This window comes from Rhinopithecus roxellana, chromosome 1, assembly GCF_007565055.1.
Source record: "Rhinopithecus roxellana isolate Shanxi Qingling chromosome 1, ASM756505v1, whole genome shotgun sequence".
NCBI lineage: Eukaryota > Metazoa > Chordata > Mammalia > Primates > Cercopithecidae > Rhinopithecus > Rhinopithecus roxellana.
In genome coordinates, this window is record NC_044549.1 from 29,588,706 (window position 1) to 29,650,092 (window position 61,387).

Sequence of the window (61,387 nt, forward strand, 5' to 3'; positions counted from 1 at the left end):
TGGGATGAGCTCCCTCTGGGCTGCCAGAGTGCCTGCGATAAGTGCTGCAAAGTCCCCTGGTGAGTGTGTTATGCCCAGACCGTTTATTCCCCGAAGAAGACCACCAGAGTCCAGAGTCAAAGCCAAGCGGCAAGGATCTTTACTGCAAGTTCGAACTTGGTCCCTCCATCCCACAGTGTCCAAGAGGGCCCCGAACAATGCGTGTGCTCGCTTTTTATAGCCCAATGTAAACAGGATATGCTAAGTTACAGAGGAACAAGGGTATTCTTTTGGTTACAGCATTACAATTGGTTGTCATTTTAAGTTATACATTTAGTAGTTTTCTATTGGTTCCTGTGCTTTCAGTAAAACCACAAACGGTTGTGACCTTATCGGGAGACTCTCCAGGTGGTGTTTTTCCAAAGTTGAGATATATGGAGGAATGTGTTTGTGCTGGGCCCAGGGCTGAGGAATGTGTGAATGTGTTTGTGTTGGGCTCAGGAAGTTGAGATATACCGAGGAATGTGTTTGTGCTCTTTCAAGTGCCAGTGAGAGATGAAGCCGGCTGGGCTTCTGGAAGGGGTGGGGACTTGGAGAACTTTTCTGCCTTGCTAAAGGATTGTAAACGCACCAATCAGCACTCTGTGTCTAGCTAAAGGTTTGTAAAGGCACCAATCAGTGCTCTGTGTCTAGCTAATTGGGTGGGGACTTGGAGAACTTTTCTGTCTAGCTAAAGGATTGTAAATGCACCAATCAGTACTCTGTCAAAACGGACCAATCAGCTCTCTGTAAAATGGACCAATCAGCTCTCTGTGAAATAGACCAATCAGCTCTCTGTAAAATGGACCAATCAGCTCTCTGTAAAATGGACCAATCAGCGGGATGTGGGTGGGGCCAGATAAGGGAATAAAAGCAGGCCACCCTCCCCCCCAAGCCAGCAGGGGCAAGCTGGTTGGCTACACTTGTGTGCTGTGGCTGGGTTGTTCTTTTGCTGCTTGCAATACATATCGGTGCTGTTCACTCTTTGGGTGCAGGCCACCTTTATGAGCTGTAATGCTTATTGCAAAGGTCTGCAGCTTCACTCCTGAAGCCAGCGAGACCACGAACCCACTAGGAGGGATGAACAACTCTGGACGTGCCACCTTTATAAACTGTAACACTCATCACAAAGGTTTGCAGCTTCACTCCTGAGGCCAGCGAGACCACGAACTCATCGAAGGAACAAACAACTCCAGACGTGCCGCCCTTAAGAACTGTAACACTCACTGTGAGGGTCCACGGCATCATTCTTGAAGTCAGCGAGACCAAGAACCCACCAATTCCGGACACATTACCTCGACAAATCTAGGGGAAAAGTCCTAATAGGAAAGGACTCATACAGTATTTTAGACCATGCTTAAATTAAAAAAAAAATTCAGACAATGCCTAAAATTTGCATTAATTCTATAATAGTTTGTTTCTGCAGTATTAAAAAAAGGTGCTTTGTTTTACTTTGTCATTCACTTAGTTCTCTACCAAATGTGATGTGAAATGAGGTTGAGTACTTTTGTAACTTCAGCACCATGTGCTATTCTTGTCTGTCAGCTCTGTTTGCCTTCTGGAAACAGAACTCCTCTCTGCTGTAGGAAACCCATTTCTGAGATTCAGGTGAGGTTAATGATAGCTTCCCCACACAGCCTGCCCCCATCCCACAACATACACCAAGCCAAAGAAGGTGTGTGTGTGTGTGTGAGCAAGGCTAGCCATACCTTTCACGTTCGTAGCCACGGTGGCTGATACTACAGTCCCAAGCAGCACAGGCTTCCCTCAGATTAGATACATGGGTGTTGGTGGAGGGGGTGGGAGGAAGGGACTCTTTTCCCTGGGGATGGAGAATTGGGTTAGATGCATTTGTGGCCATCTATCTCAGCCTTAGGGAGGACACTGAAGAAGAGTATGAGGCCAACATAGAAACAAAGATGAGAGATCCAGCGAGCTGGTAACATCATCATTTGAGCCCTTATATATCCAGCTGTCTGAATGGTTAAGTTACATGTGTGAGGATATTTTCCTTTTTGCTGAAGTTATGTCGAGCTAGGTTTCTTCTGTTGACTGCTCTACTGGAATTAATTCTCATCTTCCACTCCTAAGCTGATGTAAGCAAAGTTGTCAATTTACCTGAAATAATGATATAAACACCTGCTAAAATAGGACTTAGTCTAGAAGACAGGAAGAGAGAGCTTTATTTTTTATTTATTTTTGTGGAGACTGAGTCTCGCTCTGTCACCCAGGCTGGAGTGCAGTGGCTCGATCTAGGCTCACTGCAAGCTCCGCCTTTCAGGTTCAAGCGATTCTCCCCACTCAGCCTCCCGAGTAGCTGGGACTACAGGCACCCACCATGACAACTGGCTGATTTTTTTAAATTATTTTAGTAGAAACAGGGTTTCACCATGTTGCCCAGGTTGGTCTCGAACTCCTGAGCTCAGGCAATCCACCCACCTTGGCCTCCCAAAGTGCTAGGATTACAGGCATGAGCCACCGCGCCTGGCTGAGAGCTTTGTCTTTCATGCTAAATTAATATTTTATCAGAAAATAATCCTCCACATAGAAAAATAAACTGTATACCAATTAGACCAGACAGTAAATCTGGAGAGATCCAAGCTCTGGTCAGGTCCAGCTTTACTCTTTTTAGAGGACCTAGGAGAGGAGCTCACAGAGATGAAAGAGGAAGATACACGCAGTGTGCTGTTGTTACAGCTCACATTTTTTTCTCTTTCACTTTTACATTTTTGTCTTTCACTTTTCTTTCCCCTGACTGACCCATAAATTCAATGTTATTCTCATAGACAATCCCAGCAGTGGTTTTGTGAAAATTGGCAAGCTGACTTCACATTTTACATAAAAATACCAAGGGTCAGGTATAGCCAAGGAAATTGCAAGAAGAAAAAAGAAAGCAGATATCAGATATCAAGACTTATTGTAATATTATAGTAATTTACAGAGTATGGTATTGATGCAGGAATGGACAAATAGATGAATAAAAGTGAACAGAGCATTTATGTTTTTAACCTTTAAACTAATTTTAGACTTACAGAAAAGTTGTAAAAACAGTACAAAGAATTCCCTTATATCTGTCAACCCCCTTCTCCGAACGTTACCATCAGATTGATTTTTAAAGCAACTTTAAATTTGACATATAAAATTGTTTGTTTTGTTTTAATTTGTAGGTTTTTTTCTTATCATCTGTGACCTTGAAACGTTTTTTGTATGTTTAGTAGACACTGCATTTTCTCCTTTGCAAATTTTCTATCCTGATAGTTTCCCCATCTTTGGAATCTTTGTGTTGTTCTTGTGAATTTGTCTGAGGTTTTGTATTTTAAATATATTAGATGTGTTTGTCATACTTGTACAAATGAATTTAATTTATTCTTTACTTTTTAATTTTTTGATTAAATAGTTTTGTGTTTTTAAGTATTTTAAAAATCTATTTATATTTTGAGAACAATTTTGCGTTCAGTGGTGGCACATTATTCTATTTTTTTAGAATATATTTGGAATTCTGGAAAAAGCCAGAAACAATTCGTAATCAAGTCAGGTGACCAGAGTACAGATAAACAAATGTTATTGTGGTAAGAAAACTACAAATCAAAAACCAAAACCATCAGCAGCTGGGATAATATGATGATAACATTATGATTTTCTTGTGTGATCAAGCAACTGCTTAAAAGTCAATTTCAAAAATACTTTTTGAATGGCACCATCAGTTGGATGATATGAGCTCCCATGGAAATTAATTTGAAGGATAATAGAAAAAACTATTTTCCCCATTATGACTTCTGTGATCTAATGAAGGGACACATGGTATGAAAGACTCTGCAAAAGAAAATGAGTTTTGTTAGCTCTGCCACTTTTAAGGTATATAATTATTGACAAGGTTTGTACTTCCTCTATTCATTCAACATATTTGTTCAGCAGGTACTATGTTACTATGTGCTAGGCTGCATCATAAGTGCTGAGGATCTGTTAATAAACTATAGAGTCAAAAATCTTTGCCTTGTAGAATTCATATTCCAAAGAGAAACAAAGAATAAACAAAATAAACAATGGCATAGTAGGTTAGAAGGTAGCAAACACTACCTTCTAACACTACTTTGAAAATTAAGTAGGGTAGGAGCATAGAGGGTGTCAGGGTGAAGGAAATGGACATTTGCAGTTTAGAAAGGTGGTCAGGAAAGGCTTCATTGAGAAGGTTACAATTTAGCAAAAGCTTCAATGGAGCAAAAGCTTGATGGAGGTGAAAGAAAAAGTCATGTTGATATTCTAGAGGTAAATATCCCAGGCAGAGGATAGCAAGAACCAAGTCCCTGAGGAGGGCTGTGCTTGGAGTGGTTTAGAAGTGGCCTCTGTGGCTGAAGTGGAGTGAATGAGGGCGAGAGTGGCAGCAAATGAAGCGAGAAAAATAAGCGGAGAAGAGCCGGTGGATTATGTAAAGCCCTAAAGGCCACTCTGAGAACTTTGGCTTTTATCTTGAATGAAAATAGGAGCCACATGAGAGTCTTAAATCAGGATCTGCCTTATGCTTTTTTAAAACAATAATATGTATTTTTATTATAGCGTAATTTTTTTTCATTCCGCAACCACTCATGAACATTTTCCTGTGTCAATATACGTTTTATCTATAAGTAAGATTATTTTTTCTTTTTTAATTTATGCGTAATAGATATACACAGTTTGGAAGTGCATGTAATAATTTGATATATTCACATAATTTGTAAAGATCAAGTCAGTGTGCCTTATGCTTGAATTGGATCACTCTGGTTGCTCTATTGAGAATAGACTGTGGAGGGACAAGGGTTGAAGTAGGGAGATTAGTTAGAAAATTGCTAGAATAATCCAGATGAGACATAGTGACAGCCTAGCGTGGGCCAGTGGGGTAAAAGGTGGTATCTTGGTACAGAAAGGGTTCTAATTCTAGACATATTTCAATTTAATTTTCTCATATATACCCATCTGAATAACAGATATTAAATGATAGTCATAATAGCTACATGTATATCAAAATTATCTTAATGAATTGCTATCAATTTTGATGTTGTATTTCTTAAAATGCTCCTTAAAAGTTTAAGTTATTACAGAAATGTGAAATGTATGCTTGGAAGAAATAAACATCTATGCTGGAGTAATATTCATGTGTGGAAAAGAGGCCAACCATGCCATCTAATTGTAAGACTTTTCCATGAAAACAGGTGAGGGCTCAGGGTCATTTTAACAACATGGAGAAAATCTTAAAGATTGGTATAATCTTTATACCAATGATGGTATAGTTTGAGGACAAGTCGAAAGGGCCTGTTGGTATTTGATATATTTTGTCCATCCAGAGATAATTGTTTATAGATGGTTATATTCTTAGACCTCATTGGAATGGCCAATTAAATGTGACTCAAGAGCCAAAATATTAAAGTGTCTTGGACAAGTATATAGCCTTCCTCTAGGTCAGACCGGGAAATATCCCCTGAGAAACCTTAGCTTCATGTACCCGAGGCCTTAAAGATTCTAAAAGTTGGAGGTGCCAGAATGCACTGATACATGATGAGGGCCGACCACCACGCTAGACATTTATGTGTGTTAGCTCATGCCATCCACGCAGTAACCCAACCAAATATCCGAAATCTCATTTCATGGGTGTGGAAACTCTGGTTTATCAAGGTAAAATGACTTACCCAAGGTGGTAGTGAGTGATGGAGATGAGATTTAAGTTAAACTGCATGCATGGAAGTCTGTGACCTTTTTCCTATATCTTACAAAGGAAATATGCAGAACTCCATGGCCCCAAGGTACTTTAAAGGTCAACGCTAGGAGATAGAGTATGGATGGACTCTGGTCATTTCCATGGCAACCGGGGATGGGACGCTCAAAGAGATGTGAGAAGTTATGGTTTCCACACCTGGTCTTGCATTGCAATCACCGTGACTATCAGAGATACACATTTCCTTTCCTGTTGAAAGATTTCCAGGTAACTTCTATGTGGACAGCCTAATCACTGACCTGCCATTCCATGCTTGATGAAGAGCACTCAGAATTAGGTAGAGGGACAAAAGTAAAACACCTGTGACATAGAGCCCATAGGTCGCAGTCTGAGACTCAGTGGCCAGAAGAGTCCAGAGAAATCCGGGCTTGCAGTTTGCATCAAATGTTAAGAAATTTTCCTCAATTTTGTTTCTAAACAATCCTTTTTGAGGTGCTAAAGGCATCATTTCCTGCATTATGAAAGTCTCATGGAATGATACAATATTAGAAGTGGAAGGAAATTCAGCGATTGTCTCTCTTACTTCAAGAGCGGAGACAACCAGGGCTCAGAGGTAAAGTGACTTGTCAAAGGTCACTAGAATCCAGATCTGGTGCTCACTCCGGTGCAGCCGTTCTGCCTCCCTAAATACTTTTCTCAACGTTGTGTGCCATTCTGCTGAAAAAACCTGGTGTTCTCAGGGTTTACTTTCAACGTTCAATTTTGTCTACCTGCAGCTGTCCCCAGAAACAAATTCTGAGTACTGAAAAAGCTATTCCCTGTCCACCCAATTTTAATGATTTAGATTTCTTCAGCAAGCACAGGACGTTTGCTTGGTTTTAAATGTCAGTATTTTTTTTTCTGTATTTCATTTTCATTTTTAAAGGTTATTATAATATAAATGGGGGAGGGGGAGCAGAGCTTGCTGCCTCTCTCCACACTCGCAGTTTCTTTAATGCACTAACCCTTCCTGTAGGTCTCTTCATTTGCCTCTCAGTCATGCTTTCAGTGTTAAACAAACCACATTTTCTCATTTATTTCCCCAATAACTTTTAGTCCAACACATTTTGGAAAGAAAAATGAAGGAAACATTTGCTACACCCCATTTCCTATCACTCATCTGCTTTAAACAAACACTTCTTTAGCTAAAATGTTCTCTGTTCATGCCCGGAGAACCCAGGCTTCATTGAAGGAGCAGCCGCGGATTGGCTGCTGCAGTGTGGGGATGCGAGGGAAATCAGATCGGTGCTGTCCTCCTCCCGGACCAGCAGCAGCTCATCTGTTTCCTTCTGTCTTTATTTCTCCGTATTTTGGGCCAAAGATTCGGGGCATCTTCTTCCTGGTGCATCTTCAGATGTACAGAGAAACTTGAGTAACATGCTGTTAGCTTAATATTTAAAATTTTTTTCTGTCATTTTTATAAGGCAAAAATTATTATAAGCTTTAGTAGCTTTCTCTTCATCTTTCTTTTTAAAATAATGTCTCTTAAAAAAATAGTAAAAAAAACCCAACGTGTTACTTTCCCCAGGAAGCTCTCCTTGACTGTTAATAGAGGTTAGATTCCAGTTATATGCACTCATAGCCCCTTGTATGTCAGCTTTCAGCATTAAACTACAATTACAATGAATTATTCAATCATGTAACTCACCGATGTCTCTTATCCACTATGATGGCAAGGACAATATATGTCTAATTTACTGCTTTATCCCCAGCCTCGTACAGTGCCATGCACCTGGAAAGTATTCAGTAAGTATTTCTTTAATGAAAAAAGTAAAATAAAATAATATCTCTTTACTTCAAAGCATCCAAAATTGTAGTTAAAAACAAAAACAAAAAAACAGGAAAGTAATAGGAAAATCTAGGTTCTCCTTAAACAGTGATGTCATTCTGGTTTGGTCAGTGCTATTTGGTCAATGGGAGTCTCGGAAATTAATTAAGGTTCTTGAGGTTCTTCAGACACTTGGCCCACATATCACGGTTTCCCTTACTTGGAATGTTATTGTATAGCCGTAAGAAGGAAAACTCATGGAATTTCAATTAAACGATAAAACTGAATGAAAGTTTTTTAAAAAGTCACTGGACAGTAGGCTCTGCTTAAGGCTTATCATCTGAAAGAGGAAGACATGTATTTTAAAATATTTGGTTTATTAAAATACCATGACTTGATAGGTAGATTAGGACTATTCCTTTGGACTCAGCATCATGTTGTTAAATTGCAGAGAAAATGACAGAGAAGGAGCAGCACTTTAGTAGAGATGACTTTAAGGAGATTTGAGGGAAAAAATATGGCTTTCCCCCCACAGTCTCTCTCTCTCTTTTCCCCCCACCTGACCTAACCATGAACCTAACGTAATTTTTTTTTTTTAATTTTTTTTTTCTTTTACACAGAGTCTTGCTCTGTTGCCCGGGCTGGAGTGCAGTGGCACGATTTTGGCTCACCACAACCTCCGCCTCCCGGCTTCAAGTGATTCTCCTGCCTCAGCCGCCTGAGTAGCTGGGATTACAGGCGTGCACGACCACACCCTGCTAATTTTCTTTTTTTGGTAGAGATGGGGTTTCACTATGTTGGCCAGGCTGGTCTCGAACTCCTGGCCTTGTAATCCACCCGTCTCGGCCTCCCAAAGTGCTGGGATTACAGGCTTGAGCCACCGCACCCAACCCTAAAATTATTTGGCTCCTGAATTTCTGACTTATCTCCTTCTTTGGACCACCCTCAGAAAAAACTATAACATAGATATTGTTTTATGATTTGTTTTCTTACGATGAACAGTTAGCACCTTCACGTTCTCCTAATCCACCAACCAGTATTTTTTTGTTTTTGTTTTTTTGGGACAGGGTTTTACTCTATCATGCAGGCTGGAGTGCAGTGGCATGATTACGGCTCACTGCAGCCTCAATCTCCCAGGCTCAAGAGATCCTCCCACCTCAGCCTCCCAAGTAGCTGGGACCACAGGTGCACGCCACCACACCTGGCTAATTTTTGTATTTTTTGCAGAGATGGGGTTTCGCTATGTTGCCCAGGCTGTTCTTGAACTTATGGGCTCAAGCGATTCTCCTGCCTCAGCCTCCCAAAGTGCTGGGATTATAGATGTGAGCCATCGTGTCTGGCCTCAACAAGTTTTCCTAAGAAACCTACCAGGGTGTGCTATGGGACACCAAGAGAGGACACACAGATAGGACAGAGCTATTCTTTGGAAAGGGAAGTGAATACCCCTTTCAATTCTCTGCTATAAACCCGGGGCGTCAGTTTGGGAGGCAGAAGACCTGGAGTGAGCTTTGGGTACAGCGCACAGAACAGAACTTAGAAATCTAAGAGGCAGCATCTAGGGAAAAACCGAAACCAGACCTGGGCAAACTACACAAACCAGTCATGATGCCAAAGGGATTATATGCTGAGAGAGAGAGAGAGGATCAAGGTATTAGGCAGCAGAGTGACAGGAGCCTGGGGAAGCCAGAGGGAAACTACAGGGTTCAAAACAGACAGTGGCAGGCAGGGCCCAGGCTAAAGCTGAGCTTGGATGCTCTTAATATGCTACCTATGATGGTGATGGTGTCTGGACGGTGTCTCCTTGGCTCATCCTACCCATCCCATCTGTGCTGGTCATTACATCATACACTCTCAGCTCCAAGCCCATCCTTCTATAATAGGCTCTGTGATGCTGGGTGGAGCCCTGTTGACAATTCTCCTTTGCCAGCTGTTTCCCTGGTAGGCTCAGCCCATAGCAGGTGCTAGAGGGAAACTGCTAGGTAAGAGGAGGTAGAACAACCTGATCCCTCCTCTTCCTGTCAGCCTTGCCTCAACAACAGCCCTGTCCTGGCAGTGATCGTTGATTGCAATACTTTTCCTACATTCCTCTGAGGCACCCTGTGTTCCTTCCATGGAAAGCTGGGTCCCAGTTCTCCTCTTTCAAGCTTCTGTGTTCTAATAACCCCAACCTCTTCCCTTTGCTCCCCTAGCCTAGGATGGTAGTTGCTTCCTGCCATTACTAGTTCTGTGCTATTTCAGTATCCTCTCTTTGCATTTCTAGTCTTCCAATGCCTTTTAAATCAATTCCTTATATTAAACTCTCTCTGTTAATATAAGTGTGGTTTCCTTGTGTTTCCTTGACTGGATCTTGCCTGACTGAAGGGTCAATCCTGTTGAAGGTGGGGAACCCACCCGCTTCTTTTTCTACATGCACTGAGCTCTTACTCTGGAATTTTGCTGAGGGGACTTATTTAATCCTAACAGTCCAGTGATGTTGCTGTTATCCCCATCTAATTCTGGTAGCTGAGACTCAAAGAAGTTATGTCATTTCCCCAGAGTCACACAGTACATGCTGTTAGAACATGCTAATAGAACTCGATTCAGACCCAGGCTTGCCTGACTCCCAAGCCCTTCTCTTGTATTCCAACTTGCTACCTGCTGTTCCTGCCGGTGTCCCAACTTCCCCTTTGCACTGTCCCATCATCTCCATCTCTTTCCTCTGAGTGGGGTGTGCGGAGATGGTTGAGTCCTGGGGCAGAGGAACAGAAGGGCCCTGAGTGCCCATGAAAGATGGGTGAAGGGGAGGATGTTGAGGCTACAGAGGCCACTGAGTTGAAAGGATCCATGAATAAAGTACTTTGCCTGGAGTGAGAATGGCACCGCCAGTAGTGAAAATAGCCAGGCCAGGGAGGGAAGCATTGGGTGGAAATTCTGTAAGCGAAAGCCAAGACGGGGTGAACTTGGCAAGCAGCTTCTGCCTTGAAACTGCTGCCTTTTCCCTAAATAGGTTCAGATATTCTGAGAAAGATTAAGCTACAAGGAAAATGAGTTCTCTTTAGCATTATCCTTATACAGAAATATATCCTTACACAGAAAAGACAGAAAAGATGGAAGTATTCACTGCTGTTTTCTCACTTTCTTCAAAACACTTGTGAACTCTGCATATTAACTTCTCTGCTATACTTGCATTTGCAAATCTTAACAATACATGGAACACTGGACAATTTAAGGCATAATGTCATCTGGCAACACAACAACTTTGTGGGATTGTTTACCCGGCTGATATTCTGGGTCTTACAATGATGTTTCCCTTTTCACTTCTAGGAGGCTCGGAGCCCAAAGAGTAATGCACCTTTTGCAAACAAGTAAACTTTGTGTCACCACAGCTACAATAATTTTCCTTATATTATCTGTGATAATTTTATTTCAACATTTTATCTTGCATTGTATACATCTTTGTGAATCTCCTTGAAATCTTTTGGGAAAAAGTTCCAAGGACACTTCTACCTCCATCTATATGTTCATCTATAACTTTTTCTCTACCTCCATTTAGACTTCATTTCTACTGCCATTTATTTCCTCTGTGCCTCCATTTCTGCACTGATCTGCTCAGACAGCTGTGAGGGAGAAATGGACAGTCCAACTCTCTCTTTGTAGTCTTCCAGTTGTGTGTTTTTAACCCAAATTTGAATATGAAAGCCTAATTATGAAGCTTTTGAGATGGTTCACATATAAAGATGGTTCACATCTGGTCTTAGAAACCTCCTCTGTGTTTCTACAAGAAAGCCAGTCATTGACAGATATACTAATGGGCCTGTGATATAGAACTCAAACCTTAAAAAGTTCTAACCCATCAAGAAGTCCCATTCATCATTTCATTTTCTGGAAAGGATATAAAAAATGAAATGTCAGAGCTATAACGTCAGGACTGTTTAAAATGTCAAGTGCTTGTTGTTGCATAGCCTGGCTGTCTGCTGTTCTGATCAAACCTCCAACTGGCATAATAATTACAGATGATACATCGCATTTTCATGCACAACTGGATGCAAATTTATAACGAATCATATGAAAACATTCTCACTGCCCAGCCTGAAGTTTTCTCCTCTTACTACATAGCTTAAGATTTTTCTTTTGAAGCAGAGCATCATTGCTAATGCAAGACAGCATTCACCAATGAGAAATAGGTGCAGAAAAAAAAGTTTCTCAAATAAATCAGAACTCAGTCATTTATAATATACAGATGTAACAAGAGCAAAGAGGCAGCAAACACATTTACCACATGCACATTTAATCTGAGAATGCTAAATTGTGGAAACACTTTCCAACTGATAATCCAGTTCTATTTCAAGGTGTAGATTAAGTGCACAAGGAAACACATATGAGAGTTCTATTTTGAATGGATAGGTACGGAGACAATCCTTCAGTGTAATCATTATGTTTTAATCCGCAGAGAGAGCACAGAAAAGCAACAATGTATCTGTTTAGGATCTTTATGGAAGTCTCTATTGGATTAAAATAAGTGCTATATTCACAAGCCTATATGAATTATAACAAAGACCTGAAATCAACAGCATGTACATGGGGAAGATTCTATTTCTTCTCTACTGAAATGTTGTGCTCATTGATACCTGGGAAAGGTATTCTCACAGCGACTTCATTTTCACCTTCCCTAGGCCAGCCTTGTCAGGAGATTTGGAGGAGTCTATCTCCGTGTCTGGCTGCTTGCCATTACAGATTACTCTTAGCACATTGGAGAGGTTGAAGCTCTTGTAAACAATCTCCAGGAGGTCCTGATCTTTTGCTATGCCATTGATAAATTCTTCTAAAGTCAATTCTCCTGGAAAATAACAACAACAACAAAAAAAAACAGTTAAGAAGAGGCTTTGTCTATACCACTCACTGGCACAAATGATATACTCATTGGTATGTTGTTTGATAGTCTTTTGATATCCTTTCCCCTCAACCAGACTCTAAGATCTTTGAAGATCTTCATTAAAAAAAAAAAAAAAAAAAAAAAAAAAAAAAAAGCATTCAGTGGTGGGGTTGCCAATGAAAATAAAGATAATAAACCTATTTTTATGTTTAGTTGAAAACATCAGGTAATGCCCCAGATGAAATAAGAGCACATATACAATTATATCTCTGCACAGTATTGGTTTTTGGACTTTTAATCTCGAAGATATGACTAAGTCTTAGGAGCATGATAGATTGGAGATTTTTAAGAGCAAGACAAAATGACTACTCATGAGGCTATTTTCAATATTATTCTCTCTGAAGAAATAATTCTTGGGACTGTCCAAAGCTATGAGAAAGCTTCAACATGTGTTCATTCCACAAGTTATTATTGGTCATTATTTCTCTTCTCTTTTTCTGGTTTTTGAGTCCTAATCTTACCGTCTTGACTTATTTCTTAGGTCTGTGCTGGCCAGCCCAGTGCTATAAATTTATCGCCTTACATCCATGTGTCCTGGCTGCCATGTTTTTCTACTACCTTCATCCCACAAGATGACTTTTAAACATTTTTTGGGGAGGTGGAATTCTCTGTTGATATAAATCATTTGGGTTGGGATTATGAGTGTGTTCAAGTTGAAGGGTACAGATGCAGTTACTGATCTCAAAGAGACTGTACCCAGGGGAGGCTTGTGGATGGGTAGATCAGCCAAAGACAGGTCGAGTGCATTCAGGAACTGGAGAAAGTGCATTCAAGGAAGGAAGTCAGCAGGGACTGAGTCAGGTGTTACGCTGTACCTACACTTTTTAAAGGAGAAGAAAATATCTAAAATACCACAACAATGATTCAAATGTCAAAAAGCATGAATCATCATATATTCGCAAGACACCTCCCTTTTGGTTTCAAAGCAAAATGCTAAAATGCATTTTTTAAGAGAAAAATCTAATCTGTGTTCCTTATGCTTATGCCAAAGAAAGGTCTGTGAAAAACCTCAGTTAACAGCAGTCAGGAGTAGGGCCCCATGTGTGTCACAGAAAAGGTCCAATCGTGGAAGAAACCATAGGGAGTAGAGATGATTGCAAATTTTAAAAAGTGGTACGTGCGTGGCTGGGGAGAGTCCCTTGGGTCACTGGCAACGGGGCAGGGAACCTCAAACAATCACAGAATAACTGCCCTTTGCAAAAGAAAATCACAGCTGGTAAATTCCCAACCCCAAAGACTTTTCAAATTTATCGGGGCTCAGCATGACCAAGAGAGAAGTAGAAGTGGAGCTGGAGACAGTTTTGACTGTTTAGTTATAAAACTTCTCTGCTCTAACTACTGGCTACAGAAGAGGCAGCATCTGAAAGAACCGGGATACAGTAGTGGTCTCAGTTGAAAGGCAATGCAGGTTACTGACATGGAAAAGAGAGAAAAGATGGAAGTATTCACTGCTGTTTTTCCACTTTCTTCAAAACACTTGTGAACTCTGCATATTAACTTTTTCATGTTACCTAACCACTTACCATAAAAAAAAAAATCTCTGTTGCAAATCATCAAACTCTACCTTTAGTAACATGCTTACTATATCTAAACTACTTCTTTTGAAATTTTCTTCACTGTTTCCCTCTAGCAGTCAACATTCATTCATTTATTCATCACATTTATTAAGCCCTAACCACAATTACCATTTCTATTACCACCCAGCTACCACCACTATAGCCAACTACAGTGCTATGAATATGGCAGGAGCTCAGAAGGCACACACTGACTAATTGCCTTCCTTTATCTCATGTTCTTTAACATTGCTTCCTATTCTGCTTTAATGTGACTGTGGATTTAGGCCCCAACAAATTAAAAGAACACTTTCTGTATTTCCCTGGAAAGAGTCACCTGTGGAGGTCCAGAAACTTCCCACTAAAGCATCTACCAGCAAGGCCAGGCACGGTGGCTCACGCCTATAATCCCAGCACTTTGGGAGGCCAAGGCGGGTGGATCACGAGGTCAGGAGTTCCAGACCAGTCGGGCCAACATATGGAACCCCATCTCTATTAAAAATTAAAAAATTAGCCGAGCGTGGTGGTGGGCGCCTGTAGTTCCAGCTACTCAGGAGGCGGAGGTTGCAGTGGGCCAACATCAGGCCATTGCACTCCAGCCTGGGCGACAGAGGGAGACTCCATCTCAAAAAAATAAAAGACAAAGATTCTACCAGCAAAAAGCCAATGCCTGTGAGAGATGATAGCGCAGGGAGATCATGGGACTTAGAAGGAATCTAAAGTCATCACTGAGTTTTTATTACTTTGTTTTATATATACAGACACATTTCAATTTTGGTTTTTTTTTTTTTTTTTTTTTTTGAGATAGAGTCTCGCTCTGTTGCCCAGGCTGGAGTGCAGTGGCATGGTCTCGGCTCACTGCAAGTTCCGCCTCCCGGGTTCACGCCATTCTCCTGCCTCAGCCTCCCGAGTAGCTGGGATTACAGGCGCCCACCACCACGCCCCGCTAATTTTTTGTATTTTTAGTAGAGACAGGGTTTCACCGTGTTACCCAGGATGGTCTAGATCTCCTGACCTCATGATCCGCCCGCTTTGCCCTCCCAAAGTGCTGGGATTAAAGGCATGAGCCACCGCGCCCACCCCACACATTTCAATTTTTGTAGGACATTATTCGTAAACCTCATGATTTTATTTTTATAAGTTGAAATATATGTACTTGGAATCTACGTTGTTTAGTGCTGTTTGTTGTATTGGTGGGTGCACTCTGTATTGGTGGTCTGGGGACCCTGAAGGTCAGTATCACTGGTGCTCTTTCATCACTCACTACCAATTTCAGGAGTTTCATTAGTAATAGAATAGCTACCCAGGAATATTTTACTTAGTCCTGTTTTTGCAATTCAGTTATCCTGCTGATATTCCTAAATCATGCATTCCTTCCCATTTATATCTTAAATAATCTTTTATTAAAAAACATTCTCCTGGCCGGGCGCGGTGGCTCAAGCCTGTAATCCCAGCACTTTGGGAGGCCGAGGCGGGCGGATCACGAGGTCAGGAGATCGAGACCATCCTGGCTAACACAGAGAAACCCCGTCTCTACTAAAAACTACAAAAAACTAGCCGGGCGAGGGAGCGGCGCCTGTAGTCCCAGCTACCCGGAAGGCTGAGGCAGGAGAATGGCGTGAACCCGGGAGGCGGAGCTTGCAGTGAGCTGAGATCCGGCCACAGCACTCCAGCCTGGGTGACAGAGCGAGACTCCGTCTCAAAAAAAAAAAAAAAAAAAAAAAAAAAAAAAAAAAAAATTCTCCTTCACCCCCCAAACCCCCACCAAAAACAAAAGCAGAATTTACAGTGCATGCCTACATTAGTATTTCTGATTTAACTGGATCCCTTCCCTACACCTTATACAAAAATTAGTTCAAGATGGATTAAAGACTTAAATGTTAGACCTAAACCATAAAAACCCTAGAAGAAAACCTAGGCAATACCATTCAGGACATAGGCATGGGCAAGGACTTCATGACTAAAACACCAAAAGCAACGGCAACAAAAGCCAAAATTGACAAATGGGATCTAATTAAACGAATGAGCTTCTGCACAGCAAAAGAAACTACCATCAGAGTGAATAGGAAACCTACAGAATGGGAGAAAATTTTTACAATCTACCCATCTGACAAAGGGCTAATATCCAGAATCTACAAAGAACTTAAACAAATTTACAAGAAATAATCAAACAACCCCAACAAAAAGTGGGCGAAGGATATGAACAGACACTTCTCAAAAGAAGACATTTATGCAGCCAACAGACACATGAAAAAATGCTCATCATCACTGGCCATCAGAGAAATGCAAATCAAATCCACAATGAGATACCATCTCATACCAGTTAGAATGGCGATCATTAAAAATTAGGAAACAACAGGTGCTGGAAAGGATATGGAGAAATAGGAACACTTTTACACTGTTGGTGGGACTGTAAACTAGTTCAACCATTGTGGAAGACAGTGTGGCAATTCCTCAAGGATCTAGAACCAGAAATACCATTTGACCCAGCTATCCCATTCCTGGGTATATACCCCAAGGATTATAAATCATGCTGCTATAAAGACACATGCACATGTATGTTTATTGTGGCACTATTCACAATAGCAAAGACTTGGAACCAAACCAAATGTCCATCAATGATAGACTGGATTAAGAAAATGTGGCACATATACATAATGGAATACTATGCAGCCGTAAAAAAGGATGAGTTCATGTACTTTGTAGGGACACGGATGAAGCTGGAAACCATCATTATGAGCAAGGACAGAAAACCAAACACCGCATGTTCTCACCCATAGGTGGGAATTGAACGATGAGAATACTTGGACACAGTGCAGGTTGACATCACGCACCAGGGCCTGTCATGGGATGGGGGAAGGGAGGAGGGATAGCATTAGGAGATATACCTAATGGAAATGACGAGTTAACTGGTGTAGCACACCAACATGGCACATGTGTACATATGTAACAAACCTGCACGTTGTGCACATGTACCCTAGAACTTAAAGTATAATTTTAAAAAAAGAAGAAGAAGAAGAAGTCATCCTGGTTTTAAAAGAAATCAGCCTGTGTAGAGGATTTTTTTAAATTTTAAGTTCTTTTCATTATAACTTCATAAAACATTGAGCTGGGGCTGGAACATTAGCAAAGATAGGGTGGGGAAGATTCGGGAGATGAGAATAACCAAATTTTCAAGGGAGGATGCTGGTGAAGATTTTGAATGACACAGTATTGTGTTTATTAGCACGGTGGCACTAGAAGCATTTAGCGACATTTTACAGGAGAGCTTTAGCATGCAGTAGTTTTTTTTCCTTTACGTGGAAACTCAATTCCCTCTTATCTCCTGGTAATTCTCAGTTTCCCAGTTTGATTCAATGTGACCCTCATGGCTTTTCACAAAGTTCCAGTCTAAAGCACTGGTCTTTCTTTTTAGTTAATCAATAAAATTTCTTTATGTCCTGCCCTTGTTTTTTTTTTACCCAAAATATCTGCTCAATAATCACCCTTCCTGGCCAGGCACGGAGGCTCACGCCTGTAATCCCTGCACTTTGGGGGACAGAGGCAGGAGGATCGCCTGAGGTCAGGAGACTGAGACCAGCCTAACTAACATGGTGAAACCCTGTCTCTACTAAAAATACAAAAATTAGCCGGGCATGGTGGTGGGCGCCTGTAATCCCAGCTACTGGGAAGGCTGAGGCGGGAGAATCACTTGAACCTGGGAGGCGGAGGTTTCAGTGAGCCGAGTGGTGCCACTGCACTCCAGCCCGGTGACAGAGAGAGACTCTGTCTCAATAATAATAATAATAATAATAATAATAATAATAAATAATCACCCTTTTCATTTCCTCTTTGGCCTCTTTTCACCTTCACCATTTGTTATTACCAGCCACTTAAGTCTCCCTTATCCCTGTACCTTATTTGGCTCTATGTGAAACTTACTGAGGCACTTTCTGCACTTGATGTTGTGAATATCCATAAATCTCCCTAAATCATGTCAAGAATGATGCCTAACCAGAGCATGGTAGAACATGGATTGCTGTTCTTCTGGTGGTAAAGCCTGCAGAATTCCACACTTAATCATTTTGCCTGACTTGTCTTGTCTCCTCTGTTTACATTTTTCAATAATATTGAATGTTTAGCTTCAATTTTCTGCCTCTGTCTCTTCAAGCTCTTTCCTGATGCCTTTGTTCATAATATAAAAATGAAATTAATTTGTTAAATTATAACAATAATATGTCCTCATGATTAAAAAAATTGAACAATACAGAAATGTAATGAAAAGAAACAAATTCTCCTTTAACCTCTTTGTGGCACCTGGTCTGACTTCCCACAGGAAATTAACTCCTGCTAACTGATCAAGGTTTATATTTTATGAAGTTTTTAACATATATGCATATATTTGTTAATTTCAAAAACAAAGAAATTCTAGATACCTTTCTTCCTATAGATAGAATTGCATATTGTGCTTGTTTCTTGATTGAATCTTTTCTTTATTCCTTATATGACATCTTCTTAGCAGATGCTCTTTCATTTCACGGTTATTTATAGAGCACCTAATGTGTGCCAGCATAGGATATATCAAAGTATACAAAACGGAAATGGTTCTTGCTTTCATGGACCTCATAGCTCTTCATCTTGTTATGAATCTAGCATTAATCCTGTACATTTATTTTGCTTAACCTTCTAACTTTGATTTACTATTATAAGAATTATGCTTAGAATACTTCACAACTGTTGTGTATTTTTCTGTCACAACAGATGTGATGTTGACCATTCTTTTGCAAACAATTTACAATCAAATTGGGATTTTCATATACGTACCTAAAGTCTTTTTGTTGTATATTCGTGGGCTGTGATCATCTTTACTTTTGGTTTCAATATTCATAAGATTATCAGCACAGTGATGTGCTTGTTTTTTATTTTGAGAAATAAAATATATATATACATATATATATCAGCGTATAGTCAACAGCATTTTGGTATACTTAATTGAGCATCTCTATTTCTATCAATACTGATGTTTTGATAAAAATGATAATGAAAAATAAAAAATTATATTTGAGGTATAGAGAGTTGAGCTTTTACAAATGTGAATAGACATTCTCCTCTGTGGTGCTAACTCCCCCTTTATTTGTAAATGAAGCACTTCATATTATTCTTCTCTGTCAAATACTGGCCAAATCCTTTTGTACTTCTGCAAATATCAATGTTTTATATCTTCATTACTTTTTCTTCCTTGTCTTTGGTTACACTGGGCTGTCTCTGTCCACCAGCACATTTGTTAGCATCTTTTTCTTGATGTATGGAATGATCCAGCTGTCTCTTGATGAAACGATGTAACAGCTGTCAATAATTTTTTATACAAAAGCAAGGTCTATCAGTTTTAGTTCTGTATATGCATTTGCTAAGAAATAGTGATTCATAGTTACTCCGAAGTGTATATGGATGTGGATGTGTGTATAATTTTTTAAAATAAAATACAAGTTTTTGGGGCTGGGCATGGTGGCTCACACCTATAATCCCAGCACTTTGGGAGGCTGAGGCGGGAGGATCACAAGGTCAGGAGTTCTAGATCAGCTTGGCCAATATGGTGAAACCCCGTCCCTACTGAAAGTACAAAAATTAGCTGGGCATGGTGGCAGGCGCCTGTAGTCCCAGCTACTTGTAGGAGGCTGAGGCAGAAGAATCGCTTGAACCCAAGAGGCCAAGGTTGCAGTGAGCTGAGATCACACCACTGCACTACAGCCTGGGCGACAGAGCTAGGATATTATTTTAGGATAATATTATTTTCCTAATAATAATAATAATAATTTTTATGAGAGGAAACAATTAGTGTATTTAGTTTTATAAACTATTCTAGAAACTATAATTCATCCTCTTTTTCCTGTCATTGACTTATTCTTGTAGGTCAAAGATCCCATCTCTCTAACTTCAGGTGACCTCAGCTATTGCCCAGGCACAATTTCTCTTTTCTGAATTCACATCACTTTTAACCAAGCCCTTTCTATTTCAAGTCCCTTTCTAATCACAGTCCCTATTTTATTGATTCATTATACTTCGCCCTTGGAGAATCTTCTTGGATAGTAAACAAAATTCTTGAATTATATTCACATTTTCTGGAATACATTATCTGTGTCCTCAAACTAATAGAATCTTAGTTTTTTCCTAAGAATACCAAAATCTTCATACTTCTCCGAGGAAGGTCACTTTCCTATTCCCCTCACTCCTAGCACTAGAAGCAGTGTTCATGGATATTATCAAACAATCTTGACCTGCCCTTTTGAAAGTCACAGTATAAACCAAGTCTTAAAACTGTAATGTCCCATCTACTTCCAGAGTACTCATTCTTCTACACCAATGCTTTCAGCCCCAGGCTGAAATGGATTATTTACTCTACTCCAATCCCTGCCATCCTGCAGCACCTCTAAGATTAAAAACAAAGTGAAACAGAATAAAATCTACAGCATTTCTCCAGTTTGATGACCACCATGTTCAGTTGCATATTCCAAATAAAGTCTTCATTGTCCTCACCAGACCCTTCACTCTCCATTTCTCTGGTCCTTTCCTAGTTGCACTTAGCCACCTTATCTACTCTGGGTAGTCTGACTCTGTTTCTTACAAGCTTTCACACATACTGGCATGTTTCATTATTTGATGTCGTATACTAGTAAGTGAGCATACTGAATTGAGATTCGGGAGAGGCAGATCTAGACCAAGGTCCTTAAGAGAAGAAGATTGATGTGACTGATGCATCTTCAAATTGCTTTCTTGAGCAGTATACTCTTGTCCTGTCATTTGGCTTGTTCGCAGTAGTGGCTGCATTTGAGCTTCCTCCTGGCCTCACCATCCCATCCTGCCACGCTGAGCTGCCACATTTTACTGGAACAACCTGCCACACTCAACATGGGAACATACGTCTCTACTGCCCTCTCGTGTCCACCAGAGGAAGTGACGCATGGTGGGCAGGTTGATGCCTTTGGAAGGAGTTTTGGAATGATGACAACTGTGACTGGCATGCCAATGCCTCTTTTCCATTTTTTTAAACGTTTTACTGATATCTTATATTTTTAACAATGTCAAATTTTCTGTTTTTCAAGGACCGTTCCTAGATCTTCTGCCTCAATCTCAAGTCATTATGTTCACCTACCTGTTTGCTGATATCAAAGCTATATGGTAGAAGCACTCATTTCTCTTGGGCTGTATCTTCCCTCTTCACTCCTACCTCTGAAGAAGAAAGGCACCTCCTCTGAGCTAAACAGGAACCCAGATTACAGAATAGAAAGAGCAGATGGAGAAATAATCAGAAAGAGCAGAAATGTAGATAGAAAAGGTAGAAAAAGCAGAAATGGAGGCAAGTGTGGACTCTTCTCCAGAAATGTTTAGTCCAAAGGAAGAAAAAAGTCTGACAGTAGAAGAAGACAGAATAATTGAAGGAAAGTTTTCGACAGTAGGGAAAACTTGAGTTGATTTATATGCTGATGGAAAACCTCCAGTGGAGAGGAACTGATTAATAGAATGTGTCTCAGAGCAAACAGCAGAAGGTACTTCATCCTATATTCTTCCGATTTATTCCCTCGTCTCACCTTTACTCTTTATATATCCCAACGTGTCAAGCATCACACATTGGAAATAAATATGGTCAATAAATATTTACTCAGTTGAATCATACTGAGAACATTGGATTGGTCCAGTTATGAAGCCCAAGTCACAACTAGGGTTCTCTTGCATGGTTCCTGCTTTTGTCTAAATGACACTCCCCACTACCACCATTTCCTATTTTGTAAGAAAAGTGATCCAGAAGAGAGTAGCTCCATTACCATCATTGTTTATATCGATCTTACGGAACACCAAGTTGGTGAATTCTTCAGGACTCAGGGTTTGCTGGCCATTGAGGGCTTGTACCGCCTGCAAAAAGACATTAAATCAAAGAGATCAACTTTTCTGGAAGCAAATACATTTTGCAACATTTCTGCTCCAATGTGACAGAATTTGGGGATGTGTTAATGTCAGTTGCTATCCAGCCTGTACCAGCTGTTAAAAGTAAATAAAAAGAAAAGATTGTATGTCAGTTCTGGGTAATGAGACTTGGAAATTAAATGAACTGAATAAAGACTGAAATCCTATTTTATACAGTATAAAGGGATAAAGGGATCCATTCAACATATTAGATCACAACAGATGCAATGAGCCCATTGGAGAAAATATTGTAGTGGTCATGGTCATAAGAATTCCAGACCCAGAAAACAGACATCGCTCTCAATTTCAGACGGGTTCATTTGGGTCTTATGGATGAAAGTAAAACGATGACCACAACGTTGTAAGAGTCTCAAGCTTCCTCTCCGGCTTCCACCGCTGGCACCCCTGGTTCTTTGTGCCTTTTTATATATATGCCTTCGAAGGGCACTGAATTTCTCCCACATTCTGCCAGAGACCAGGGGGCAAATGACATTTCCAGCCTTCCTAGAGGAAAGATGTAGCTAACCTCCCCTAATCCCAAGGTGATTAAATTAAATGACCCAGACTTGATATAGAACTTCATAATAAAATGAAAGAGGATTATTCATTTGGGAATTTGAACATAACTCTCTTGATTGAACATGAAGGAATCTTTAGAAAAACTTCTAGCAATGTATTTCAATTAGAGGACACAATCATAAATATGACTCTCTCTCTCTTGCTGCTTCCCAAGCATTACCAACGTTAAGTCCAGGATTAATCATAATAAGTGGTGGTAAAACACCAGTCTTGGCTTTAGCAAATTTAGGTCTCACGGATCTCATGGTTAAATATAGGACAATATTTAAAGTAACTGTTACATACATATAGCATCACATTTGAAGAAGATTTTAAGGATTTCTCAGTGTTTGGTCAGAGGCTTCAAAAGCCTAGAAAATTTGGCCAGGTATCAAGTATCCCCACATTCTGAAGTGATATTAGACCACATAAAAAGTCATAGCAAAAAATTGTGAGATCTTGATTTGTTCATCACCAATCTTCAGGTCATATAAGTGCAAGTGAAATACTGATTGGAAAGTGCAGGAGCACTGAGGGGATATTTTTGGAGGGAATCGTCAGCTTGCTCTGTTTTCCTTCTTTTTTAATTAGAAGCAGCAGGATCAGGGGATAGGCAGGAAGCTTCTTCTTCTTCTTCTTCCTCTTCCTCTTCCTCTTCCTCTTCCTCTTCCTCTTCCTCTTCCTCTTCCTCTTCCTCTTCTTCTTCTTCTTCTTCTTCTTCTTCTTCTTCTTCTTCTTCTTCTTCTTCTTCTTCTTCTTCTTCTTTCCTTCCTCATTTACTCATTCATTCTTCCTTCCCCAGTTTCCTAATGGCAGTATCTGAGCACTCCCTGTGTGGGAGCAGAAGGATGCAGGAGAGAAAGGGAAGCAGGAGAGTTCTCACATGGCAAGTACTGTCCTGGTTAGCTAATTTCAGTGCTTCCTGGACTGGCAGGTGTAGACGCTCTCTCCTGCAATTCTGTAGGCATGAATCATGCATCTTGATTCCAGCCGTTCCCTTTCCTGCTTAGAATTTCTTAAAATCTGCAGCCGGGTGCGGTGGCCCATGCCTGTAATCCCAGCACTTTGGGAGGCTGAGGTGGGTGGATCACGAGGTCAGGAGTTCATAGACCAGCCTGGCCAATATGGTGAAACCCTGTCTCTACTAAAAATACAAAAATTAGCCAGGCATGGTGGTGGGTGCCTGTAATCCCAGCTACTCAGGAGACTGAGGCAGGAGAATTGCTTGAACCCAGGAGGTGGAGGTTACAGTGAGCCGAGATCATGCCATTGCACTCCAGCCTGGGTAACAGAGAGAGACTCTGTCTCAAAAAAAAGAAAAAAGAAAAAAGAATTTCTTAAAATCTGCACAATTGCCATTTTTAGACGAGGCAATTCTTTCTTGTTCAGGCCTGTCCTGTGCATTGTTGAATACTTAGCAGCCTCCCTGGTCTCTAAGCAATAGATGGCAACAGCACTACGCATTCTGTATTCTCCAGCTCACCAAAATGTCTTCAGACATTGTGAAATGTCCCCTGAATAGAGATTCTCCTGGTTGAGAACAAGTGCTCTAGGTCTACCTGCAGCTTTGAGTTTTCTTCACATCTTCCAGTGGCCCTGCAGGATAAGATCTAACACAGATCTGTGCCAGCTTCCTCTCACAGTGTTCCATACCTGATCTATGGAAAACACCCTAGCATACTTTGTCCCAACAAATTCTATGAAGGCAGATACTTCCAAAGTGTGCACTCTTGCTGCCACTGTTTGCTTCTTTAGGCCTCTCACTCATGACTCAAACACTCACTGTTGTGATCCTCAAATTGCAGGATACAACCACAGTTCAATGGTTTCCTAACATACTCGTGTTATTGACCTGGGGGGGAGGGTCCTACTAAATAAATTTTCCTCAAAAATCCTTAAAAACCTTTCTCTGGACTGTTTTACACCCTTGAAGTGAGATTAAGCTATCTCCTTTGTACATACTGCCTATGCTCTGGTACTTCCTTGCAATCTCTTAATGCCTGGGCTGAATTCCATTTTAGCATCTGTATTGTATGTAGAGAGGACTTAGATTATATACTTTTTATTTACCTTGCTGATTTTTTTCACTTGCCTGTTGTATAGGAAGTATGTTCCTAGGCTACCAATTTCTTAATAAGTATATATTCCATTGCATTAATTTATTTAAACATTTTCCTCTTTTAGTTTTTTATAATGTTTTGCTATCTTAAGAGATTCTGTGATGTAAATCATAGGACTTTCATCTCTAATAATTGTTTTTCCTGACTCAAAATAAGTAATGCTAACTCTAAAATGAAGATCAGCTTTTAGCCTCTCGACGCAGATTACCACATTTCCCGGAACGTTTTATCCACTTACACTCTCTCCACAGTGTGTAAGGCGCCTTCCTTACCACGCTCTGACCAGAATTTGCTCTTATTGTTTTTAGTGCTGATTAATTTAGAGACAAATGGTATCTAATTATTAAATTTCTGTTCTGTGCTTTTATTATTTCAATTTTCCTGTGTTCTTTTTTTTCCTTTCTTAGCACTTTGAGGGAAAATTCAATTTGCGACTTACTACTTCTCTTTCCTTGGCTCACTAACTGAAGTTATACATTTTAACTAATAAAAATCTACAGCACATTTCCCCGTAAGTTATAGACAAAATCACGTTTATCCTTGTTGTTCCTAATTCTTTTCAGAATCTGATGACTCTCTCCTTCACCCAAAAAAAGCATAACATACAGGCAAAATTTGTCATTAAGTTGAAGGGCTAAAATGACTCCTGAAGGCCATTGATTCTTAGATCCCAGACTAAAAACCCTTGTTTCGAGAAATGCTTTGGTGGCATCCTAAGATCTGTATGCTGTATTTACATTTTCATTGTTTTTAGAAGAAGCTGAGTGTTTAAAAGAACATTTTAAAATTTACATGGGGTTGGGTATTCTCCGTGGAATATTTGATATCTAATTTTGTGTTGCAATATATAAGGTATAGGCAGAATTTCTAAATTGTTCACTTGCCAAGTGAATCCTAGCACATTTTTTGTGTGAATGATCTATGTGAAATTAAAATATTAGCAATATTGGTATTATCCTACCCTTGAACTCTTTCCATATGTTGGTTAACTCTACATTCGCTTATTTAGCTTTCCATTTTTATCTGCTTTGAACATTTGTTGAGAAGTTTAATTATAAATGTAGTTCTACTCATTTATTTTTCTGGCATTTTTGCTAATATTTCTACTATGTATTTTATTTGTAACTCAGCTCCTTCATCTATGAAACAAAGAATTTGGACCAGATCATTTCTAAGACATCTAATTCTAATGCTCTTTGAGTGTGTGTTACAAATTCAATGTCTTGGATTCATAACATTAATTATACCTGGTATCTTCATTTAGATATAGTGTCCCACTTAACCAATTTTTACTCTGGGCTCTTTACTGTTTCATACCATGATAATAACTATCTCCTACTCCATTGGGGTGGTGGTATAGGGGCTTAGAAAGGCACTTATTGAACTTTAGATATGGAAAAGATCTGAGATCCCTGAACCAACTATTAGAAATACTTCAGTATAGCTCCCAGAAAGATCAGTCCTCACATACCTTCATTCTTAGTCCATGTCTCTTGTTAAACATATATAAACCAACTCATAGTTTAGCTATTCCTCACTAGGCATTCTGCACTGAGGCAGAGAAAAAGATAAGTTGTTTTGCACGCTCATATTTGTTTCATTTTTTTCATTGCAATGCTCTGTTAAATTTGTGAATGCCAGGGTGGATTGCACCAAGAAGGAAAAGCTGATTTGCTGCTGTTGCCCATTCAGTAATCAATAGGTTAAGTAAAGCTTACATTACTTCAGCAATTCAAAATGTATATCCCAAAAGCAGCCAACCCCATAGACAGCTGTTACCTACTCCATAGGAAGGGAAAGTGGGTTAACTGTATAGTGGCCTGAAAAGGGTACTTTACTGCTTCACTTACCACGAACATGTCCAGTAGTTCATTTTTGTCAATAGAACCATTTCCATCAACATCATACAGTTTAAAATACCATTTTAATTTTTGCTCCATTTTTTCTTGCACGATTAGATTTACAGCAGCAATAAACTCCAAAAAGTCAATAAATCCATCCTACGGAAATTAAGGTGAAAAGAAAAATAAATATTTAAGAAGAATAATTGTTTTTTATTTGAGAAGTCAGCATTCATGAACAGGGCCTTTAGTATAACTTAAATCAATCCAAAAGATTTCAGCATAAAACTTTTCCCTAGTGTTTCATTTAAAAAAAGTTTATAGACACAAGTGACTTTAATTTTACAATTAAGTGCCTTAAGTAAATAGGCATTATTTTTTAGTGTAGTTTTAGGCTCACAGCAAAATTGAATGGAAGGTACAGAGGTTTCCTATATACTCCCTGTCCCCACACATGCATAGCCTCCTCCATCGTCAACGTCTCCCACCAGAATGGTACATTTGTTACAATTGCTGAACCTACACTGACACATCATCATCACCCAAAGTCCATAGTTTACATTAGTGTCCACTCTTTGTACTTTACATCCTGCAAGTCTAGATACATAATGCCCTGTACCCACCATTATAGTATTGCATAGAGTAGTTTTGCTATCCTAAAATTCCTCTGCGTTGTGCTAGTCTTCCCTAACTCCTGGCAACGATTAATCTTTTTATGGTCTCCATAGCTTTACCTTTCTAGAAAGTTACATGGTTAAAATTATATAGTGTTTAGTATATGGTACGTAGTTTTTTCAGATTGGCTTCCTTCACTTAGTAATATGCATTTAAATTTCCTCCTTGTCTTTCCAGGGTTTGATAGCTCATTTCATTTCAGCACTATAAATAATACTCCATTGTCTGGATGTACTTCAGTTTATTTATCCATTCACTTCCTGCAGGACATTTTGGTTGCTTCCAGATTTTGGCAATTATAAATAAAGTTGCTATAAATATCTATGTGCAGATTTCTTGTGGACTTAAGTTGTTAAACCCTTTGGACAAATACCAGGGGATTTGGATGATATGTAAAAATATGTTTAGTTTTTAAGAAACTGCCAAACTATCTTTCAAAGCAGTTGAATCATTTTACATTTCAACCAGCACTGAATGAGAGTTCCTGTTGCTCCACATCCTCACTGGCATTTAGTGTTTTTAGTGTTCTGGATTTTGGCCATTCTAATAGGTGTGTAGTGGTATCTCCTTGTTTTAACTTGCAATTCCCTAATAATATATGATGTTGAACATCTTTTTATGTGCTTATTTACCACCTGTATTTCTTCTTTGGTGAAATATTTGGCCTATTTCTTAATCAGATTGTTTTCCTTTTTTCAATTTTTTTTTATTTCAATAGGTTTTTGGGAATCGGGGGCATTTGGTTACATGAATCCATTTTTCAGTGGTGATTTCTGAGATTTTGGTGCACCCATCACCTGAGCAGTGAACACTGTACACAAGGTGTAGTCTTTTATCCCTCGCCACCCTCTACCCTTTCCTCAAAGTCCAATGTATCATTCCTATGCCTTTGCATCCTCATAGCTCAGCTCCCACATGAGTGAGAACAGACATTGTTTGGTTTTTCCATTTCTGAGTTACTTCACTTAGAATAATAGTCTCTACTTTTATCTAGAATGCCATTATTTCATTCCTTTTTATGTCTCAGTAGTATTCCATGGTGTATACACACACACACACACACACAAACACACACACATATATGGATAATTTTCTTTATTCACTCATTGATTGATGGGCATTTGGGCTGGTTCCATATTTTTGCATTTGCAAATTGTGCTGCCACACACACGCATGTGCAAGTATCTTTTTCATATGATGACTTCTTTTTCTCTGAATAGATACCTAGTAGTAGGATTGCTGGATCAAACAGTAGGTCTAAGTTTAGTTTTTAAGGAATCTCCACACAGTTTCACATAGTAGTTGTACTAGTTTACATTCCCACCAGCAGTGTAAAAGTGTTCCCTTTTCTCTGCATCCATACCAACATTTGTTGTTTTTTTGATTATGCCCATTCTTGCAGGAGTGAAGTAACATTGCATTGTGGTTTTGATTTACATTTCCCTGATAATTAGTGACATTAAGCATTTTTCCATATGCTTTTTGGCCATGTGTATATTTTCTTTTGAGAATTGTCTATTCATGTCCTTAGCCCACTTTTTTATTATTATTATACTTTAAGTTCTGAGATACATGTGCAGAACGTGCAGGTTTGTTACAAAGGTATACATGTGCCATGGTGGTTTGCTGCACCCATCAACCCGTCACCTACATTAGGTATTTCTCCTAATGCTATTCCTCCCCTAGCTCCCTACCCACCGACAGGCCTCTCCCTGTGTCCATGTGTTCTCATTGTTCGACTCCCACTTATGAGTGAGAACATGGGGTGTTTGGTTTTCTGTTCCTGTGTTAGTTTGCTGAGAATGATGGTTTCCAGCATCATCCATGTCCCTGCAAAGGACATGAACTCATTCTTTTTTATTAACCCACTTTTTGATGGGTTTGTTTTGTTTTTTCTTGCTGATTTGTTTGAGTTCTTTGTAGATTCTCGCTATTAGTCCTTTGTCGAATGTACAGATTGTGAGATTTTCTCTCACTCTGTGGGTTGTCTGTAAACTCTGCTGATTATTTCTTTTGCTGTGCAGAAGCTTTTTTAGTTTGAGTCCTATGTATTTATCTTTGTTTTTGTTGCATTTGCTTTTGGGTTCTTAATCATGAAGTCTTTGCCTAAGCCAGTATCTAGAAGAGTTTTTCTGGTGTTATCTTCTAGAATCTTTATGGTTTTGGGTCTTTAAGTCTTTGATCCATCTTGAGTTGATTTTTGTATAAGTTGAGAGACAAGGATCCAGATTTATTCTCCTACATGTGGCTTGCCAATTATCCCAGCACCATTTGTTGAATAGGGTGTCCTTTCCCCACTTTATGTTTTTGTTTGCTTTTTCAAAGATCAGTTGGCTGTAAGTATTTGGCTTTATTTCTGAGTTTTATTTCTATTCTGTTCGATTTGTCTATGTGCCTATTTTTATACCAATGCCATGCTGTTTGGTTGACTATGGCCTTATAGTATAATTTGAAGTTGGGTAATATGATGTCTCTAGATTTGTTCTTTCTGCTTAGTCTTGATTTAGCTATGCAGGCTTTTTTTTTTTTTTTTTTTTTTTTTTGGTTCCATATGAATTTTAGAATTTTTTTTCTAGTTCTGTGAAAAATGTTGGTGGTATTTTGATGGGAGTTGCATTTAATTTGAAGATTGTTTTTGGTTCTATGGTCATTTTCACAATATTGATTCTACTCATCCATGAGCACGGGATGTGTTTTCGTTTGTGTCATCTATGATTTCTTGCAGCAGTGTTTTGCAGTTTTCCTTGTAGAGGTCTTTCGACTCCTTGGTTAGGTATATTCCTAAGTATTTAATTATTTTGCAGCTATTGTGAAAGGGGTTGAGTTCTTAACTTGATTCTCAGCTTGATCGCTGTTGGTGTATAGACGAGCTACTGGTTTGTGTACATTAATTTTGTATCCTTAACTTTTGCTGAATTCATTTATCAGGAATCTTTAGAGTTTTCTAGGTATATGATCACATCATCAGCAAACAGCAACAATTTGACTTCCTCTTTACTGATTTGGATTCCCTTTTTTTCTTTCTCTTGTCTTATTGCTCTGGGTAGGACTTCCAGTACTAAGTTAAACAGAAGTGGTGAAAGTGGGCATCTTGTCTTGTTCCCCCCATTCAGTATGATGTTGGTTGTGGGTTTGTCACAGATTACTTTTATTACCTTAAGGTATGTCCCTTCTATGCCAATTTTGCTGATGATTTTAATCATAAAATCGATTTTATGATTTTGTCAAATGCTTTTTCTGTGTCTATTGACATGATCATGTGATTTTTGTTTTGAATTCTGTTTATGTGGTGTATTACATTTATTAACTTATGTATGTTAAACCATCCCTGCATCCCTAATATAAAACCCACTTGATCTTGGTGGATTATTTTTTTGATATGCTGTTGGATTTGGTTTGCTAGTATTTTATTGAGGGTTTTTGCATCTTTGTTCATCTGGGTTATTGGTCTGTGGTTTTCTTTTTTTTTGTTATGTCCTTCCTGGTTTTGGTATTAAAGTGATACTGGCTTAATAGAAGGATTGAGGGAGAATTCCCTCTTTCTCTAGCTTTTGGAATAGTGTCAATAGGATTCGTACCAATTCTTTTTTGACTGTCTAATATAATTCCGCTGTGAATCCTGGATTTTTTTGTTGGCAGTTTTTTTGTTACCATTTCAATCTTGCTGCTTGTTATTTGTCTGTTCATAGATTCAATCTCTTTCTGATTTAATCTAGGAGATTTGTGTATTTCCAGGAATGTATCCATCTCCTCTAGGTTTTCTGTTTTATGCACATAAAGGTGTTCATAGTAGCCTTGAATGATCTTTTGTATTTCTGTGGTATCGGTTGTAACATCTCCTGTTTCATTTCTAATTGAGCTTATTTGGATATTCTCTCTTCTTTTCTTGGTTAATCTAGTTAATGGCCTGTCAATTTTATTTATATTTTCAAAGAACTAGCTTTTTGTTTCATTTATCTTTTGTATTTCTTTTTTTTTTTTTTTCAATTTCATTTAGTTCTGCTCTGATCTTCATTATTTATTTTCTTCTGCTGGGTTTAGGTTTAGATTATTCATGTTTATCCAGTTCTGTGAGGTGTGACCTTATTTGTGCTCTTTTAGACTTTTGATATAGGCATTTAATGCTATAAACTTTCCTCTTAGGACCACTTTTGCTGTATCACAGAGGTTTTGATAGGTTGTGTCACTATTATCATTCAGTTCAAGGAATTTTTAAATTTCCATCTTAATCTCATTGTTGACCCAACGATCATTCTGAAGCAGGTTATTTAATTTCCTTGTATTTGCATGGTTTTGAGGGTTCCTTTTGGAGTTGATTTGCAATTTTCTTCCACTGTAGTCTGAGTGAAAATAATTTCAATTTTCTCAAATTTACTGAGACTTGTTTTGTGGCCTAACATATGGTCTATCTTGGCGAACGTTCCATCTGCTGATGAATAGAAGGTACATTCTGCAGGTGTTGGGTAGAATGCTCTGTAAATATGTGTTAAGTCCATTTGTTCTAGGGTATAGTTTAAGTCCATTGTTTCTTTGTTGACTTTCTGTGTTAATGACCTGTGTAGTGGTATCAGTGGAGTATTAAAGTCCTCCACTATTATTGTATTGCCATCTATTTCATTTCTTAGGTCTAATAATAATTGTTTATAAATTTGGAAGCTCCAGACCAGGCATGGTGGCTCATGCCTGTAATCCCAGCACTTTGGGAGGCCGAGGCAGGTGGATCACCTGAGATCAAGAGTTCAAGACCAGACTGACCAACATGATGAAACCCCATCTCTACTAAAAATTCAAAAATTAGCCAGGTATGGTGGCAGATGCCTGTAATCCCAGCTACATGGGAGGCTGAGGCAGGAGAATCATTTGAACCCAGGAGGCAGATGTTGCAGTGAGCTGAGATCGTGCCATTGCACCCCAGCCTGGGTGACAGAGCAAGACTCCATCTGAAAAAAAAAAATTGGGGAACTCCAGTGTTAGGTGAATATATATTTAGAATTCTGATATTCCTGTTGGACTAGTCCATTTATTATGATATAATGTTCCCCTTTATCTTTTTTAACTGCTGTTACTTTAAAGTTTGTTTTGTCTGATATAAGAACAGCTCCTCCTGCTCGCTTTTGGTGTCCATTTGCATGGAATGTCTTTTTCCACCCCCTTACCTTAAGTTTATGTGAATCCTTATTTGTTAGGTGAGTCTCTTGAAGGCAGCAGACGGTTGGTTAAGTCCTATTTATTCTGCCATTCTGTATCTTTTAAGTGGAGCTTTAGGCCATTTATTTTCAATGTTAGTATTCAGATGTGAGGTATTATCATATTGATTATGCTATTTGTTGCCTGAAGCTCTGTTCTTTTTTGAGATGGAATATCACTCCACCCCCCAGGCTGGAGTGCAGTGGCATAATCTGGGCTCACTGCAAGCTCCACCCCCCAGGTTCACACCATTCTCCTGCCTCAGCCTCCCAAGTAGCTGGGACTACAGGCACTCGCCACCATGCCTGGCTACTTTTTTGTATTGTTAGTAGAGACGAGGTTTCACCGTGTTAGCCAGGACGGTCTCGATCTCCTGACCTCGTGATCTGCCCTCCTCGGCCTCCCAAAGTGCTGGGATTACAGGAGTGAGCCACTGCGCCCTGCCTGGTTTTTTGTGTTTTTTTTTTTTTTTGTTTTTTCTGTTCATTGTGTTATTGTTATATAGGTCCTGTGAGATTTATGCTTTAAGGAGGTTCTATTTTGGTTTATTTTGAGGATTTGTTTCAAGATTTAGAGCTCCTTTTACCAGTTCTTGTAGTGCTGGCTTGGTACTGGAGAATTCTCTCAGCATTTGTTTGTCTGTAAATGACTGTATCTTTCCTTCATTTATGAAGCTCATTTTCACTAGATACAAAATTCTTGGCTGATAATTGCTTTGTTTAAGGAGGCTAAAAATAGGACCCCAATCCCTTCTAGCTTGTAGGGTTTCTGCTGAGAAATCTGCTGTTAATCTGATAGGTTTTCCTTTGTAGGTTACCTGATGCTTTTGCCTCACAGCTCTTAAGATTCTATCATTTGTTTTGACTTTAGATAAGCTGATGACTATGTGCCTAGGCAATGATCTTTTTGCAATGAATTTCCCAGGTGATCTCTGAGCCTCTTGTATTTGGATATCTAAATCTCTAGCAAGGCTGAGGAAGTTTTACTTTACTATTCCCTCAAATATGTTTTCTAAACTTTTAGACTTCTATTCTTCCTCAGGAACCCAATTATTCTTAGGTTTGGACATTTAACATAGTCCCAAACTTCTTGGAGTTTCTTTTTTTTTTAATTTTTTTTTTTTTTTTTTTTTTTTGTCTTTGACAGATTGGGTTAATTCAAAAGCCTTGTCTTTGAGCTCTAAAGTTCTTTCTTCTGCTTATTTGATTCTATTGTTGAGACTTTCTAGTGTATTTTGCATTTCTCTAATTGGGTCCTTGATTTCCAGAAGTTGTGATTGTTTTTTATTTGTGCAATCTATTTCACTGAATAATTTTCCTTTTCCTTTCATATCCTATATCTTTAAGTTGGTCTTCACCTTCCTCTGGTGCTTCCTTGATTAGCTTAATAATTGACCTTTTGAATTCTATTTTGCAGTTCAGAGATTTTGTCTTATTTTGAATCCATTGCTGATGAGCTGGTATGATCTTGGAGTCTTGTTTTATCATACTATCAGAATTGTTTTTCTGGTTTCTTCTCATTTGAGTAGACTATATCCAAGGGAAGATCTGAGACTCAAGGGCTGCTGTTCAGAATTATTTTGTCCTGTGGGATGCTCCATTGATGTGGTATTCTCCCCCTTACCCTAGGAATGGAGCTTCCTGAGAGCCAAACTGTAGTGATTGTTTTTGCTCTTCTGGGTCCAGCCACCTAGTTGAGCTACTGGGCTCCAGGCTGGTACTGGGGAGTATCTGCAAAGAGTCTTGTTATCTGTCTTCAGGCCTTGCAGTCATGGATACCAGCACAGTTTTTCAGCATCTCAGGGAGCCTGCAGCAGTGATCTAGTTCCTTCAAAGGGTCTGTGGATTATCTCGGGTTTCCTGGTATGTACCTGTGGTAGTTCTTGGAGCAAAAGTCCATGATGTGAGTCTCCACACACTGCTCCATCCATCCGAGCAGGAGCTGCAAGCTAGTCCTGCCCCTCTCCACCCTCTTAATCCAGATTGTCTTCTTGTTGAGTTTTAGGAGTTCTTTTTGTATTCTAGATAATAGTCCTTCATCAGCTATGTTTTTTGCAAATATTTTCTCCCAGTTGGTGGCTTATCTTTTTATTCTCTGACAATGTCTGTTGCAGAGCAGAAGTTTTTAATTTTGATAAATTCCAGCTTATTATTTTTCATGAATTATGCCTTTAGCACTGTATCGAAAACATCATTACCAAACCCAAGGTCATCTAGATTTTCTCCTAAGTTATCTTTTAGGAGTTTTATAGTTTTACATTTTATATTTAGGTCTCTGATTCATTTTGAATAAATTTTTGTGAAAGGTGTAAGGTCTTTGTCTGGATGCTTTTCTTTGCACATGGATGTTTCATTGTTTCAGCACCATTTGTTGAAAAGACTGTCTTTTCTCCACTGTATTGCCTTTGTTTCTTTGTCAAGGATTAGTTGACTAGATATATGTCGGTCTATTTCTGGCCCTCTATTCCCTCATATTGATTGATGTATCTATTCTTTCAGAAATACCACACTGTCTCAATTACTATACTTTTACAGTAAGTCTTGAAGTCAGGTAATTTCAGTACCCCAAATTTGTTCTTCTCCTTCAATATTATATTGGCGATTCTGGGTCTTTTGCCTCTCCATATAAACATTAGAATCAATTTGTCAATATTTACAAAGTAACTTGCTAGGATTTTGATTTGAATTTCATTGAATCTACAGATCAATTTGTGAAGAAGTAACACCTTGACAACACTGAGTCTCCCTTTCCATGAATATAGAATCTCTCTCCTTGCTGGGTGCAGTGGCTTATGCCTGTAATCCCAGCATTTTGGGAGACTCAGGCGGGCGGATCACCTGAAGTCAGGAGTTCAAGACCAGCCTGGCTAACATGGTGAAGCCCCATCTCTACTAAAAATAGAAAAAATTAGCTGGGCGTGGTGGTGGGCACCTGTAATCCCAGCTACTTGGGAGGTTGAGGCAGGAGAATCACTTGAACCCGGGAGGCAGAGGTTGAGCCGAGATCATGCCATTGCACTCCAGCCTGGGCAACAGAAGCGAAACTCTGTCATCTCAAAAAAAAGAATCTCTCTCCTTTTATTTAGTTCTTTGATTTCTTTTATCAGAGTTTTGTAGTTTTCCTCATGTAGATTTTGTACATATTTTGTCAGATTTATACCTAAAAATTTCATTTGAGGGTGCCAATGTAAATGGTAATATGTTAACTCCACTTATTTATTGCTGGTATATAGGAAAGTGATGACTGATGACTTTTATATAAAAAAACTTTGTGTCTGAAACCTTGCTAAAATCTCTTATTAGTTCTAGGAGATTTTTTTTTTTTGTCAATTCTTTTGAGTTTTCCAAAGTTGAGTATCATGTTATTCGCAAAGACAGTTTTATTTTCTCCTTCCCAAACAGTTTAAATTTTATATCCTTTTCTTGACTTAATGCAGTAGCTAGGACTTCCAGGAAAATGTTGAAAATCAGTGATGAGAGGTGACATCCTTGCCTTGTTTCTGATCTTAGTGGGAAAGCTCTTAGTTTCTTACTAGTAAGTATAAGGCTTTACTGTCAGGTTTTTGTAGATACTCTTTATCATGTTGAGATTAACTACCTTTCAGAGAAAATGTTTACTTCTTATGCCAAAGAAACAAACATAAAATTCCTCACCACTGAACTTTTTCAATGTCTTTCTTCTTCTGAACTTCTTCAGATTTTGTCCTCTTCTGAAGACCGAGTACCAATTTTTAATAGAAGGAAAACATATCAAGCAGACAAATGTTATATTCCTTTTAAGAGGAACTGGTTGATATTTTTGGACTGCTAAATTGCAGGTTAGGATTGAAGTGCATAGTTTTAGGTATGAATCAAAATTAATGAGGCTCTTTTTCTATAAAGATTTTGTCCTATTCATCAATCTTGGAGACGATTATTTAAGGACTGCAAGTTTAGGTGGTGTGCCTTATCCTGTTTTTAATGGGTAAAACATTTTCAGTTGAAACAGAAACAATCTCTGTCACTCTTTAGAATCGTATGCTTCAAACCTGGCATACGTAAATGTTCAACTGTCTTAGGAAAGGTGGCCAGCTCTAGGGAGGCATGTGACTCATTCTTCGCTATTTTCCCATGTGAGTTCTGATGCCGACGGTGGCATATCCAGCACAAGAAAACATGCTGCGTCTTTTTGGAGTATTTGTGATGCCAGGATCTGTTTACAAAACCAGGATGTGACAAAAAGTAAACCACTGCTTCCCGGAAATAAAGAGATTTAGATTTATCAGTCTGTAAAGTGTTATGTGTTTGCCTGCATCTTAAGCTTTTGTGAATAGCTTCACGAAGTCTATAAAAAAAGCTACTGAGAAATAACCAGTAGTTCTGAATTGGTAAGCAAAGTCTATTTGGCTTTTTAAAGGTTTTTAAAAATAAGATTACCACAATATTTCAGACCTTGGAAGTTAATGTGGTAATCACTATAGCATTGTTTTCTAAATTTATTACACTTATTTTCTACACTGCGGATGTTTTACTTTTACAGTCAGCAAGTGATAAGAAAACATTTCAAAGTCATTTTACTGCATTTAGTATTCGATTTTTGTGTTTTACGGCTTAGACCTCTTTACCCCATCAGTAACTTTGATCTTCTTATAAGAGATAAGATTTCTTCTGACACATAGGAGTCTATTTCAATGGGTCTCCTAAAAGAAATTCGTTCAGACACATAACCTAACTGATTTTACCTTATTGCTGCTTGCCTTTCCTACTGCTCCCTGCCACTTCACTTTATTAATCCCCAGCACAGCTATGACTGAGACAAGCGAAATATGTTATTATAGGGTTGAAATTTGTTTAAGATGACAACGAGGTATCATATCTCCAGATTCGGCAGGACATGACCATTATTTTTCAGAAACAGGTCTGGAAGTGTGGATGAAATAAGCTGAATGGACAGTATCCAACCAGAGGTACATTGACTCCCAGGCCTTCCTCCGGGGTCTTTAGGGTTGACCAATCAATTCAGCAGTCTCCTGGACAGTTATTGTGTGAATTTACCAAAGAGTCACAGGAGTATCCTCCCTGGAAGCCTGGCTTATTATTAAGTTGATCCTCCAGAGTTTCCATAAAAGCCTTTTATTTGATGATGGTCTGTTTCACTTTACAAGTTCCACTTCAGTGACTGCATTTTTCAATGTCATCTGCATGATGAATGGCAAAAGGCTAAATAGAGCAATGTTGCCCTTAGAATATTTGGTATTTTATTTTTAGGCACAGTGCATGGGTGGTACTAATATCTTTCAGTTCAGGCTTTAAGAGCTCTGGGCAAGCCCTTATCATGAGATGCATATAAGTATTTTCACTGTGTGGTTTTTAAATGAACAACCTGGTTAATCAAACCTTTCTACTTAGACAAGGGCATCCTCTTTCAAAAACTTCTGTAAGCAAAACGTTTTCTGTTTTCATTTCAGTATTCTGTCATGCACTCAGGCAAATTAATCTTTACAATTTATGGCCAATTCTTCTGTTTCATTATCTTTCTGTTAAGATTTTGTAGAAATTTGCATTGGTGAAATGACTTTGGCAAATGTGATTTAATGGCTTGTGTTAGTGTTGGAGAGGGTTTAGGGTACATGCTTATTCTATGAATCGGGAGGAAAGAAATTATTGTTTTCAATTAGTCTATGGATTTCAAGGGCTAGAGAGGGGGATAATTATCACTGCGAAGGTGAGATGTCCCTGCAAATGTGACTAAGAAGGATGTAATACAGAAAGTCCAAAGGTGAACCAAAGGAACACTCTTTTTTTTTTTGAGATGGAGTCTCCTTCTCTCACCCAGGCTGGAGTGCAGTGGTGCCATCTTGGCTCACTGCAACCTCCACCTCCCGGGTTCACACCATTCTCCTGCCTCAGCCTCCCGAGTAGAGTAGCTGGGACTACAGGCACCCGGGTAATTTTTTGTAATTTTAGTAGAGATGGGGTTTCACCGTGTTAACCAGGATGGTCTTGATCTCCTGACCTCGTGATCTACCTGCCTCAGCCTCCCAAAGTGCTGGGATTACAGGCTGAGTCACTGTGCCTGGCTGGGAACACTCTTAAGCTCATGTTTCCATAGTTGAACTTCAGGAGTCCTCTGGCACACATAACTGTTTGGAGATGATGAATTTTTATTGGCCTGAGCCTGAGTGGGGTTCATAAATTCCTTTCATGAGAATCATATGGGGGATAATGAAACATGCAGATTCCTAGATCCCCCACCAAAAAACAAACAAACAAACAACAACAACAACAACAAAAACCCAGCATCAAAGCTCCTTGGAATATAGTCCAAGAGTCTGCATTTTAAAATGCTCCCCAGATAAGTCTTACATATTCTAAGATTGGAGAACCATGGACCTAAGCTTTTTTTCTAATCCACACCTTTCTCTGTAGGCAATTTTATCATCTAGCCATCTCTGCAAGTGGCTATTTATTTATTCCAATGTAAATTTATGTAACCTTATTAAAAGTAATTTGAAAAATTATGACCCATATGGCTCAGTCTCAAAACGATATATGCCACAAGAATAAAGTCCAGCAGCCTGGGCATGGTGGCTCACCCCTGTAATCTCAGCACTTTGGGAGGCTGAGGCAGGTGGATCACCTGAAGTTGGGAGTTCAAGACCAGCCTGACCAACATGGAGAAACCCCATCTCTACTAAAAAAACAAAATTAGCTGGGCATGGTGGCACGTGCCTGTAATCCCAACTACTTGGGAGGCTGAGGCAGGAGAAATCACTTGAACCCAGGAGGCAGAGGTTGCAGTGAGCCAAGATCGTGCCATTGCACTCCAGCCTGCACAACAAGAGTGAAACTCCATCTCAAAAAAAAAAAAAAAAAAAAGAATGAAGTCCAGTAATCAAAAATTAATTTCAAAATAATGGAAGGTCTTTGCTTGCACTTCTGGAATACATATGAGTTGCAAGAAATTTTAAGGATTTCTTCACAACACCCCCTTCCTCTCATCTGCTTCTCCACATATGTCATACTGCTCAATTTTCAATAATCTCCATTTCCTAATCTTTCACTGCCAGCCCTAGCCTGAGAACATTTTATCCTTTTACCTCACCAATTTTTCTTATAATTATACACCATAAAATTGTAAAGAATTTCTTTGGCAATGGTAGAATCCCCCTTTGAAACTGAGGAGGGGAAGAAATTAAGAGCTCACAAAGCCAGAACCCATTCTAGTGAGCCTCAGGAAAGGAGAGTTTGGGAGCATGCATATAAAATAATTTTAACCCCAACATGTTCACCGATGTATACATCCTGTTCTGGAGTGGATTCCAGGGAAAGTTGAATGGGGGGTTAGAGGAGGAGGTGCCAGGATATGAAAGCATAACAGCTTCTCAGGCCCCTAAGGGAGTTTGGCTCCATTATAAATTATGAATTGTTTCATAAGCGGGAGAGGAAAGAAAGAAAAACTATATGGAGACTTCAAACATAAGGTTTCTTCTGGTTTCTAAAATCTGTGGAAGGACAACATCACTAATCTTCAGAGAAATGCAATCAAAATCACAATGAGGTATCATCTCATACCAGTCAGAATGCCTATTATTAAAAAGTTAAAAACCAATAGAGGCTGGCAAGGCTGCAGAGCAGAACGAACATTTATAAACTGTTGGTGGGAATGTAAATTAGTTCAGCCACTGTGGAAAGCAGTTTGGAGATTTCGCAAATAACTTAAAACAGAGCTAGCATTTGACCTAGCAATCCCATTACTGGGTATACACCCAGAGGATTATCAATCATTCTACTATAAAGACACATGAACGCTCATGTTTATTGCAGCACTATTCACAATAGCAGAAACTTGGAACAAACCCAAATGCCCATCAGTGATAGACTGGATAAAGAAAACATTGTACATATACACCATGGAATACCATGCAGCCATTAAAAAGAATGAGTTCATATCCTTTGCAGGGACATGGATGAAGGTGGAAACCATCATTCTCAGCAAACTAACACAGGAACAGAAAAGCAAACACTGCATGCTCTCACTCATAACTGGGGTTTGAGCAATGAGAACACATGGACACAGGGAGGGGAACATCGCACACCTGTCAGGGGGTGGGGGGCAAGGGGAGGGAAAGCATTAGGACAAATATCTAATGTATGCAGAGCTTAAAACCTGGATGACAGGTTGATGGGTGCAGCCAACCATCATGGCACATGTATACCTAGGTAACAAACCTGCACATTCTGCACACGTATCCCAGAACTTAAAATATAATTTTTTAAAAGTCAAAGAACAATAGATGCTGGCAAGGCTGCAGAGAAGAAGGAATGTTTATAATACTGTGGGTGAGGATGTAAATGTGTTCAGCCACTGTGGAAAGCAGTTTGGAGGTTTCTCAAAGAACTTAAAACAGAGCTACTATTTGACCCAGCAATCCCGTTACTGGGTATATATCCAAAGGAAAACAAATCATTCTACCACAAAGACATACACACCTGTAAGTTCACCACAGCACTACTTACAATAGCAAAGACAAGGAATCAGCCTAGGTGCCCATCAACAGTGGATTGGATAAAGAAAATGTGGTGCATGTACACCATGGAATACATGTCTTTTGCAGCAACATGGATGAAGCTGGAGGGTATTACCTAAGGAAATTAACACAGGTACAGGAAACCAAATACCACATGTTCTCACTTATGTTCTCACTCTTAACTAGGAGCTAAATATTGGGCACACATGGACATAAACATGGCAACAATAGAAACTGGGGACTACTGGTTGGGGGAGGAGAGGAAGGGAGCAGGGGTTGAAATACTACCTATTGGGTACTATGTTCACTATCTGGATGATGGGATCAGTATACCCCCAAAATACCCAGATAACAAGCCTGTACTCCTGAATCTAAAATAAAAGTTGAAAAAAAAACCATGGAAAATATAAGCACATTTTTATATCTATAAAAAAAACATAAAGGCCGAGTGCAGGTGGCTCACACCTTTAATCCCAGCACTTTGGGAGGCCGAGGTGGGTGGATCACAAGGTCAGGAGATCGAGACCATCCTGGCTAACACAGTGAAACCCCGTCTCTACTAAAAATACAAAAAAAAAAAAAAAAAAAAAAAAAAATTAGCCAGGCGTGGTGGCATGCACCTGTAGTCCCAGCTACTAGGGAGGCTGAGGCAGGAGAAACGCTTGAACCCAGGAGGCAGAGGTTTCAGTGAGCCAAGATCATGCCACTGCACTCCAGCCTGGGTGGCAGAGCAAGACTCTGTCTCAAAAAAAAGAAAAAAGAAGTCAAAATAAGGAAATAATCAAAATAACGAAAACGAGAGCCTGTAGTGCTTCTGTCCAACAGAAAACCAGAAGTGGAATATATGGTCTTCAGGCAATGTCCATGAGCTCCCAGAAACCACAGGTGTTTTCAGGATACGATCAATTTGTAGGCAGGTAAAAAGTCAAGTTATAAGGCTTATATGAGGTAGGGTGTGGCGGCTCATGCTTGTAATACTACCACTTTGGGCAGCTAAGACAGGTGAATCACTTGAGCCCAGGAGTTTGAAACCAACATGCCTGGGCAACATGGTGAAGCCCCGTCTCTACAAAAAGTACAAAAATAAATCAGGCATAGTGGTGTGCACCTGTAGTCCCAGCTATTCGGGAGGTTGAAGTGAGAGGATCACCTGAGCCTGGGAGTTGAAGGTTGAGATGAGCCGTGATCGCAACACTGCACTCCAGCCTGGGTGACAGAGTGACACCCTGTCTCAAAAAAAAGGCTTATGTACATGTGAAAATATTATTTTTTTATTTATTGCTAAGTATAAAAGCTACCATTACATTTTAAAAAAGAAAAAAAAAAAAAGCCTATGTCCTGGGCACCGTGTGAGTCCCTTTCAATGCATTATTTCTAATTGTAACAGCAATTTTGCAGGTCATCTTATTATTCTTACTTTACAGAGAATAAAACTGATTTTCAGAAAAGTTAAATAAAGGAATTAAGGCCACAAAAATGAAGATGGGTGAATGCAGGATTTAAATCTAGTCAGCCATACTCTAAGGCCTTGGTTTTTTGTACCACCCACCGTTACCCTCAGAACTCATTACAATTGAATTCTCTTTCTAGGAGAGGCATCACAGACTTGAGTAGATGGGACACATTCAGTGCAGTGTGCTATTCTGGATTCCTCTGTGTGAGCTACTTGGCAGCAGATAGAATTGTATAAAGGAAGGAAATTCAGAGGTGTTTGGAGATGAAGATGCCGCACCTTGGAGCCGATGCTGTTTTCATACTAGCTCAAGGGAAGTCTGGTCTGGGTACAATAATCTGCTCAGCCTCATGGAGACTTTGAGCCCAGACAGCTCTTGGGGCCACTACTTCTAGGGCCCTCCCACATCTCACCTTCAGCGCCATCTGGTTCATTCTCTTTCTCCTCTTCTGCTTCCTGGTGTATTTCATGAACATTTCTTCTGTCCATTTTGGAATCCTTAGCCCTCTGACCCCTGCCCATAAGTTTAACCTCCAGCACCCCATAGACAGTAATCTCTTTCAGCCTACAGTGTTCCCAGGAAATGTTCCCAAATGCCCTTCCAAGGTCTGATGTGTTCACCCTCGTCCAGCCTCAACTGATCTTGTTGTTAATCTTCACCCACACTCTCAACTAGGAATCGACAGCTGGCTTTTGCTGTGCAGTCTGTCTTTGCTTTGATTCAGCGTCTCTCCACCCACCTGGATCCAGAGGCCCTCACAGCTGCATTATAGGCCTGACTAATTCCTCCATTCTCCCCACCCTGTGCAATCCCTGGGTGAAATTTCACTGCAGATACCATCTGATATGCCCAGTATGGTCCCACCATTGCTCCCTCTCTGTTCGCTTGAGTAACTCCAGAAACAGATACTAAAATGTTATCTTAGTGTATTTCAGAGACATCTACGTTGGGGTTTTTGTACCAATAATAGAGCTATGAATTTATAAATTGAGTAATGTCATTAAGGGAACTTGGGCTTCACTTCATTGCTTCAAATCATAGAATTTTAGCTCTAGAAACAGTCCTTTGTTTTTATATGGGAAACAGACTGAACTAGTAATAATAATCATAATAAAAGTTATCATGATGACAATTATAATTACTGGTGTTGATGTAATACTTGCTATCCATATAAGACCAGGCGTTGTGCTTTGCACACATGAGGCCTACACAGCGTTAACAAAGAGTTCTAATAGGGCCCTACACAGTGTTAACCAAGAACCATAGCATCTAGAGTTCTAGTCATATTAAGACTACAGAAGGGCCGGATGCGGTGGCTCACACCTGTAATCCCAGCACTTTGGGAGGCCGAGGCGGGTGGATCACAAGGTCAGGAGTTCAAGACCAGCCTGACCAAGATGGTGAAACCCCGTCTCTACTAAAAATACAAAAATTAGCTGGGCGTGGTGGCTGGCACCTGTAATTCCAGCTACTCGTGAGGCTGAGGCAGAGAATTGCTTGAACCCAGGAGGCAGGAGTTGCAGTGAGCCGAGATAGCGCCATTGCACTCCGGTAGAGCAAGACTCTGTCTTAAAAAAAAAAAAAAAAAAAAAAAAAAAAAAAAAAAAACAGAAACAGAAATTACTGTTATTACAGCAACTAGGGATAAACCTATTTATTCTATGTACCCTCTAATTTAGGAAAACAATCCAGCTCCAACAAAAATTCACCGAACTATAGATTTAGGTCAAAACTGATTCCTCACATAGCATTAACTTTCAGTTATTTTTCATAGTATCACTATCTGTGAAAAATTCATGAATTTTCACACCCCCATAACCTGAAGACATTTGCATGCTTTCTTTAACATATGACACTTTTCAATGACATTTTACCAGCTGTGGTGAGTTGGTAGCAACATATGAATCGAAATGTCTGGCTGAAAACGGTTACTCGGATGATCAGAAGTAAAGAAACCCAGATGGCTAGCATAAGCACACTACACAATTGATCAATAATTGTCAGTGGTATTTAATTTACATTTTAGGAACTTTAAAAATAGGCAATATAAGGTCCTGTCATGTTAAATATATGTTAATACCTTTTGTGAATTTTAAAAATCCATAAGGGAAATGTTGTGTACAGGATTTATGACCTAGCCTATTTTCACCCACAGATACTACTAATATTAACAGCAAAGACAGTCTCTATGAAACATAGAACTGCTGGAATGTCCTGATGAGAGGCTTGCCTCTGTGAGATCAGAAATACACTGCTGGCTTGGTAATTGGTTACATAATATGATCTTTATGAAGATCTGAGATCACTCTTGTTTTTGACTTGACCATGACTGTAATAATGCAAGGGGTTCTGAGACAAATGACTTCTCATAATATTTACCAAACGAGCTCCTGATTATTAATAGGTTTTCTGGGTATCAGAAAGCCCTAACCATCAGCCCCCAGAATGCAGCCAGCTTAGCAGGTCCACTGTGAATCAGAAGTCATCTCATGTGGGTTTGAAGAAGGAAGACAATTGTCCAAGTTTGACCACTTCTGAATGCTATAGTTAATCACTGCAGACCTAGGACTATAGTCACAGTATCCTTTTGCAATGAACTTCCTCAGGTAGGCATTATGGGCTTCCTCTTGTAAGCATCTGTCTTCCTAAACCGATAGTGCAACAGATAAAATCAAACCCAGCTTTACCCTTACTCAATCAGCCTGTCTCCTACGAGTGTTTTCTTTCCCTTGTAAGAGCCTGGATCCTTGCTCATTAATGAATAGAAGAGGTGAGTTGAGAATGTAGAAAATGGCAGAATTCAATGGTGGGATGGATATAACTATTAATGTATTACTTGCTTCAAGGCTTTTTTTTTTTTTTTTTTTTTAGACAGAGTCTTGCTCTGTCACCCAGGTGGGAGTGCAGTGACATGATCTCACTGCAACCTCTGCCTCCCGGGTTCAAGAGATTCTCCTGCCTCAGTCACCTGAGTCACTGGGATTATAGACGCCCACCACCATGCCCGGCTCATTTTTGTATTTTTAGTAGAGACAGGGTTTCACCATGTTGGCCAGGTTGATCTCAAACTCCTGACCTCAGGTGATGCACCAGCCTCAGCCTCCCAAAGTGCTGGGATTACAGGTGTGAGCCACTGCGTCCGGCCAAGGCTGATTTTTTTCTTTAACCAGGACTGTAACTAAAAGTCAGAAGAACTGCTTCTGAATTAGTAGTTTTGGACTTAGAATCCCCTTCCTTTATGTACCCATGGCACACATATAGACAGCCCCTTAGTTTTCTGCCACTTAGACTGCAGTGTTTCTTGGATAGCAGTGATCCTCATATGTGGCTACACATCGCAATCATCGGGCAGCTTAAAAAACAAAACATTGTTTTGATTTAGTTGTTCTGAGTTAGAAACACAGTCACTGGTATTTTTAATAATGTCTCTAGGTGCTTCTCATATATGGCCAGAATTAAGAACCATGATTTCAATAGATTTTGTTAAAATACATGAATTACAACAGCTTACATTTAAATGTATGTCAGCAGGTAAAGTTGATGTCTTTAACAGGTAAAATTCTGTGAGAAACTTAGCCAAAATGTTGTGTTTGATAGTATATATGAAAATTCTTTGTAAATTATGAAGTGCCGAGCAAATATGACGTATTTTATTATCACAACAAATGCTTCCTGAGAGCTTCCATGCCAGTAGCTCTGAACCCTTGCTCTTAACCCTTAAGAGATTGCAACTTAATGATTTACAATGTAATATAAGATCATTTGTTTCCAGTAAATGTATCTTACGAATATCAACAGTTAATTGTGGTCACTTTGTAGGCCAGGACACCCAGTACAGTGTTACAGGGTTGCAGGGTAGCCACGGGTTAATGAACAGCAGTGATTATGACACAAGTTAAAAGGCATGTTGCCTGCTCCAATTTTTAAGGGCTCCTACACAAAGAAGCCAGGGAGCAGATAACCAAAGGTCACTTCTGAATTTCAAGTAGACCTGGGGCTCCCAAGCATGAGTCCTGGGTTATAGTAAGATGACAGTCAAAATACTAAGATGATTCTCATTTAATGAATTTCATTCCATGATTGGCAGCCATTGCAAGGGGCAAATGTTGCCCAGAACAGCACGAATAAATGTCCAAAGCATTAAGAAAAATTAAAAACAAGAAATGGCAGGAAAGCAACTCCCGCAACTGTAGAAACACCTTTCGTTTGGAAATACAATACAAGCTTGATAAGAAGTACTGTTAAATCTGCCCTGTTATCAAATCTGTGGGGGCTCAGGTCAGAGTTATCTGCATTTTACAGATAAACATTCTGTTCATTTGTGGACTAGATTGCACATTTTTTCAAAGTTCTTTCAACTGCATTATTTCACATGAGCTCAATGATAATGCAGGCAGCATAGGTCTTGTTGTCCCAGTTTTGGAAATGAACGATTTGAGACACAGAGAGGTTAATGGTTTTGTCCAAGATTACATACCCTATGTAAGGGTCAGAGCAGGGACAGGAGGCCAGACATTCTGATTCTTCCCAAGGTGCTGCCTCCACCTTCCTGTTGTTGGGCTGTGATTTATATCATAAAGAGATTCCCTAAGGGGCTCATCGAAAAAAAAAAAAAAAAACAGCAAGGACTTCTGCTACATTAAAGCTAGGATGTGGTTTATGAACAGATTTGTAGGTAAACCTTCATCACATCCACTGTGATAATCATTATTCAAATCCCACAGCCCCGCTGCTTCTCATTCCTCTTCCCGTCCAGGATAGACCTCTGCCCTGTTTCTAAGAATTCACTCATCATCCCCTCACGCCTGATGCCCAGCGTTTGGCTGAAGCTGCTAACTGAAAATAACAACCCAAGGATTTTCTGGGTGTTTTGTTTTATTCTGGAGTTTACATGGACCTAGTGCTGATAACTGTTCTTCTGGCTGAAACTGGCACTCCATTGGTGGTTTGAGTTCCAAACCCATACATTTGGAGAAACCGTTTTACCTCCCTCTGTAAGATCTTTGGAGTCCCAAAAGAGGCAAAGACTTCTGACAAGTCTTTTAGACCCCTGTTTTCCTCCTCCATTTCATTCCCCTGCCACCACAAATCAGACTTCTATTAGTCCAATTTGCCCTTTGGAAATGGGCTCATCCCTGCCTTCCTGCATCTGACAAGTGAGTATTCTTAGAGGAGTTTGGGCCTAGTTTAAGGGTCAGTAATGACACTCTATTTGGATAAAACCCAGATGCCTAGGTGTGGTCCTGAGGGCCATTTACCTTCACACCTATTACAGCAACCAGAATATGGACCAGAAGCTAGAGGTATCATCAAAGACTGACTTTCTGCTCTGAGACTCTCCAGGCATCTCCGTGCTCTGAGTGCCTCATTTCTCAGCTAGGATGTAAGTGTAGTCCTGACTACTGTCTGGTTACCCACATGGAGCAAAAGTTCTAGATGAGACACCTAGAGTCTGTGGCCAGTTATGCTCTAGCCGTAACCCTCTGCCTCAACTAGGCCACCACATGCCGTCTCCCTCTTCCCTCCTATTCTAATTAGAGCTGTTTTCTTCATTGCAATTCTCAACTCCTTTGTTAAAGGTAGAATAACACACCAATTCAAGAGTGCAGTCAGCATTCTAATCCTGAGGTGTAGTTTCTGGCAAGTTACTTAACTCCTCTGTGCCTCAGGTTCCTCATGTGTAAACACAGGTGAGAAAAATGATGTCTACTCTATAATATTGTTGTAAGGATTCTATGAGATAATAAACATAAAATGCATAAAAGAGTGACTGGCACAGAAGTGTTGAGTGTTAGCCTTTATTAGTAATAATTACAGTTTTTCACTTCTTCCAAGATCCCCAAATGCCTCAACTTCTCCAGAAAGCCTTTCCTAACTAAGTCCATCACCCAACCTCTGCTACATCTTCTGATCCCAGCAAATGAGGCTTGGATCACACAGTCAGTCCTGCTTATACTATCTTGTTTTATTCTTTGGTTATATAATCTCGATATAACTTATTTCCTCAACTAGGTTATAAATTCTTTGAGGGAACAGAAAATCATGTTTTCTACCTATTTACACACCCCTAGCCCCACACAACCCTAATATTGGAATGTAATTTTTCTATTCTTATCTGCCCTGCTGGGATGGGATTGAAGAATTTCCCTAGGGGACCCTTGACCACATTACCAGGTTTAAAAGCAGCCCTCAACACCATGGGCCCATTTGGAACCTTGAAACCACAGGGTTAGTACAATGTTTTTCCCCCTCTCAAGCTTTGATTCTTTATTTACTTCTTTTTATTTTTTGAGGATGTGCCTATCTTCCCCACTAGATTGTAGAGTCAATTTAGGACAGAGACCAATTCTTATCCATCTTTGTGGCATCCTTCCCTCCTCCATGCCTCCAAGTGCTTAGTAAATATTTGCAAGTGCACTGAGATAATAACACAGAATGTTAACTATGTGAGTTTGCTCCTGGTAATCCCTCCTGTCATCCAGCTCTCCCCACATTCATAAAGACATTCATTGCCTAAGAGATAGGTCACTGTAGCAAAGAGCAAGCAGGAATCAAGAGTTCATTCTTAGCTCTCAAGTTTCAATGGTTGAAGCCATTCAGGATTCAGAGCATAGAGTTTATGCCATAAACAAAAGATTTAGAAGAATGTATAATTAGAGCCAGTTTTTCTAGTTTCTCCAGTCTACTCCCAAACTACATAAAGATTCCATAGGCTGGGAGGGTGTGGAATAAAGGAAGGAAGAGAGAGTTGCCAGATATTGAGGGGGAGGGAGGCACTGATATGTGAGAGCCAAGAATGGTTGGATGACAGATAATAGAAACACCACGTTTGGCAGTTGTAAGAGCAGAAGCACCTGGGATTCACCTCCTGGGTAGAGATACACTAAGTTCCCCTTCACCTAGCACAGATGGGGAGAAAAGGCTGTAGGTGTATTTGGCCAGAGAAGCCTGACCCAGACTAAGAGGCCTTGGAATATAAAGTAGCTGAGAGATTCTGACTTAGGAGGCACAGCTGTGAAGAAACAACAGCCCTCTGCATGAATCAGGAGATACAGAGGGGGACCATCTCCACAAATAATGGGGTAGACAGATTCTCCCCCAGCACCTTGAGGTTTGGATGCACATTTAGGGTTTACATGCAATCCTGGAGAGTGGCGGGAGAGCCCTCCTTCGTAAAGGAGGACTCATAAATTTAGTAGAAAACTAAAGTAACATTTCTTGAATGCCTGAGTATGGAAGCTGAAATTCTTAGCAGATACACAAATAAGAAATGCATTTTAGTCTTTTATCCCTTGCCCCCTTCTCACTTTTCCCCACGAGTCCCCAAAGTCCATTGTATGATTCTTATGTCTTTGCGTCCTCATAGCTTAGCTCCCACATATTACTGAGAACATACAATGTTTAGTTTTCCATTCCTGAGTTACTTCACTCGGAATAATAGTCTCCAATCTCATCCAGGTCACGCCACCTGTACCCCAATAACTTATGGAAAAAAATGTTAATTAAATAAATATAATGATAAACCAAATTTAAAATAAGCATATAAATTCTGTGGACAAAACAAGAAATCCAAATAAAAAATAAACATGTAAAGAAAATAAATATATTTTAAACTTCTTCTTGAGATAATTACTCCAATTAAGCACTAACTTACAGTTTGGAAGATATGGTGGCCTCCTTTGGAATACATATGGGGGAAAAGGAGGGAAAGAGAGGAATGGAAAGGAAAGAAGTGCATATGTAACACTGAAGCTACTTCAGTTGTTTCCTGCAGGGTAAACACACCTGGTAGGAATAATTTCAGAGAAACCTGAGGATACCCGTCTGGCAGATGCACCTGAATGTATTCTGAGCTAGAGAATTGAGAGTGACCAACCTGGAGATTTGTTTCTTGTCTATGAGGAATATCTAAGCCCCTCTCCCGTCCTGTGGAACATGGGTCACAGGTGATTGAGGCCAGGAGTTTTAGGTTAAATGAAGGTTGCCAGGTGGAGGTCATTAAGGGGAGGTGATTGAGGCCAGGAGTTTTAGGGTAAATGAAGGTTGCCAGGTGGAGGTCATTAGGGGAGGTGATTGAGGCCAGGAGTTTTAGGTTAAATGAAGGTTGCCAGGTGGAGGTCATTAAGGGGAGGCGATTGAAGCCAGGAGTTTTAGGTTAAATGAAGGTTGCCAGGTGGAGGTCATTAAGGGGAGGCTCTTAACTGAAAACATTATAGCAACTGCATGCTGTTGGTAAGCGACTGGTTTTCCTAACCAGCCTGCCACCACTGGGCCATGCAGTTATGTTGTCCAGCCCCTGCCACCGGGCTCTCTCTCTTGTATATAAGACCCTAATGAAACCCCATGTCTCATTTGCTGGCTCTGGGCGGCTTGTTTGGCCTCTTTAACCTGGTGCCTTCCTTATGAAGGTTAATAGGGATTCAGCATATCTCCCTAGCATTTTATTTAATCATTCAGTAAATATGTTTTCTGTCTCCTGTATGCCATCATGCTATAATAGGTGCCCGTTCTGGGGAAATGTGGGATTTGAGGGGGTCTATAATCCTCTTATTCTTCATATTTCTGTACTGTTGTTTCATGAGGATGAATTGATGCACCACTTGCCCTTAAAAAGAGAAAGGAGACTTGGAGAGGAGTAAACGGAGGGTGAGAAAGAAGGCAGCACACCTAAAGTGCAGAGTGCAGGATGAGTGGCAGGGCCAGGCACTCCTTCATCCTCAGCCTCTGCATGGATGTAGCAGAGCAGAAGCAAGTTCCACTTTGTGCACTCCCTAGGAGGAGAGCCAGAGTGCAGGTGCATTCCCAGAACAGCAAGTGCTTTCCCGAGAAATGGGTGCTTGGTATCAATCTCCAGGTGAAGACTATGGATGCTTAGGTGAGAAAAGTGCAGCCCCTGCCCCACTTTCACTGCCTATAAGGAACCAATGGCCAGCAACAAAAATCTAGTTTCTGTTGTATCTGTGCTGGCCTGCACCTGGCCCTCAAAGGCTCACCAGGCTGTCAACGTGTTTTGCGTTGGCAGTGGTGGTTGCTGTGGCTGGTCTTTGGAGCCCACCTAACTTCAAGTCCCATCATCTCACCTGGTTTAGGTGTAACACTAACAACAGAGCCACATAGTTTCATTTTGGACTCATCATGGAGACTTTATGTTTTGACACGTTTGCACCAGTCTAGGACATCGGCTTTCAAGTCAGTAGAATTCTCATAATGGAATGGACGATTCCCAGTTATAGAAACTAAGGAACTTGTGTTGCCAAGTCTTCCCCAGAGACAGATCTTAATTTTGAGAGGAGCAGTTTCCATCACTGACCTCACCTACTAAGATTTGCTGTCTTCTGTGCTATCTTTAAATTTTTAAAGAATCCTGTTTTTAAGCATGTACATAGAACATGTACATATTTAAAATTAAATACAACTAAAAGGCTTATAATTTAAAACACTGAACTTGTGGGGTTTTTCCTAGTCTTTACTCAATGTTTGTAATTAAGATGCTTATTCTTATATCTTGATTTATTAATTTTAGACATTGGCTTCCTGTTATACTAAAAGAGAAGTATTTAATTTTATGACCCTCATATAACCCAATGATGTGCTGGAGCGTATTTCATCTGCCAGTGTGAGCTGATTGTTAAATTGTATAAGCCAAGTATTAAACAGTCATTAGCTTGAAAATTGGCCACCGCGCGAGTATTCACTCTATGGAAATCAGCAAATGTCACCAGAGTTACCTGCCCTTGAACCCTCTGAGCTAATGAAGCATTCACCAGCACACTATTGTTCTCCCACCAGATTCCCTTAATTGTAGTTAATCTAAAAGTCAGAGTTTCATTTTAATGATTGTGGTAATTTGTTTTTTGAAACAGGGTCTCTATCACCCAGGCTACAGTGCAGTGGTGCAATCAGTGCTCACCACAGCCTCAGCCCCTCTGGACTCAAGCGATCCTCCCACCTCAGCCTCCTGAGTATCTGGGACTATAGGTGTTAGCCACTGTGCCCAGCTACATTTTATTGTATTTTTTTAGAGACAAGGTTGTGCTATGTTGGCCATGCTGGTCTCGAACTCCTGCACTCAAGCCTTCTTGGCCTTTCAAGAGTGTTGGGATTACAGGCGTGAGCCACCGTGCCCAGCCTATGGTACATTTTGTTCTCTGCATAGCTGTAGCATACCAAAATTATTGACTTCCTTGTTTTACATGGAGTTAGTAATTGCCTCATTGTAATCAGCCTGACATCACCTGAACCTAGCAGACAATTCACTAAAGACAACCAATAATTATGTGCCTGTGAAGTATTCTTGCCAAACAAACCTGAATCTATTTAAGTTTCTACAGCTAAATACCAGTTTATAGATAATATGAAGAACCAAAAGCAAGTTAGATGACACAAGAGGACAATCAGATACATTTAGAATGTGGGATATTCTACAGAACCAATGACTCACTTTCCCTAACAAATCATTGGCATGAAAAGGGAGGAGATGATTAGAGAATTATTGCAGAAAAAAAAATGAAGACTTGAAAGTCATAACCACAATTGCAACATGAGCACCTTGTTTGGATCCTAGCTCAAATCAAGAATCTAAAAAAAAAAAAAAATGTATGCTTGAAACAATCAGGAAAATTTATCCATAGACTGGGTAGTAGATGATACTGGCAATTATTAGTTAATAATAATGTGTATTTCAAAATCACTGAGAGAGTAGATTTTAAGTGTTCTCACCACAAAGAAATGATAAGTATGTGAGACGATGGATATTTTAATTAGCTTGAGTTAATCATTTCACAATGTATTAACTACTAATAGCCTGCTATTGCTTGGAAGCCTTACCTATAACAAAAACAGTTGACTAAGTAGTTTCTATGTTGTATGTACTGTATAATGTATTCTTACAATAAAGCTAGAGAAAATAAAATGTTATGAAGGAAGAGAAAATACATTTACTATTCTTTAAGTAGAAGTGGAACATGATAAAGGTTTTCATCCTCATCAGGATAGCCTCACGTTTGAGTAGGCTGAGGAGGAGGAAGAGGAAGGGTTGGTTTTGCCGTCTCAGGGGTGACAGAGAAGGAAGAAAATCTGTAAGTGGACCCTCACAGTTCAAACCTGTGTTCTTCAAGGGTCAACTGTATATCATACTATAGCATTGTACCCCATAAATATATACCATTATTATTTGTCAATTTAAAGTTTAAGATAGAATAACTGTTATTTTTAGGTATGCTAATGGCATAGTACTTATGTTTTAAACATGTCCTTATTGGTATAGATGAATAATAAATATTTTTAGGACAGATTACATAACGTTGGAATATTTTTCTTTTTAAAAAAACAGAAAACATGTAGGAGGACAAATGAAACAAAAATGGCAAAATTTTTATAATTGCTAAAGCTGAGTGATGGGTCTATGAGAGCTATTCTACTTTTGTATGTGGAAAATTTTCATAATAAATATGTTTAAGGTATTTCATTTTAAATTTTGGTAGTTTTTCTTGTACTTAGCCTTGTTATTTTTAGTCAAATACAGCATCAGATTTGTTAAATATCTATTAACAATTTAATATTGCTTTTGAAATCCGCAAACATAGTAGCTGATTCATCAATGTCATTTTTTAAGGTCTTCCTCCCAGGGTCCCCCTTTTTCCTTCTCAATTGGGGTTAGCAGCTGAATGGGTTTTCGGCATATAGCTGTTGATCTGGACTTGCCTGTTCTATGATCCTGAGACTGCCCTTACCTGATTTCCTATGTTGGATTCCTCTTTCCCTGTTTGTTGATATATGTCCTCTGATATGGTTTGGCTCTGTGTCCCCACCCAAATCTCATGTTGAATTGTAATCTTCAATTACAATGTTGGGGGAGGGAGCTGGTGGGAGGTGATTGGATCATGGGGCACTTTTCCCCTTGCTGTTCTCGCAATAGTGAGTGAGTTCTCACGAGATCTGGTTGTTTAAAAGTGTGTAGCACTTTCCCCTCCACCCTCTCTCTCCTGCCACCATGTAAAGACGTGCTTCACCCTTCTATCATGATTGTAAGTTTCCTGAGGCCTCCCCAGCCATGTCTCCTGTGCAGCTTGCAGAACTGTAAGCCAATTAAACCTCTTTTCTTTATAAATTACCCACTCTCAGTTCCTTATAGCAGTGAGAACAGACAAACCCTCATTTTTGATGGAGCACCTACTCCAGAGCTTCCTTAAAAAAAAGTAAGTGTGAAATAAATTTTCTAGTCTTTGCATGTCTTTATTCTCTCTTCGTGTTTGATTTGGCTCGGTAATTTCCTCTGAGAATTTTGGAAGGTTTTTTTTCCCACTTTTAGCTTCTGGTGTTGGTGTTAAGAAGCTCAATGCTATTTTGGTTTCTATTTCTGTTTTCTTTCCTTTCTTGAAGACTTTAGGATTTTCTCTTTACCCTTCTTATAAAATTTCTCAGAACATGCTGTATGTTGACGTCTTTCTGCACATTATGCTGGGCCTTGTGAAACTTGTGTCTAATAGATCTGGGAAATTTTTCTGGTTTTTCCCTTTTTTTTTTTTTATTGTTTCCTGAGACAGAGTCTCACTCTGTCACCCAGGCTGGAGTACAAGGGTGCAATCTCAACTCACTGCAACCTCCACCTCCCAGGTTCAAGCAATTCTCCTGCCTCACCCACTCAAGCAGCTGGGATTACAGGTGCACCCCACCACAGCCAGCTAATTTTTGTGTTTTTAATAAGAGATGGGGTTTTATGTTGGCCAGGCTGGTCTCGAACTCCTGACCTCAGTGATTTGCCTGCCTCGACCTCCTAAAGTGCTGGGATTACAGGCATGAGCCACTGCAGTGGCCATTTTTTCTGATTTCTTTTGTCATAATCTTCTATTTTCTCTGGCCTCTTTTTCTGAGAGTCTTATTAATAGGATAGTAGACCTATTCAACTCAATTTAAGGATTTTACTTGGAGAAATGCATGTGTGGAAGGAAATAGGGAGGGAGTCTGTAACAGCTGAGCCAGCTGTCAGACCATGATGTTAATCTGATCCAGGTGAAGAAGAGAGGGAGGGAAGGTTGGTAGAAGTGTCCTAAGCATTCCTGCAACCCAAGGTCCAGCAAAGCTGCCAGGGAATCCCTGAGCCAAAGCCTATAGACAGAGGACTCTCCTGTCTGTTAGGAATAACCCAGCCTTAGTATTTTTGTTGCACTCAATCATTGGCAGTAGTCTAAGCCCAGGCAGCATGGACTCAGGGCAAGCACAATTTGAATTGTAAAGACCCAAAGGTCTGAGGTGCCAAGGCCATGGCCATTACTATAAAATAGGTTCCATTACCATTGTGATGGTTGAATGTGTTCATCTATTCAGTGCACCTAGAACAGTGTCAGGCACATCATAACCACTCAAAAAGTGGGTTTTCCAGCTTTATTAAGGAATAGTTGACAAATAAAAATTATATATATTTATGGTACACAATGTTATTTTTATATGTGTATACAATGTGAAATCATTAAATTAAGCTAATTACCATATCCATCATCTTATCACATACTTATCTTTTTTGTGGTGAGAATATCTAAGATTTTCTTAGCAATTTTCAAGTATGAAATATTTTATTAACTGTAGTCACCATGCTGTACAAGATGCCCAGAACTTACTCATCCTGCATAACTAGAAGTTTCTACCCTTTGACAAACATCTCCCTATTACTCCTCTGCCCCATCAACCTCAGTCCTTGGCAACAGCCATTCTACTCTTTGCTTCTATGAGCTTGACTTTCTTAGGCTCCACGTATCAGTGAGGTTGATTACGCCTTACTTCTCTTTCTGTGTCTGGCTTATTTCACCAAGCATAATGTCCTCCAGGTTCATCTATATTGTGGAAATGACAAGATTTCCTTGTTTTTTAAGGCTGAATAGTATTCCATTGCATATACACAGCACAGTTTCTTAATCCATCCATTTGCTGATGGATAATACTTGGGTTGATTCCAAATTTTGCCGGTTGTGAATAGTGCTGCAACAAACATGGGAGTGCAGATAACCTTCCAACATATTGATTTCATTTCCTTTAGATAGATACCCAGAAGTGAGATTTCTGGTTCATATGGTAGTTCTATTTTTAATTTTGTGAGGAACCTGCATACTGTTTTCCATAATAGCTGTACTAGTTTACATTCCCACCAACAGTGTGTAAGCTCTCTTTTCCCCACATCCTTGAACTCAGAAAGTGTTATTGTTATTGAATGCCAAGGAGAAACCCACCATGCTGTGTGATTAGCTAAAAAATATTATTATAAATTTTATGCTCTAAATCTCAGAATGTATTTACTTTTATTTTAAGCACTATCCTAATAGGGTTGCTTAGCTTAAATACAATCTAAAGCCAGGTTAGAAACGGCACATTAAAAATCAAAAGCTCATTAATATTATAATAAGAAAGCTGTGAAATGTGAGTTTGACAGCAGGAGAAAAGACAGAACAACAAGAAAAAGCAAACAATGATAAAAGCACAAATTTTCAGGGTTTTTAACATTAGGAAACAGCTCCAGAAACTTCAATGGGAATGGGTGTCCCATGGTATTACACAGAACATAACAACTGCTGTTCATAATAATGACCCTGATATATCAAGAAAGTGCTTTACCAGCACTTTGAGGAGGTAGAAAAGTATGACATGCATTTTAAAATAATTTCCATCTATAGCACATAAAAGAAAAAGAAAAATATTGCATGATCTCATTTACATGTGGAATCTAAAAAAAATCAAATAGAGTGGTTATGAGGAGTGGGGTAGGAGAAGAGGAAATGGGGAGATGTAGGTCAGAGGATAAAAGTAGCAGATATGTAGGAGGAACAAGTCTGGAGATTCATTACACACCACGAGGACTACAGTAACAAAATTGTACTTATGTGCAACTCATGCTAAATGAGTAGATTTTACTGCTCTTGCCACAAAGATCCCCCCCCCAAAAAATGGGTAACTATGTGAGATGATGGATATGTTAATTTGCTTCAGTACAGTAACATTTTTTCCTATCCATATGTATCCTATAACATGTTGTATACCTTAGACATACACAATAAAATTCATTTTAAAAATAAAATTTAAAAAATAAAGTCGAACTTATAAAAACACAAAGCAAAAAAGAAAACTGCAGAGAAGTTGCATAGAAATAGTAAATCTTTGGGGATTCTGGACAGATGCTAGTTTTATCAATTCATCTAATATACGACTTTTTCTGTGCATAATTGCACATCATTTCTTAATATCACTTGATAATGAACAATCCTTACTCTTGTCATTTTACCACCTGATTTTATGTTGAGATCCCCCACACCTTTTGCGGCGTTTGTCACTACTCCTTAGGCTCACTTCCTTCCTAAGCAAACATAAAATGTCTTTGATGAATAGCAGCAGAACTTCCAAGCCATCTAAATTAAGCTCCCGGGATGGGTCAGGCCATTCCTGTGGTGGACACTGAGAGGGCTCTCACACTGAGGACACACACACCTGTCTGGACATTGCCCCTGCTTCCTTGCCAGTTTGCTTCATCTGGCAGCAGATCCTTGCTTCCACCCAGCACTCCTTTCCGCATGTTTCTGTTCTTGCATGTGAACCACTGACATGTACAATGTTCACAAATACTGGGCTAGCAACCAAACTGCTAGGATGGGATATGACATCAACGCCTTTGGAGAATAACTGTAAAACTCGATGATAGCTCATTTTCTAACCTCTCAGGAGTACTCGGAGCCTAAGAAGCTGCTGTCTAGAGCAACAGACTTTCATCTTGATATTGGGCTGCTTACAGCAGCCATACAAAGAGTGAAGCACAGAGAATGACAGAGAGAAAGAAAGAGACAAGTGAGATTGAGAGCTGAGAGACACATACACAGGCAGAGGCAAATAAAGACAACATGGCAGCATGCTTATAGTATCTGGAACACATTTCAGGATTAATAACAAAAGCGGAATCTGCCACATTTTCCCACTGATTTGTCAGTTCCTTGAAGATTGCCTTTTGCTTGCATTGACACTAAGTAAAATTTATGAGGAGGAAAGCACTGTCATGCTAAATAGGCAGTGCTTAACTATGTTTGGTAACAAAGCACAAAAGATCATAACATAATGTCCTAAAGAAATCTGTTCCTGACATTGCTACAGGATTAAAATAGCTGTTAATTGGCCGGGCGCGGTGGCTCAAGCCTGTAATCCCAGCGCTTTGGGAGGCCGAGACAGGCGGATCACGAGGTCCCAGCGCTTTGGGAGGCCGAGACAGGCGGATCACGAGGTCAGGAGATCGAGACCATCCTGGCTAACACGGTGAAACCCCGTCTCTACAAAAAAAATACAAAAAACTAGCCGGGCGAGGTGGCGGGCACCTGTGGCCCCAGCTACTCGGGAGGCTGAGGCAGGAGAATGGCGTAAACCCGGGAGGCGGAGCTTGCAGTGAGCTGAGATCCAGCCACTGCACTCCAGCCTGGGCGACAGAGCGAGACTCCGTCTCAAAAAAAAAAAAAAAAAAAAAAAAAAAGCTGTTAATTTCCACAGGTTTAATTTTCCCAAGTTCCTGCCTGTTATCTCCTTTTAAGTCACCTGATTCTTGGTTTAAAGGACTGTGCTAAATTCTAAACATCCTATCAAATAACCAGTTTTTTAAAAATTTTATTGAGTTTACTTCTTCTTCTTTCTCTTCTATTATCAGTTGGATGGCCTTCTAAAGTCATTTCTTTTCTATTAGCATTTTCTCTGTTCCTTTTTATTCTAATCAACATCTACACATTTTGAAATATACAAATCCACAGTAAAATAACCAAAATAAACAAGTAAAAGCAGGCAGAACCTGAGCCTGATATTTCAGGTTGTTGCTTTTTTGTCTCTCTCTCTTTTTTTTTTTTTTTTCAATTTCATATCTTCTTTTCTCTGTTTTTTCAAGAAATGAAATTAAATGCACTACAGCTCCTCAGAAATGAGTAAATTCAAGACAATAGTTGAGTAACAATCTTTAGAAACAAAAATTTGTCTGAATTTAAAACTGTTAAGTTTCCATTTTCCCCAAACTAAATTGGTCAACTATGGGGAAAAAAGTAATATGAAGCATTCTAACTTTTGATTTGAGTACAGACAACATGTTGGCTAATTTGTATTGATTATATCTGCCAATCTAGATGCAATCACTTTTAAAAGCAGAGTCCTGTAATTTCTATAAAATGTCACCAATGCATTAAATACTTCGAAAACAGTCTTTGTAAATCAATCTGTACTTATTAGATTTATTTAAATGATAGCATTAGAGTTCCATGCCGAGATTTAATTTGGTTTAAAAATAACTCCCTACATGCAGAACACTTCCTAGGGTGGGAGAGGCTAGTTCCCAATTATTTTCATGCCTTCAGTACTAAAAGTGTTTAATGACTCACTTACCTGCAAGCTGTGAGTTGTCTGAAGACCTCTCTATTCAGTGGGATGCACACATTTTACTTAAGGCTATTTTATAGGGAAAAAAGGAAAGAGTGCAGAACCATAGCATTTTCCAATGAAATGAAAAGTAAAAAACCTTACCTGGTTCGTGTCAAAGGTATTATAAACTTGATCAATATGTTTATTGGCCTTCTGATTCAGACCTTGCAGACCCAAAAGTGTCTTAAATTCATGTAGTGTTTGCAGGCCGGATGGATATTCCGTCATAAATGTTCTGTACCACACATGGGTCGCTTGTGTAGGAACTGCTCTCTGATCACCAGCTATAGATTTTCCATTCCCCATCTTGACTCACAGTCTACAGCTTTTCCTCAGGTTGTTTTCACGTAAGTTTTCGCGGGATTTAGTCCCTTACTCCTCACTAAAACTGAAGGCTAACATATGCCCTGAGAAAGCTACTCTAAACCTCTTACAGCAACAAGCTAAATAAGAATAGAAAGCCAGTGAGATTAACTCATCTGCCCAGTTTTAAAACCAAGGTCACTTGGCACTTGGTAACTAACATGCTTACAGTCATGCAGAGACATAGTTTTTTGGGAAGGGAAGAGGCAATATTTTAGAGAGGGTGACCCGTGTTATATTGTTAGCCATCAATTTTGCCTATATTATGGAGTGGTACAGTGGGTCTAATGGCAGGAACTTGGAGGTGCAATCAGGAAGCCTAGATTCTGTGCTTTCTTCTACCACTTATTAACTACATTGAAACATTACTTACATTCTTTGTTTGTTTCCTCATCTGTGAAATAGGAATAAAAGTATCTGCCTTTTCATACCTGAGTATTGTGAAGATAAATTTAGATGACATTTTTACATGAAAAAAACCATACATTGAGTATTATTAAAAAGAAGTCTATGTATAAGAGAGAAAAATAGGTAGAGAGAATCAAATAGTAGTAAGAAGAACTTACTGGGCTGTGTCTTCTGGTGGTGTTCTTCCATTCTCTCCCCCACCCTCTGTTCTTACCTTTTTCTGGTCTCTCAAGTATCTACACATGCCATTGGCCTGCGAGCTTTATCTCACTCCAGTTTTCTAATCTGGCTAATCTTGTCCTAACCAAGCCCCATTTGCCAATGAATTTAAAAACAGGGTCAATGGACCTAAGAACTGTATCCAAGGTCCAGTAGTGGAAATGAATGCTTTGTGTGGTCCTCAACCCATTTTGCTACCAACCACACTTAGAACTAGAAAACCCCAGGTGGAATATAATTCTGTTACTCCTGAATTATAGTTCCTTTTTTTTGTTTGTTTTTGAGATGGAGTCTTGCTGTGTCGCTCAGGCTGGAGTATAGCGGTGCGATCTCGGCTCACTGCAAGCTCCGCCTCCCAGGTTCACATCATTCTCCTCTCTCAGCCTCTCGAATAGCTAGGACTACAGGCGCCCGCCACCATGCCCGGCTAATTTTTTGTATTTTTAGTAGAGATGGGGTTTCACCATGTTAGCTAGGATGATCTCGGTCTTCTGACCTTGTGATCCGCCTTGACCTCCCAAAGTGCTGGAATTACAGGTGTGAGTCACAGTGCCTGGTCTACAGTTCTCCTTTTCTAACCTCACTCAATGCTTTCTTTTATTTCCATTTTGACCCAGTTCATACACCATACACCTGGTTTCTGTCTTTGTCCCTATTCCTTAGTCCTGACAATCTGTTTATTATAAAATCCTTGAATCCTAAGAAGGAGCCATCGGGG

General features: G+C 39.6%; 1 protein-coding gene across 2 annotated transcripts; it reads right to left on the minus strand.

Moving 5' to 3' along the window:
- Positions 1-11,761: 11,761 nt before the first annotated feature.
- On the minus strand, positions 11,762-60,118 carry GUCA1C (guanylate cyclase activator 1C). Of its 2 annotated transcripts, XM_030939250.1 has the most exons (5): positions 59,782-60,118; positions 26,443-26,592; positions 21,736-21,863; positions 19,556-19,558; positions 11,762-12,324 (listed from the first exon to the last, which is right to left on the minus strand). In XM_030939250.1, the coding sequence occupies exons 1-5, from the start codon at positions 59,983-59,985 to the stop codon at positions 12,219-12,221; spliced, it is 591 nt and encodes a 196-aa protein (XP_030795110.1). In that variant the 5' UTR covers positions 59,986-60,118; the 3' UTR covers positions 11,762-12,218. The 2 variants fall into 2 exon arrangements, with proteins under 2 accessions (XP_030795110.1, XP_010384901.1); XM_010386599.1 differs by lacking the exon at positions 19,556-19,558 and having other exon boundaries at positions 11,762-12,327; positions 21,776-21,863.
- Between the last annotated feature and the right edge of the window lie 1,269 nt (positions 60,119-61,387).

What these genes read in the sequence shown, in the direction of transcription:
- GUCA1C (XM_010386599.1), bottom strand. Translation starts at nt 59,985, where the DNA reads ATGGGGAATGGAAAATCTATAGCTGGTGATCAGAGAGCAGTTCCTACA. An exon ending in ATACCTTTGACACGAACCAG is followed by an intron (nt 26,593 to 59,781) that starts GTAAGGTTTTTT and finishes TAATTTCCGTAG; the next exon opens with GATGGATTTATTGACTTTTT. An exon ending in AACTACTGGACATGTTCGTG is followed by an intron (nt 21,864 to 26,442) that starts GTAAGTGAAGCA and finishes GTCTTTTTGCAG; the next exon opens with GCGGTACAAGCCCTCAATGG.